We start from the raw sequence: 72,089 nt of genomic DNA on the forward strand, positions 1-72,089 counted from the left end.
GTTCGTGTATCACTTGCGTTACCAGAGGCGGGAACAATACCACAGTCTCCCTCACAACCGCAGGAGTAGTAACAGCAGCAGAAGTATCAATAGACGTAACAGCGTTTAGCAGACGAGGGGATCATATCCCCTTTCCGTCGATGCTCGGACGCAGAGGATCTGATCACACTAACACCCTGGATGCCGCCCTCATACGTTTATTTCACGCTCTCTCTCTCTCTCTCCTTAAGTGGATTCTTTATAAGCTACAATCCTCTGTCACTTATACAAGTAAACATGAGGTGGAAGAGAGAGAAAATGTGTGGACCACAGATGAATATAAGATGTGGATCTAGACATTTGATGCATTTCCTGACGTCCAGTGAATCAGGTGGCGATTACAGGAAAAATGGACCTTCTATCTGATCAAATAGAAGTACCAAGACTATCTGTCATTACATCTATGACCATTTCTATTACAAAATCGTCTCTGAAGATAAAAAGAAAATCTTTAGATTACATTAGACCATTTCTATTACAAAATCGTTTCTAAAGAATAAAAAAAGATCTTTAGATTACATTAATCTCTCTGCCTCTGCTGAACACTGGAAGGTATGTGAACGTACATTTTCAAAAAACCTCCAAAAACATCACAAATTAAAGTAAGAGCTCAGAATACAGGGAGTTCGTTCTAAACATTTTTATTTTCTCGGGGAAGTATAGCAGAGTTGCCACCACAAACGGCAGGACAGACGAAATTAACTTTCACGCTGCGATACTTAGGCAGATAAACGTAAAAATAGTTCAGTTCCCCCAATATTTGTCAACAAGTTATATTTCGCTCTTTATTGCCTCTATAAAACCTCCCCCGGCCACCCACTCGTCCGGAACCATGTGTGGGGCCTTGGCTTTGGCAGATGAAACGCACCTAAAATTAAACAAAGTCCTTGATGTATTAATAGTCATTAAGTAATATCCAGGAAGAAGATTGCCAATAGATACTGTATTGGCTGTATACTCTCAATATACACGATTATAAAGTTCCCTAAATAATTTGGGAAAATTATTATGGAACTTGGGGGTACAATCGGACGAAATTTAGGTGCTCTGGGTCAAAGAATTTTGGAACATTTTCTGAAATTCGACCAAGTGTATTCTATCTTTTTTTTTCGCCTGATATTTGGTGGTTGTTGTGGCTCCCTTATTACACTTATAGCCTACGCTATTGTTTCAAGGAAATAAAAGCTTCGTGTTACATGTTAAGAACATGAAGAGAATCATCGGAGTGGGATTATCACCCTTAGGGACATCTGGTGGCTTAGCGCTATCATGGAATCCCCATTGCGAATATTGTTCGTGTTAATATTCGGAGACTCTCTCTCTCTCTCTCTCTCTCTCTCTCTCTCTCTCTCTCTCTCTCTCTCCTTATACCGTCCCACGTTGCCCAACATCCAGTCCTCCTTCTCATCTTCATGCCTCCTCCTCCTCCTCCTTCTCCTCCTCCTCCTCCTCCTCCTCCTCTCCGTCTCCTCGTTCCCCCTCGCCCTTCGGCAGGAGGAGACGGGAAGACCTGTGAGAACCGCCCCAGCTGCTCCTTCTTACCGCTGGAGCCCCAGGGAGAGAGGCAGACTGGCTGGCCCGTCCACACCCCAACAGATTTTCAGAGGCAGGAGGGAACTTACACTTCCTTATATATATATATATATATATATATATATATATATATATATATATATATATATATATATATATATATATGTATATATATATATATATGTATATATATTGTGTTGTTTGCCTTTGCGTTATGTTTTGAATCATGTCCCACTAACAGGTTTATATTTTCCATCACACCAAACGTAACGAGTTAACTATGTATGTCATTGTGTAATTAAAGCATCACATATCTCTATACCAGTATACGAGCGTTGCTGTAGTAGAATTAAGACGGAAGTGGAAGTACGACGCAGTGAAGCGCATTAAGCCACAGAGATGTCAGTGTTTACATTTTGTGCGTCGTCACATGTTAACTAGCGGAGTGCCGCTCAAACTACCTAGTTAACAGTTCCGCCCATCCCCATCACCACAAGTGCTCTGTCTATACCCGTGTAAGCAAGTCGAATGCAGGGAGGGGATTGGTTTAGGTCGAACAGGGGGAAAGGACATGATTGGCTAAAGAGCGAGAGTGTGGGTGAGGTGGTATAGAGCTGAGGTTGACGGAGACAAGAGTATATACACAAGCGGGTCAGGGTAACAGACAGGTCACCCTCACACCACACAAGCCTCTTCGCGTCTTCCCGTTGTCGTAAGTATGTGTAGCCATAGCATTGCATTTGACGTAGGATGCGTTTGAGCGGTTAGGCCCCGAGCATGAAGTCTTTTGCATATATATGCTAGACAACCTTGGCCCCTAGTCATTCTACAGACGTGTGAGGACATACATATACCTGGCGCCCATTACTCGACAGGGGGTCTGTGATGGGCCCATCAAAGAGGAGACAGAGTTCGATTTCTCGAGGTTAGGACAGGGGTCTTATGAAGACAAGAGAGAGGATTCTGTGAGTCTGGTAAGGTAAGATTACAGACTGCATTGTCGGAAGTCCGTTCGCAGCCGAGACTCAAGTCATGATTCCCAGTTTAGATAATTCCATAGGGCAGAGTTCAGATTGTGATGACACAATTAAGGGAGAACTACCGATTAACCTAAGTTGCCATTATCCTGTGAAAGCTGAAAGCTGTTATGAAGGCTGTATATCCTGTACATATGTGCAGATTAAGGTCGAAGAAGATATTATTTTTAATCGTTTTATCTTAGTTTTTGTATGTATGTTTTGGTCAAGCATATTGTCATTAGATTTGGTTTAGATTTTGTGTCTGTTCCCATCCCCTCTTCACTGAGCAAGGCAAGGAACTAAATGGTCATCTTGGGAGATTCAGTCGTGTTGTGCCGTCTGTCTGCTGTACTGAGCTGACTTGTTCGTATTACATAAATTTTTTTGTCTTTGCTTCAGGTGCTCAGTCGTATTGTGTCCAATTGTGTCGAACTGTCTGTTGTGTTCTATTGTGTTATGTCTCCTCTTTTTCCTCTCCTCTCTTCTCTCTCTCTTGTTCTCCTCTCCTGACTTCGTCTTCCATCCCTCTCCTTCATTCTCATTCCACTCCTTCTTCCATCTCCCTAACTTCCTCTTCCACGCTTCCATATCTTCTCCATCTCTCTGCATCCTCTTCCCTTCTTCTATATCCCCACCTCCTTTGTTCTCCAAACCATTTTCCATCTCTCTCTCTCTCTCTCTCTCTCTCTCTCTCTCTCTCTGCCTCCCCTTTCTCCCCAACCTCTATCTCCCTCCCCCCCTGCCACCTACTCCCTGGCTGGCACCAATCAGGTAAGTGGCTCCCCAGCAAAAGGTTCGTCTGCGACAACTCACATTTGGGTTCTGATCCTCTCCCATGGCTGTCTCGCCACCGAAGATTGCATATCTATGCCGGGTCCTCCTCTTTTTTTTTTTCTTAAAAAAAAACCCAACCCCCTGCTGTGCTCCACAAACCCCCTTTCAGGAATATTATTTCATACTATGCCCCATGTTGCTACATATAAAAATCCCCAATGCGATCCTTTCTGGAATGGGTATTACGCCGATAAATTTCGGGGATAATGTAAAAATCCCTCTCCGGAGTGGGAGTGGCCATACATTAGCTCTGAACACCGTGAAGAAGGCTTGGATGCCTTGCAGCCAGGCAAGCACACGCTCTTCTGTTTTCCATGACAATAGACGCCCAGTAAAAGGAGCTGACAGCTCAAGTACTTATAAACTTGAGGCACTGGTAAATAAAACTCGATTTTTACAAGAACTTTCACAACAAAGAAATCGTATGAAGGAGCTATGGACCATTTTATTGAGGAAGTGGTGATTGAGAGACTGTCTTTTTTTCGTTTTTTGTTGAGGGTCAGGGTTCGAAGCGGTGGCTAAGCGAAGGAGAGGGAAAAGGTCGAGTGGTGAAACAAGAATGTTTATTGATCTAGAATATGATCTTGTTCTCAAAAGGGAAAAGATCTCGGGTGACGTGAATGTGCACACATACAGACATACATGACACATTCATATGCACGCCTACAAAGAATTATCATTTATATAATTTTCATTATAATTACTACAATTATCATTATTACCATTATTATCACAGAGCCCCAGGACCCCCTTTCTCTGGAGAGATTCTTGTGGTTTCAAGACTGCGCTACTCCCAGTAGCAGGGGAATGATGGATAACTTAGAAATAGGAGGTTCGTCGACGAGACTGTACTCCTATTCCTCAACAGACGATGATACCTTACCAAAGGTGACTTTTCACTCGCGGCGCAACCACAAGTAGGAGGAATCCGGTAACACACACACACACACACACACACAGACACACACACACGACTCCGCTACTACGGCCTGTGATCTTTACAGCCTAACCTCAGACCATTTTTCGAACCTTGAACAAAAAGGCGTGAAATTTGCAAATCCCTTTTATGCCAGGCCGTAAAGCTTTGGGGTTAGGTGAGGGGTGTGGGTGGGGTGGGGGTTGGTGTCTGCTCTGCGGCCCCCCAAGCCTACCACTGGTGGCTCCCTCCCTTACCCCAGGGGCTCAGTACTGACCAGAGGTGATCACAGCCCATCATGGCAGATACGTGATGGCTGGTTGGCTTGGCTGGTGTTCTTCACACGATCTGAATTGGCTTTTCCTTCATGAGGTGTCATTGTTGCCATTGCATCTCTCTCTCTCTCTCTCTCTCTCTCTCTCTCTCTCTCTCTCTCTCTCTCTCTCTCTCTCCCCTGGTTGCCATGGGTTTTGTCCTATTTTCAGAATAATCAACTTGTGTCATTTGAGTCTTTTGGGTTGCCACTGATCTTGCGTTGCCATGGTTTTGCGTGATAGGGTGTGTCATCTGTTGCCATGGCACTCTCCCAGTTTGCCACTGGGGGTGTTTGCTTCAAATACGAAGACGAAACAGCAAATCTAGTTCGTCGATTCTTGCTTCTATAGGAAGCTACGGAGGTTGAAATAGTTCCCCCACCCGCAACAAAGAATGTCTCAAAGGCTAGGAAAAATGGCTTCGCTGCATTTCTTTGAATGCGAGAAAGACACAGACGACGGCGGGGAGAGAAAGGAGACAGTACACCAGTGGGTTGACACTTTATTGTGTCCAGATGTATAGTGACTGGACATAACGTGTCTAAGACCCAGTGGGCCACCCTAGCAGAGTCATACGATAACCCCATCGAGCCAAAGTCGAAGTGACGTCTCATTCTCCCCAGTTTCAGTCGTTCCTTTGATATTTACTTCGGTTTTCACTTTTACGAGTGAGGGGGTCGGACTCCAGGAAGCCTTCGACAAAGCCCATGAAATCACAAACACCATAGCTGTCTCGTCAGGCAATATTAAAGATAAAATATTCCGGCCTTTTATTGGGTTTCTATTTTCTTCGATTTCTCCGAGGTTTCCCCCCCATTTTCGTTGCGTCGTAAAATTTTCCGAAGAAGATGGAAGAAAGGCAAGGAGTGTGGGCCGTTGGCTTTATATATATATATATATATATATATATATATATATATATATATATATATATATATATATATAAACTCCTTATTCCTTTGGCTGTTACAGTGGACAAGGTGAAGGGGGGAAGGGCATGCGGGCTCGCCATACTGAGTTTTGATTTTTTGAAAATACTCTCTCATCATTATTTTCATTATACTCGACGTCATAATCATCATTATCAGTATGATTATCAGTCATTTTTCAGCACTTTAATCATCCTGAATAATCATCATTTCAGGTGCAGAATCATTTGTACCTATTCAGTTCTTTTCTATTTTCCTAATCACCAAACTTGCTACTATCATCATTATTACCATTTTCATTCTCTCCCTCTTTTTTCCTCCCTTCGTAAACCCCAACGACCATCCTTGTTATCCATCTATCCATCATTGTCTCAAGTATCAACATTATCACCTTTATCACCATAACTTATTTTACAACCATGAAACATCATCAAACCAGTGACAGTGTAGTTAACACTTATCTTTTTTTCACAGTGTGGGTGTTTGTTTCTGGGGACATTTCATTCGACAGTCGACATTCTCAGTACAACCGTTAATGCTTTTTCTTAACAGTTATCATCATAATCTCATTCCCAATCATCATCATTGGTCCTTCGTGCTCCTCTTTGGCGTCCAACACACGAAATCTGCATATCCCCTTGTTCGATATAGCCTAGTGCCGATGGTAAGACGGAATCTTTAGTTTTATTAATCTTAATGTACTTATTTCCACCCGCTAACAGCTCTGTGGTTATCTATCTCTTTGTCTTTATTACCAGCGTCTGATTCTTCGTGTGACCTAGGCCACAGATCATACCATCCCCTCGCCAATACTCTCCTTCAACCATTCGCTTCCTAAATATTTTCCCATTCCCTGTGCGCTACACGTCGCCCATACCCTCCAGCACTTCTCTTCCTCCTCCTCCTCCTCCTCCCCCTCCCACCCTATCATCCCAAGTTTTATAGTGTGCAAAACACGGCTAAAACACGCCACTTGCCGCCCTTTCCCTTCGCCTTAACTTTTTTGGCGAAAGAAAAATGGCTTGAGAGTGGGCTTAAATTACAGCCGGTAGATCTGGAGTTTCCCGTTTTCACCCTAGAGCCTCTTGCCCGAACTGCCAACCCCCTGCAGGGGAGGAGCCTTTTAGGCATCCAGTCTGAGGCGACAGGTATTGCAATCACTAAAGGCAGCAGCGATAGAAAGGCCCCATTAAATGGCTCCTGTGGGTCAGTATGGCCCTGAGAAATAGACCTCAGTAAAGGGCCCAAGTAGGCTACTAAGATCCTGAGAAATACACCTCAGTAAATGGCCCAGGTGGGTCTGTAATCCTCCAGGAGGAGGAGGTGAGCATCACGCCACAAATTAACATTTCATGATGGTCGCCCCCAGGAGGCTGGAGCCCTGGACGCGACGGGTTAGCTGTGGGCTGACTACTGCCTCTCGCCTACTGCTCGAAGCCTCTCGCCACGTACTGTTTAGTGCCACCTCTCCCTCCCTGGTAGTGTCACCTTTCCCACTCTACCAGTGCCACCTTTTCCCTCCTGGTAGTGCCACCTCTCCCCACTGTGGTTAGCGCCACCTTTCCTTCCCTATAGTGCCACTTCTTCCTACATGGTAGTGCCACCTCTCCCTCTTCCAGTGCCATCACTCCCCATCCTGGTAGTGCCACCCTTCCCTCCTTATAGTGCCACCTCTCATTCCTGGCTCATCTCCTCGGAGGCCTAGCCAGCCAGCTAAGTGGGAGCCACCGTAAACCCATTCATAAGGACACATATGAGCAGTCAGGCAACAATAGATAAAAAAAAAAAAAATTTACTTTTTCTCTTACACTTTCCCCTCCTTTTTCCTCCTTGCCTTTTTTTTTCCCCCCCCTCCCTTCCCCCTCACACATTACCCTTTACCCCTCATTCAACACGACCCAAGCTCCCATTACTCTACCACCCCCCCTCCCCGCCCCCGCCCCCCCTTCGGTGTATAGGTTGAACGATTCCAACAACAGTGATTATTTATGCATTAATTTCTTGGTTTATGGACAAAGTTGTGCGCTTCTGGCTGTTAGCTGGGCAGGACGTGTGTCACTGGTGGTCCGGGAATAACCATCACCCATGTCCTATGGTCAAAACTTTTGCATAAAGTTTCGAAACTTTTTAGAAGGGTTGAAGCTTCTGACGTTGTGATATGAGAGAACTTTAGGTAAAATGCTTTTTTATTTTCTTCTTTTTTAAGGTGGGGTTTGGGAATGATGGTGATCTGAAAAGCTCTGGTCAGTTAATCTCCGAAGCTAATCTCTGTTACGGAAGGAACAGAATTGTGAGACATTGTGAGACAGGTTAAATATGTTTTGTAGGAAAATGAAATCATTCATAAGAGACAAAAAAAAACTTGCATATGTAAAACTGTTGATGATAGTCTATGAATATATAGAAAAACTCTCTCTCTCTCTCTCTCTCTCTCTCTCTCTCTCTCTCTCTTCCAAAGCCTTCAGTCAACTCCAGTCCCAAAGTATTTGGTAAAAGACTCTCTCCCAGAGTCTTCGGATTTTAAACACAGGTTAACTCTATGGCCAACCGCTACTATCATTGACACGAGACGAGAAATTCATATATCAGAATACCCGCCCACAGCTGCCATGGCAACGAAGGTTTACCGTGGCAACAAGGAAATTCAGAGGTGGAAGGAGGGTTGAGGGGTGGGTTGGTGAGGGGAGGGGAGGAGGAGGGTGGGAGGTTAGAGGAATGGTTGTAGGTGGACGTGAGAGGCAGGGAGACGGGGGCTGGATTAGGAGATATGGGACTAGGGAGAGTGGGAGGTGCTGGTGAAGAAGCCGATTATGAAAGTCTTCGTTATTAGGAAGATGAGGCTGTGAGGAGATTCTCGTGTTAAAGCAAATGAGGTAAGAATATAAAAGAGTCTTCACTCTGGGACATGTTTCCTCAATGTATAATGAGTCTTTTTTTTCTATCTTGTCTTATCATCTGGGTCGCTTATATACACGCGTTGATCCAACCGTCTCTCTCTCTCTCTCTCTCTTGCTTCTTTCACTGCATTGTGTATGTGCATGTCTTCCAATGCGTGTCTATCCCCTTTATGTAGTCGCATCTTTGAACCTGTCCAAGTAAGTATCTTTTGTCTTTCTGTTTGTCTTGTCTGTGTCGCGTCTCTATGTCTGTTTCCCTTCTGTGTCGTAGGAGGGTGTCTGTCTGTGCAGAACAGACTGTATCTTATCTTCTGATCGTATTCTCTGATCAATTATCAAGCGCTTGGGTAAATTCTCATACAGTCTTTAACAAATGATTGCAGTTTATTTACAGGTGAGATTACAAATTTCATGAGTATTTCTTAGATATATAGCATTCTAAATTGATACTATCGCCATAGCTACAGGTGATCACATTCTATATCTTTAACTATTTTCTATCTTTATCTGAGCAACTCCTACAAGTATCTGAGAGCAAACTTGAGGTCAAGAGAGAAGAAAGATAATAAGAATCAATAAGGTCGGTCGACACATGCCCCTGACTGTTATTGTTCAGCCTAGAGATGCTGCCTATCAACTCCAGGACTCTGGGGAGAGGTTGGCATGCCTCTCTGGGGGAGGTGTGGTTAGCTTGGGTAGGGTGAGGAGTGGCAGTGGGGTTGACCGATGATGGTAGAAGTTAAGGATGCTAGTACGAGGTTAAGGGTGCTCTTGAGTGAGGGAAGAGGTTCTGACATGGGTTAGGGAGCGCTGCCAGGGATCGGGTTAAGGTGGTGTTGCTGGGAGTTAAGGGAGTGTTGCTGGGAGTTGATGGTTGATGCTGAGGATTAAAGGGTTATGGTAAGAGTAAGGGTTGCTGCTAAGGGTTTTAGGAGTTAAAGTAGTACTGGTGAGGGTTAAGAGTTAGTAGTTTAGGTTACGAGGTACTGATAAGACTTTAATGGTGTTGTTAGGTTATAAAGGAGGAGGAGAGGGGAAGGAAAGAGGGGGACTTGCTCGAGGCAACTGCATTAGATGAATAGGATGTACAGGATATACAGTAATCAAAATACTGTTAGAGTTACCACACAATACATAACTCGTGTATTCTATCTCTTATAATCAATCTCCTTTCTTTCTTATTTATCTTTTCAACCTTTCTTCTGTCTTCCTTCTTCCTCTTTCCTCTCCTTTCGTTTCGGTACTTCGTGAGGCTTATTAAGTTTCCCTGTTTATTCCTGCTAGCTACGGTCCTCAGATCAACACATATATATTAAACTTCCAACGGGAATTCAAGTCAAAAGACCCGAAAGTTTGCAACACCAAAAAAAAAAAAGGAAGCCTCAATATCCATCAGAGACAAAACAAGGCAAGTCGGCTATAGTGTTGCTCTCTTGAGTTTCATAACTGAAACACAGCGACCTGCTTGGGAGAGAGAGAGAGAGAGAGAGAGAGAGAGAGAGCCAGCCAGCCAGCCAGCCAACCCGCAGAAAAGTTGCCGTGTATATGTTTGTTTCACTGCAAAACAAAAAGCCACTCACTCACCCGAGCTCTGTGTCATTAGGCTTTTATTTCTTGGCAAACAATAGTTGAGAAGTTAGTAGCCAGACGTCGGAGTTGGCTGTGGACGGGAGAGACCTGGAAAAACACACACACACACACACACACACACACACACACACACACACACACATCACTCCATTCCACAAATGTGAATATACAAGAAATTGTTCACGAAAAAACAAGAGTATAATTTTGGGAGATTTCGTAGATAAAGAGGCACAGAACTTATGTTTGTTATCTTCCTATCTAAAGAGTATAACGGTGAAATATATCTAATTATGACATATGATGGTATGATGAACAAATATACATAAAATAGATTCATAGACATGCAGGTCAGTAGCATCTTTCTACCTCGGTCATTAGGTGTCAAAGACATGTTCTTGGCTTATAGAAGTTAAGGATGGCTTGTAGTGATATACCTACCAAATACGTGATATCATACATGGTAGTTGTATAAGTATAGTTGCTGCAGCATACAAGCTAGAGGTATGATGGAAGTATAACCAAGGTATCATATCTAAAACCTAAAGATAGATACGTACAAGACAAGCCAGTAGTATACTAGAAATGTCATATCTTTATGAATCATATTGTGTACACTGAAGGTATACCCAAAGCATACTTCTTTCACTATACCCACAAGATCGGGTGGGAAGTATACTGAATACGGTATGGAGGAGATGGGTCTCTTGTTGGCCAGACCTGTCGAACCCCATCACACCGGAGGATTTCGCGAATGAAGACTTTTGTACTATTTGTATATACAGTCGTTCCTCGCTCTTACGATGGTCGTGTATCTATGTACAGTTGCTCCCCGTTATCCGTTCGGTTAGCGGAGGAACTGCCAGAATAAACTAATGGGTCGCCGTCCCCCCTCGACGACATGTTGCTCAGTATAAGACGATAGTAGGACAAATGGACGGACGATTATCGCTCTCCTCGTCCAGTCGTTTACGGTGTAACAACGACAATATAGACGAATAGATCATAAGTCGTTAAAAGTTGAACGACAAAAAAAAAAGATCAACAGGGCTATACCTCTCCTCGTCCCCCATCCTACCCGTCGTTCATACAGTATGTCGCTGACAGCAGGGAGGCCGGATCCCTTCGCTCCCCGGCGACCAGTCGTTTAGGACAGTCTGGCAGCGACAGTCACTTAAAGGCGGTGGAAGTTATTGGATAGCGAGTCGTTCTGGCTAAACCAGGGAGCTGAAGGAAGGGATGGTGGGAGAGAGAGAGAGAGAGAGAGAGAGAGAGAGAGAGAGAGAGAGAGAGGAAACGAGGGGAGAGGGGAGATAATGTAAGGAGTTAAGAGGGTAAAAGTCCTGGAGAGAAAAATGGGAGAAGGGTAATGAGTAAATGAGGAAGAAAGCGAAAAGATGACGAAGAAAATGGGGAATAAAGAAAGTGTGGGGATTGTTGAAAATGGAGGGGAAGGGGAAAAAGAGAAAATTTAAGTCGAATCTATAACTATAATAATCATAATAGTCTTCGCACGTAAGATCTGCAATCTTCTCCATAACTCAAGTACTTTCATACAATCAAACCTTCGTAAATCACACCGTCGCTGTCTGTACCACACACGTAAATGATAGTGATAAACCTATTAGCTCAGGTAATGCCTCCATTATATCACCATATACCAGGTGTACATTCATCACTACTAAGCCCATTATCATACAGCCTATTTATCATCCAATATAATCCCCCCCTCCACCTCCCTGTGTCCAAATTATATACACACCTCTATCACTTAAGCCATGAACACGTTACGTGTACTTGAGTGAGTTATACGCCCATCACAACCCCGTATATGAGGTTCTCCACCTCCCCCCTAAGCCATTATGTTTTCGCTAGGACTCGCTAGCCCGCCGTCGATCAGCACTCAAAAAAAAAAAAAAGAGATAATCATTGTGAGGCAGACGGGAGATAAGTGTCTTAAGTGTGTGTGTGTGTGTGTGTGTGTGTGCCCCCCTTGCCTGGCGGGTGCTCTGGTAGACGCGTGTGTCTACCAGAGCCTCGTATATTACCCTTCTCGGCTTATGGGCGTTTCCTTAACGATGCATCCAGGCCTGAGCAGCAGCCTGGCTGGGAGTAGCAGTAAAGACGATATGATCTCCGGGAACTCTTCCTTGTCACTGGCAGAGCAGCAGTAGCAGTAGTAGCAGTAGCAGTAGCAGTAGTAGCAGTAGTAGCAGTAGTAGGAAGAGCACAGCAGCAGCATCGGTGGCAGTAATAACAATGACAAACGTTCACATCCTTATCTCTCTCTCTCTCTCTCTCTCTCTCTCTCTCTCTCTCTCTCTCTCTCTCTCTCTCTCTCTCTGCCCCGCCTCCTGTCCATCTTCCTCCATTATCCTCAGAGAGAGAGAGAGAGAGAGAGAGAGAGAGAGAGAGGAAAACAGAAATCCCCGGAGTTGTAAACGATCCTGGACAGCGTTGCTTCACTACCATTTCGCATTGCAAGGGCTTCCCTCTCCACTACCTCTACCCGCAACCGACCAACCCATCCTCCCTTCCTTTTCCATTAACCCTTCTCAGAACACCACCACTGATTAGGCCTACATCAGCTTTTACGGCTTCTGGGCGCGCCACATGACCCCCCCCCCCCCCCTGGTGTCTTGATCGGGGAAAAAGAGAGAGGAAAAAAAGTGTGAGAAAGAGATATCTTCTATCTGTCAGGCCGTCTGTGGTCTGGCCCTTTGAGGTCTGCCCTGGTTTAACAACAATACTCGACCCGAGGAGGAGGTCTAGCTTAGGTTCCCTCACCCACAGCTGGAGGTGGCGGTGGGCTAAGCAATGCCAGTGGCCGGAGTGCATCGTATCAATGAGCCATTTAGATCTAAATGGCCATTCTACAGCAATTTAAATTCAAATGGTTATTCTATAGCCATTATTCTAGCCTCAGATTTGCAAAGGCAAAAAAAAAAATAAGAAAAAACATTGATTCTAATATGATTCGTGTTAAGCATCTAGTTGTTAAAAGATGCCACGAGATATTGGGGTTTTTTTTTCTTTGCAAAATACAATTTGGCCACCATTGTAGAATCTATCTAGGATCTCTGCCTTATAGCTCCAAGGCTTATTGACTTGGCTACAGTTTTCTTTTTCCAAAAAATCCTTACGAGGAAGTCAAGTATGGAACAAAATCCTCAAAGAGAACGGAGAGGAAAAAGATAGAAAGATTAAGTTGTGGTGCTGGATGGTGGTTCGTTCCTGTAGCTTTCCACAGTGTCCAGCCTGCACGTTGCATGAGGTTGTAGGCCCAACCTGGTGGTCTGTGACGTGGGTGAGAGATGGCGTAGGGTGGGGGGGCTTCTTCTTCAGAAGGTCAGGCATGGGGGTGAGGGATCTTCAGGAGGCCGAGGAGGTGTTGTTAGTGGTACCAGTAATAAAGGTAGACATGTAACGGTAGCTACGGCTAGCAAGAGATGAAGGATAAAGGACGGAGCTTGTAAAGACATACTCTCTCTCTCTCTCTCTCTCTCTCTTTTCTCTCTCTCTCTCTCTTTCTTTGATCCGCCGGCCCCGACGTCACTGGTGCACAGGTCTCAAGACATTAATCAAATTAGAAGCATCAGCCAGACGTGTGCGACAAGTCCAAGCCTTTAGTTGGGAAGGACATTCGCAGACAGCTCACGAGAGCTGTGGCCGAAATGATACCTGTAGAAGAGGGAGAAGGAAATGGTGAATATGAAAGCAGATACTTGAAACATACGTTATAATCTCGAGAATAAATCTTGTTTCCGAACATTTTTAAGTACGTCATATTTTCACTTCAATAAGACGACTTTTGACATTTCAAATGTCAACTTTGACCAAAGAGGAGCAAAATTTATTCTGCAAAAAGATTGATGTCAGACCCCAGGTTTGAATAGCAACTTTAGTAAAGGAGGGACGAAATTGGGTCTGTAAGACGTCAGGGACGAAATTGGGTCTGTATGACGTCAGGGACGAAATTGGGTCTGTATGAAGTCGGGGATGAGATTGGTTCTGTAAGTAATCAGGGGCTGTAACTAGCCAGGGACGAAATTCGTTCTGTAAGAAATTATGGACGAAACTGGCTCCGCAAAAAGTCGGGGACTAAATTTGGTCTGTAAGAAGCCATGTCCGAAATTGGCTCCGCAAAAAGTCGGGGACTAAATTTGGTCTGTAAGAAGCCATGTCCGAAATTGGGTCTGTAAAAAGTCAGGGACGAAATTGGGTCTGCAAGAATTCAGACTCCGAGTTATGATCTTTGCCTTGCTTCATCGTGGGTGCTGCTCTGCATTACCAGGATGATTCGCCTCCATAAGCTGGAGAGATAGGGGGAACAACAGGCCAGGCTTCTGGCTAAGAGAATGGCAGGGAACATTTTACTGCAGGAGACTGTTGATGTGTGAGGCTCTAATGGGAATTCCTCAGATGCCAGACCTTATTATCATCATCCCCATCTTCTTCCTCTTCCTTCTCCTCCTCCTCCTCCTCCTGTTTCTCCTCCTCCTGTTCTTTTGGGAGTTCTTGGATTTTCTTTCTCTCTTCTATGTCTTTCTGTCTGTTTTATATAAAAAAAAGAAGTCTCTCTCTCTCTCTCTCTCTCTCTCTCTCTCTCTCTCTCTCTCTCTCGTAAAACCTCTTTTTTTCTTTCACCTGTAATGAACACATTCGTTGGATATTATCAAGTCATTAGTAAATTCTGTTACAAATATGATATGATATATATATATATATATATATATATATATATATATATATATATATATATATATATATATATATACTATTGCATGGCAAAGCATATTTCAGATGTAACAACCTCATCACTTAGCACAGCATGGGTTCTCTGGCTTGCCTTGAAACTTCTGTGAACCTGCCTTCACACACACAGGGCAAACAAAAATATCCCCCACGTCTATTTAGACTTAATGTTCTGTAATTCTAGCCACTGGCGAACGGGTAAGTGTAATCACACCAACGTCATGACTGTAATTGACAATTAGGCAGTTTATTTAGAAGAAATTGAACCCACCCACACACAAACACATACACACACGGGCGAGAAATCGAATGGATTGGTGAATCATCCCTTCTCTTCTGGTCACTGGGTGTTGCCAGAGGTAATCAACCTCCAATCCTTCTCATCTACCTTCAAACCCTTCACATCTACCCCTGAAACCTCCGTATCTACCCCCGAAACCTCATATCTACCCCCGAACCCTCCATATCTGCCCTAACCCTCCACATCTACCCCCGAACCCTCCACATCTAACCCCCCAACCCTTCACATCTACCCCCGACCCTCCACTCACGATGTGTGACATATCTGACAAACTTAGTATTAACCAGACCACTTGACCTCGAGTTCCGTCTCCAGTGGAGCTCTTCGCCAACACGTAGGAGTGATCATCTGCTGGTGCATGCCAACAGCCAGCCCATTCATCCCTCCTGTCCTGAGGTAAATTACCTTAACCTTGCAGCCCACGCGCGAGGGAAGAAAAAAAAAAATGATGGTAGCTACTTAGTTCAACACACTCGCCGCCAGGGTGTGTGTGTGTGTGTGTGTGTGTGTGTGTGAGGACAAGAGAAGATTTATGTACAGAATCCTGCCATAAATCTAGGCTTGAGTACTGTGTGTGGCCTGCGTGTCGAGTTGGTGCAAGGGAAGCCTTGGAGGGGGTCCGACAGTTGACCATAACAAAGAGATTTACTAGAGTTACCCCTTATCACATCGTCGAGTCGGGGGGATTGGGGGTGAGGGTGGCACGTGTTCATTCCTTCGTTATTTTTTACGTTCATTGATGAACCTGAGACAAAGCGAACGGAGGGAATCGTACACCGCTCTTTGAAGTAAAGTACACACGGCGGAGAGAGAGACTTGCGTGGAGAGATTAATGATGAGGTATAGCATTTTGCTCCAATTTACGCACGGGTAAGTTTATGAATCTGCAGTACTTGTGAGATAACAGGGAAAGTAATGACTTGAGTGAAAACGAATGATTCGTACTGGGTACATTTCTATTACTTCCCACTACTTCTCCTTTATCTTCATCTTCCTTCTTCTTTATTCCTCTCGTTCTCATCTTCCGCATTCTCCATTTCCTTAATCTTACATTTCCTCCGTCATCAATATATTTCATCATCTTCAACTTCTCAAGCTGCTTTACGTTTCCACATGAACTCCTCCTAACCTATCCTTCATTCCATACAGGACCAAGCCTTGTCCATACTTCGAGACGAGAGTTTGCTACAGCGAAGTTGAAGGAGCGCTTGCGTCTCAAGGGTCCGCATTTTACGATCCAGGAGACCACGAGTCACCCAGCAAGACCAGGTAAGTACGAGCGGTAGGTACCAACCAACACCCACTCCACTCCTTTACCTTCCTGTGCCTTTACAACGGCTACATCGCGGTCAACGCCCACGATAAAGATACCGACTGAGTGACTTGACTACCTTTTTAAAAAAGTTCCTCTCGCTGGCGAATACGAAACGGAGCGACTACGCTGGTTTAAAGAGACGATAACTCACGTAACTCATAAGAGGGTTTTCATTGCTTACAGTGATGCAATAACATATGACACCCTTCGTTCACCTCTTCCACAACTCCTGACTCGACCACTGAGCTAGACTGGAGGACTATCCATGGAGGTAAGTCGTGGCATCAACGCCTTCAGGAGCCACTAGACTTCACCCTACCATCGAGGGAACCTCGAAGACTTACCACAAGTCTGATGAACCTCACATCCAAAATGGTTCCGTAGCTACTGACAGAGAGCTAAACAGGGTCACGTAACACACCACACCCCACCTCTCTCGAGCATATCCTCCTTCTTGTTTTACAGTGTATGTTCGTGTGACCGCAAGGGGAACATGACCACCGCTAGTATGTCACCGGGCCGCAAAGGTGACTCACCGCAAAGGACCTCGTTTGCGGCCGTTGGGGAGGGGGGGGGGGGGGAAGCTGCGGACCAGTCGAACAGCCAAAAGAGACGCCCCACCCGTCCGTACCCACCAAGGGTAAAAGCCTCTCAGTACCCAACCCAGACCACGAATTCCGTCCGTTTTTTTTTTTTCCTCGACTTTGTGTGTGAGTTGATGAGTTACTGGTCAGGACAGACATTTGACCTGGCATTAAGCTTTCTTTATTAGCCACTTGGAGAGTTGTTCTTGTGTATATATATATATATATATATATATATATATATATATATATATATATATATATATATATTCTAAGGTTGTTGTCTGAGGCTTTTGATGATATCGAGACTGGATGTCCTTCCTTCCTACCTTCTTCAGTTCGGATCATCTTCCTTTTATTTTCATTCTTTTGTACTTGTGTTAATTAGGATTAGCATTATCACTAATATGATAAAGACTTATAATTGTTGCTGTCTTGTATGTTTATCATAATCATTGATATCGTTCTTAGTATAACCATCATCATTATCATCGTATCATTTATAATTATTATTGTTTATAGTTGTCATCATTATCAGTCGTGAGGAGTAAAGAGAATAAATGAAATATTTAGAAGCATAACGACTCTGCGTTCGATGAAGAAGCACTTTGATTTCACTGGTGTATCTTTCATTTTCACAATACATCAACACCTCCTGCTGAGTTAGCGCCATCTTTATATTTAGCACGAAACTTTATGAACTAGACATAGGTTAGAATAGCTGATAAAATGTAAATAATCTTTTTATTAATCCACCTTTTTCATGATTAATCTCGAAATCGGAATGATCAATATTTGCTGTGAAGGAGGTGTTTGATTTTCAAAGACTCTAGTGTATTTAACAGTTTTCATAACTTTAATGTCTCCAGAACCTGTTCAGATGTTGTTCAAGCTTTAACAGCTTACTCATGTAGGGAGTGCCGAAACAGCTTATCTTATCCGAACACCAGGGAGCCGAGGGAACAAGCTGTTAAACTCTCTTAAACTCTCCTCCCTCCTCTTCCCTTCCCCTCTACATTCATATACACAGCTAATCTCCACCTCCTTTTTCCCTTCCTTGTGTCTCGTCTTCCTTCTCCTTCCCTCCTTCGTCAGTATTCATCCTCCTCTTACCCCATCTCTCTCTCTCTCTCTCTCTCTCTCTCTCTCTCTCTCTCTCTCTCTCTCTCTCTCTCTCTCTCTCTCTCCACCGCCACTGGTCCCGCGTCAGTAGGGGTCCTCCTCAGAAGGGGGTGTCTCGGGTGAGCCACGGGACCTGTCGGAGGCCAGGCTCTCGTGCGACTCTTCCAGTTCCTCTCTTCTCCTCGACTGTAAACAACCCTGCCCCCCCTGATCCTTCCCACCTAACTTTGGACACCTCGCAAGCCACAGGCAGGGGAGTCCATGGAGAGCGAGGGAAGAATGCTGGCACAGGGGCGTTTTTCGACACTTGGGGGACGTTTTAGGACTCCGAGGGAGGATTGTTGGAGGTTTTTAGAGGGGTGAGGAGAAGGTGTTGTGGCGGTTCAGTAGGTGTAGGGAGAGGCGTAAAGAGGTTTATGAGGGTAAGAAGAGGTAAGGGAGGGTATATTCTGCTCGCTAGTATGGGACGTTCTTCCTCAAGGTTTGTATAGCAATGAGGGGAGATGAATCTTGAGCTCTACCTGAGACTTTGGAGAGGCTTTGGCTTCTGAAGAACTGTTGGTGGGAGGGCTTGGAGCTTCAAGAAATGAAGAGGAACTTTAAGTTTTTAAGAAACGAAAGATATAGCTTTGTGCTCTTAAGAATTATATGGAAGTTATGGGATCTTTTGATGACTTATAGGAACTTTATTCTTCTTCAGATTCGTAAGATAATTGTGTGTTCTAAAGAAGCTAAGGAGAGCCTCATCCCACCACAGTCAGAAGGTGAGGGCATAAAATCTATTTAGTAGAACTTGAAGAAATGTTACGTCTTAGTCTAGCTGGAGACGTTAGAGACGTCTTTTTTAAAAGGTATAGTAAGGAAAGTCAGTCTCTGACGAGACATCTTCGAGCGAAGCTGGTTTAAACTGATAAGAGATAAATAAGTGTGAGGATAAATTTCAGAATCTTGTGAGCCGAAGAGGAGCAAAAGTTTGAAGAGAACTGTGACGGGAATTTTAAAGCTGGTTAAGAATACTTGGGAGAAGATTGAGGTTCAGAGAGAGCCGTGGGGGCTCTTGGGTTCTCCAAGAGGCCGTGGAAGAGGTTTATAGAGCATTATGGGGCGATGGATTGGTTCCAGTTCTCAACACCAGTGAAGGAGGATTGAAGTCTTTTTAAGTTTTTGAAAAAGCGATTGAGTACATCTTAGGTTTTTAGAGAGACAGGTCAGGTAGTCTAGGTACGGTGAGGAACTGTGAGTGCATTGTAAAACAAAGGGTATAATGGGAAATATAGGGTAGAGGGTATACGTTTCTGAAGGTTGTGAGGGATAAATCAAACTGTTAGAAGTACGTGGGGATTATAGAAGTGTGGAGGGGAGGAAGTTAGGAGGTGAGGTGTGGGAGAGAGGGATTAAAGATAGTGAAAGGGACGAAGAGAGAGTATGAACCACTTGGAAAATTCATGATAAGGTTTTAGATAATGATGGTAAGCAGTGGACGACAATTTTTACCACTTTAATAAAGAAAAGTACATTTAATGAGACCTAAAAGAGAGAATTAAAGTACCAGGAGAAAGTACGAAGAGTCCAAGCAAATCCATTTAGATAAAAGTAATTTGGAATTAAGATAAAGTTTAATGGGATTTTTAGATAGTTTGGTGACATTTCATAAAACCCGCCAAAAAAAGTGGAAGACATTTCAATTTTTGAGTACAGTGAATTGTTAAATTCAATCTGGAGGTTATGTAGGATGAATTCGGCTGGATTACAAGAGGGTGAGGCCTGGGTAACCCCGGATTCCATGATGGGATTTACGTAGGATTTAAGGGACCTTTCTTACCCTACCGTGTGTTAATCGGTTCATTTGTAAGACGCAGTGGAATTTGTGCTGTGCTGGAATTATAACAGACCAGTAGGCACATCTTCTCTCCATCCGTCTATCTATGTTTATCTATCTTTCTACCTATCTATCTATTCCTCTATCTACCTTTATTTACTGAAGCATCCGTGCATATTTTCCTTCAGATATGAAACGCGCACGAAAGAAAAGACAGAAAGGCAGAGCAGCTGAGGAAGATGTACCAAACATGATTCTAAAAAAACTCCTCCACAATTTATGATATATACGTCATTAGTTCCCGAAACAAACAACATCTCCGACAAGTATCTGAATATTTTCATAAATTACATCAATTATCAAACTCATTATCTATCGTAAAGACCCCTGACACTCCCCCCTCCTATGATAACACTTTTATTATGTTAAATACTTTGGTGAATATTTTCTGTATAATGTACAATGGCCTCTCCACTATAGATATTATCTCTGCAATAGCTATCATTGTTATCACAAGTATCACAGTAACTACAGAGTATTACAACAAATTATCTTGCCACAGTTACCACAGTTACCAAATATATCATAATCACAACACTTGTATCCGTTACAATTCCAGTTATCACATCTAAGGCCATTACTACAACCACCACAATCAAAATAACAGCAAACATAACTGCTGTTACCATAACTTAGTTACTACAACCACCACAATCACTTCAACTACCACAACCACCACAGTTACTACGACTACCACAATTCCCTGACAACAGGTAATACAGACTGTGGAACTTCCATTGTCCCTTTCCCTTCTTGAAATCATATCTAACTTTGCTATCTCATTCCGGGGTCTCTCTCATCTCTCCCATCTCCATCTCTCCCCACACATTCGCTCCCTATCCCCTCCTATCCTCCAATCAGGATAGGATCGATCTGTTAAATTCACCTATTCATCTTATCGTCTCAGTTGATTTAGATTCTTAAACTGGCATTATCTATCACCATAGATGGTGGTGATGATGATAGTGATGATGGTGATGATGATAGTGATGATGGTATCGATGATGATAGTGATGATGATGATGTTGGCGATGATGATGGTGATAGTGATGATGGTGGTGATGATGATAGTCATGATGATGATGATGATGATGATACGGTGATGTTGGCTGGTGATGGTGATGCTATTTATGGTGACGATGATTTAAATGGTAGTCATGATGTTGGTGATGTTGAAAGCAATGGGGATGATGATGGTCATAATTAAGGCAATAATGAAGATAACAATGAATAAATGAGAATGATTGGCGATGCACAAGTGACGTGTGAAGATGTGAGAAATGGTGGTCACATGGCGATGATAATAGTGAAGATAAAGATGATGAAGACAAGACGGAAAAGGGTTGATAGTGCACCAGTGGCATATACAGATAAGAAATGATGAATGATAAAGACAATGAAAATAGACATATATCGAGAAAGCGCAAGAGATCGAGAGAGTGACTTATGTATATGGGATATGATGACAGAGATGAAGATTGTGAAGATGAATGCGAGGGAAGAGATGCAAAGATAAAGGAACCGAAAAAATTGTCCCTCCAGAGAAAGATGATGTAGATAGAGGACAGGAAAGATACAGGTGATGAGGAAGATGCTGGGAATATCCCCGAAGATTCATGAAGACTCCATGTACAGGAGAAAAATATTTGGCTCCAGCTGTGGTTTCAAGATGGGGGGGAGTGGAGGATAGGCAGGTGGTAAGAGAACAAGGACCCCTCACCATGTGTCTAGTTATGTGAACGTTATCTAGGGTGATTAATGACAATAATGATAACGATTTATAGTAATTATGATAAGAATGAAAACTACACGATAACTCGATAGAATTATGGAAAAAAAAGGAAGCGAAGGAGAGAGAGAGAAGAGATAGAGAGAGAGAGAAGAGATAGAGAGAGAGAGAGACTGTGTGTGTGTGTGTGTGTGTGTGTGTGTGTGTGTGTACCGTCGTGCTCAAGGATTGCGTACCTTCATGCCCAAGAATCGTGTTCAGTGGGGGCTACAGATGGCCAATTCCTTCATCCATAAGTTTATTGGGAAGTTGTGGTATAAGATTTACACAACAATACATACATACACATACACCTTTAATCTTGTAAATAATTTCACCAACTCGAGCTCGAGAGTCGAACCTAGGTTACCGAGAAAAGCAAGCGGACACCCGGTAGCATAACATGGGTCCAATTCTCTCAAGTACGCAATGGTAGATGACTTACATGCAAACCTCTTCATCACTTCGGTCTGACCTGTTGCATCGTCATACCTGACCCACTGTGCAAGTCTGCACGGCAGTGCTATAGACTCCTCCACAGAATCATAACAAAAGACAAACGTTTGATAATTGACGAGGGAGAATTACCGGTGCCGACATCCACGAGGGAGGTTATTAGGTTTCGAACCTAAAAGATCACTTGATGAAATCTTGGAGAGGAGGAGGATCTACCTCGAGAACCCAAACTTAAATACCTGTCGAAGATCAGGTGACAATCAGGGTGACACACACACACACACACACACACACACACACACACGCGCCCATCAGCAAGTGGACACTAATCTCCCTGTCGGTTTGAATATGCCTGTCAGAGCAGCAGAACCTCAGAAGGGAAAAGGAAAAATTGCCTCAGAAATTGCTCTTTTGTCTTGCTAGATACATCAGTGACATGGTCATCAGAAAGACTTGTACTGAACCTGACCGATGAATCACATCATATGTAAATATGACGCAAAGCTGATGGACGTACCTGGGCTATTGTTCAACGTTCGGGGAAAACTTTAGGGTCATCCATCCTATTTTCTTTGTAAAATTTTTGAAGACCAGGAATTTCGTCAAACAGGCCATCCAGAGTACGACTCCCTGTCCTGTGTGTGTGTGTGTGTGTGTGTGTGTGTCTATATCAAGGGCGTTCCAATGGTTGAGTCCCAGTTCACCTTTCGAGGAATAGAAAAAGAAGCACTGCAAGAACTGGTAAATTCATACCATAAGCAACTACTGACGGAACAAATGAGAAAGGGCCCAAGAAGTACAGCGGTTGGAGCAGGCATTATTTTCCTAATGTACTTTGGGTCATTCCTCTACCGCCCTCACGTAAACAGGAGACGGAAGGACTGAACAGTTTACTCACTTATAGAGGCTGGAATATTGGAACGTTCCTCCCTCGCCATATCCCCGCAGAATCAAGAAGCGCCAGGTTCGTCTTTTGCGTTTGAGGCTTTGTGAGAGTTCAGGGGCTCCTGTTCAGCTCTTGTCGTTTTGGAACCATCTTTCTCAATGTTCGATTTCCTTATTTGACGTAAAAGCCATACCCAACTTGGAAATCAAAATCAAAATTAAAATGCATATGAGATTCACCTGTCTGGTCATCTTCTTGGTGCTTGCGGTGATGGTGGGCTGGGTGCCCGTGCTGCTGTACGTGGCCAACCCCTACCTGCTGGCCGAGCAGGAGAGGCTGGTCGCTTTCCTTCAGCACCGGCACGTCGAGACCCGCTCCGTGTACATCCCTCTCCTAGGACGACTCGAACCAGAGCCCTTGTCCTTGCAGATAAAGATCCCCACGACAAACAACACCCTCCTGACATCCTACTACGCCTACGTTAACATCCTCAACCTGCGTGAGGAGGAAGCTAGGCCAGTGGTCGAACTCCCATACTTCCAGCGCCTTCATGAGATCTTACGCTGGCGCCTTTCAACCGGGGTGCATATCCCTCGCGCGGAGGAGGTTCGCGAATACTTCAGAGGGCTGGTGAACTCCATACGAGCGGCGGTCCACCGCCTCTCAACCAGGGTGCGTATCCCTGACGTGGAGGCGGTCCGTGGATACTTCAGATCGCTGGTGAACTCCATACGGGTGGCGGTCCACCGCCTCTCAACCAGGGTGTGTCTCCCTGACGTGGAGGCGGTCCGTGGATACTTCAGATCGCTGGTGAACTCCATACGGGTGGCGGTCCACCGCCTCTCAACCAGGGTGTGTCTCCCTGACGTGGAGGTGGTCCGTGGGTACTTCAGATCGCTGGTGAACTACTTCACACGAGAGGTGGTTACTGGCCCCGTAGAGCAGGTCGCCCCCGTAGGACAAGTTGACCCCGTGAAGGTAAAAGCTCGTAAGGATGAGGAGGATGAGGAGGTTTACGTTGAGGTTGAGGAGGAAGGTTCTGCTGAGGTGGAGGTATCTGAGGTTACTACGGTGGAGGAACCTGAGGTGGAGGATAAGGAACCTGAGGTGAAGGAAACGGAGCCTGAGGTGGAGTATTCTGTGCTTGAGGCATGGCTGATGGGCATGACCTTCCCATATGTATGATTTTATCTTTCTCTATTACTACCCTTTCATTATCATCCTTCCTCTCTCGTAACTCCATCACATTTTAAGACCCGTTCCACCTAGCTAACCCCCTCCTCCTTCCATTTTCAACCCCCATTATATAACCCTACTACACTTGTAATCAACCACCCACCCCTCCAACTCTCACTCTTTCTCTTTCTTTCCACCGACTCGAACCGACGAGCGCCAGGACGACGCTGAAGGAACCGTACACGCCACTATATCTCGCAGACGTCTGGAAGCAGAACACTCTCTCTCTCTCTCTCTCTCGCATGCAAGACTTACTCCGCCCCTTTGTTATTATACCCTTCGACCTCTACCTGGAGAGATACGAGACAACTCCTCTCCCTTTTGTGCCACAGTACTGACCGTAGGACATCACAAGGGCCCCGCCCCCCTCTAACACAGAGACCACAATGGTATTCGACACAGGGAAAAGGAGTCTTTGAGACAGGGAGGACCCCCAACTAATACCCAGAAGGACGTCAGTACTCCGTCTCTCACCTGAACATGATTTTACACCTAACAAGGGGACTTCGATTTGTGGAGCTTCCATCTCATGGACTTTCTCTACTCTCGCACAACTTTTCAGTCTTGGACTTGCTCTCAGTCACCCACAGTTTCATCTATTCCTTAGTTGTTTGTTTTAGGTTTGATATTCACTGCATTCTCAATGTAGATTTACGTTTGTATATCTTTTCTAACAAGTTTTTCATCTTTTTAATGCTTAATGTCATATTGTAGCCCCTGACACGTGTGTCACTGCATCTCGCATGGAGCTGATCATTATTGGCGTTGCCAGACTGGTTTAAAACTTAATTGTTATGATCAAGTTACGCATTACTCATCTCTCCTCCGTGTTGGCCCAATCTATGGCCTCTAACCTCTCGCTGAAACTGTTTATTGATTCACCCCTTCTCGATCATATTTCTGTGCTGCTTTAAATGCGGTCTATATGTATTTGCGCGTGTGCGCCTGGAATAACAATCCTCTTGTCTTTACCTTTACCGGGCATCTCTCTCGGAGTCCTTCGGCGGCCGCTTGGGGCCCGTCTTGTTTCTACCGGGAGACACCGCCCCTCCCAAGCGAGTCCCTCAAGATGCCCCCTTGTTGTGGATAAGGATATCCTACTGTTTGCCCAACCCCCACCTACTCCACCCAGGCTTGAGTAGGACTGTCGGATCCTTCAGGTAAATGTGATCTTTACCTTCCCCCCACCAACCCAACCCCCTCCTCCTCTCATCCCCTCTCCACCGAAGTGGTCACTAAACAGGACTTTCTGCCGTTGAGGATACTGTAATCCTGGCTAATGCTTGTCTCCTTTTGTCTCTGGGGAGGGAGTCCTACCACGTCCCTCGTTCATATAGGAATCGTCCTCCTCCCGCAGACATCCAGTTGTCACCCTAAATGACAGGGGGACTTAAGGGCTATAATCACAGGGCCGATTCCCACGCACTATCCACCCTCCGCGGGTGGATGGAATATTTCTCCTTTTATTTTGGTTACGAAAGAGGCTGCGGACGCGGAAAATCGGCCCAGTTTATTCTTGAGCCGAGAGCGGTCAAGAACAGACACACACACACACACACACAGAGCAGCTCTTCCATGGCCTCCTTAACCAAAGGAGAAAAGGAGGAAGAAACTAATGTAGGTAGGAAGGTTGAGTCGCTTATTAGGAAGTGGGAGGGATGGTAGACAAGGAAGGGGAGGTGGACATGGGAGGGAAGGCGTGTGGACATGGGAGGGAAGGCGTGTGGACATGGGAGGGAAGGCGAATATAGACTCTCCTGTTGACCCCCCTTTCCCCCTTTGCCCATCCCGTTCACGCGAGCCTGCAACGACAAGAGAGAGAAATCAGACTAATTTAGGCTTCGGGTGAGTCTACGGTGCACGCTTACCCGTACTGTGAGGGGCGGCGGGGCACATAAGAACACAAATTGCATAGAAAAAAAATAATTTAGCTGGGGAGAGTGGGCCACCTCAACGATTGAATTACATTACGTTTTAAGGGAATTACTTTTTTTCTGACAACGACTGGGCAACAACAGTGGAATTATATGACACATGTTGTGAATGTATTGTTGACTGTGTAGCCTCGGTGCTAAAGTTTCAGAATAACAACAAACTGATGGCTGGGAGGGAGGAACTTGAAGCTACACAAGTTTCCCTTCTACTTCCCAGAGGTTCGCACCGATCACGGTAAAGAATGAATAAGGTTTTCTTTGATAATTTGAGATATCTATATCCTTTCAACTGCCGATATTAAGAGAGAGTCAGAATCATAGAGCTTCGCATGACAACATGAAATGCAGCAGCCATGTTAGTGTATTATTGTGATTGCATGATAGTGTGTGTTATTCGATGGCTTAGACCCGCTGTAAATCATCACCTAAGCAGTAAAATATTCTCTTCAACATCACGCCATTTCAATACATATTTTTCGCTTTCTTTATAATTTGTTGTGTAATCACTTTTTAGATGGCTGACGTGAAGAAAATGTAAATCTCTTATGCGCACGCGCGGTGGTGACGGTTAGGTACTTGTGTCATTCGGGCTTCGTCCTTCGTCTGTATGTGTGTTGTATACGTGTGTGTATATGTGCGTTGGACAGATCACCTACCGTATCAGTGACGACGCTCGGATTCGAATCAATCGTACGTAAGCTTGAATTCATTCACCTCTACGATTTCTATTGATAAAAAGATCGAAGCTTCATAGTCCAGTTCGAGCCAGTTCGACCACCTCAGTACATATATCAACAACTCCGTGGCCTGTGCGTGTTCACCCTGACCCTGCATGACCTAATTCATTTTAAAGGATGTCTTTAGTCAGTCACTTTACTTGTATGATGTATTCATACGATGTAGGATGTATATGTATGAGGTACTTCTCAAGAGGTGGGTGATGTACTCGAACCCTCCCCTGGTGAAGCCTGTGGTCTGACTCGAAACCACCGAACCACACAGGCAAGCAGTGAGTTATCTCTGCAAGTGTGTTATAGTTAATTCCTTCATTTCTATACGTACTTCAGCCATAGTTTCCTACTTTATCTGTCGAATTCTACTCTCGGTTAATGCCATTCTTATAGAAATCTTTTTTCGAATTAATAAAGAAGATACTACGAATGACCAATAAAAGAAAGTTATTGTATCTATAGCATAGATATAAACAGAACATAGAATAAACAATAATTCTACTCTGATTGAGGTTAGGGTAATCGTCGTAACCCGAGTGGATTTAACAAAACTGAATTCACTCGAAGGAGGGGAATGCAACTTCTAAACGTCTGTATCACATAACTCCTAAAAGGGAACGAGGTATTGGCGTATCGACGCCTATTAACGTCTCATTCGTGGTCACTTATCATTACTTTATCACCTACTTAAGCTGTGGCTTATGGCATTTAAGTACTCGACTCCTGTGAATGATGCGACGCGGTGGAGGAAGGCACGGCGTTCCCCCTCAAAATGGGGGATTTTAACCTCTTCTTGCTCCTTTTTCCACTGGTGAAAGAGACTTTTGGGGGTGAGAGAGAGAGAGAGAGAGAGAGAGAGAGAGAGAGAGAGAGAGAGAGAGGAGTACGTATGCTGGGCAAAGTGATCAACAAACTCTCTCACACGGGGAGGTAGGTGGTGGTCCTCCTCTCGCTGCACTTTATGATGTGGAGTGTGGCTTCCTACACCAACGCCACCAGCGGGAGGAGGAGGAAGAAGGAAGGGTCAGTGGGGCTTGCATTGAGGTGGCGACAAGCGCGGTAGTGGAGGAGGAGGAGGAGAAGGAGGAAGAGGAGTAAGAGGAGGAGAAGGGGGAAAAGGAGTAAGAGAAAAAGACAGAAACCATCAATTCCATCACCAAAGGGGAAAGTTTCCATCTTCCTCCCTATCTCTATCAATATTTAACCCATTTTTTCCCTACATTCTGTCTACCTCTCCCAGCTTCCCATCCTTCCCTGTTCTCTCTCTCTCCCTCTCTCTCTCTCTCTCTCTCTCTCTCTCTCTCCTTCCCCCACTCCATCTCCCTCTCTCCTCTGCAACTCCCTCTCCCCTTTAAACCATGTGTGAGCACCGAGGACGGCACAAAACACAGTGTCTACTGCTGGTTTGCATTGTTTGCGTGGTGCCTTGACGAATTGCCCACTGCAGTTTATTCAAGACTGGTATTCAGTTTATTCATAGCTGGAGTAATTTATTCTTAACTGGTACAAATTCTCTTTACAAATGTTTTATAAATCGTACACGTTTGTGATTGCTTTCTTTTCACATTCACTTGCATAAATATTTTATTCACAATTTGTTCATGTTCTGTTTTTCTTTGTAGCCATTTGACAATTTATTCAAACTTGGTGCAGCATATTGACAGATGTATTTGAATATATTCGTAAAGTAAATTATTTCTATATAGCAGAAGGTCTTCATAATTGGTTTACAATCTATTACCATTCAGTATCAATTATTTGTCTCACAATTAATTGCCAATTAGTTTTGATCATTTTTTTTCACAATTGGTCCATTCAAATTGTCATTTTTTCTCCTTTATAAATCTTGTATTGTGGTATGAGTCTGATTGTATAAGTTGTTCCACATCTTGGTATTTCTTAATGTCTCGTTATTCACTCAGTCTCTCATCAACTGTTCCAACTCATTCGTCGACCCATCAACTCCAGTATTCAATCCTAATCAAATCACCACTAAAGTTTTCAATCTTGTTACATCTTCCAGACACTCGCTTGGATCCACAGTCACTCCTGTGCCGAACTATAAGCGCCCTAGCCACTCACTGCAGCAGTCTTCAGATGGTAACTCTCGCCCCTCATCCTCGAGGACACAGGCACCTCACAACCCGAATTGGTAAGATTAATTATGGATCTCTCAGTTGAATAAGTTACTCCCAATCGTGCATTTTTTCTCCCTCATTTGCTTCTCACTCGTATCGTTCTCAATTTATGTATTCTATATCTCTCATCTCTCCTCAGTTCTTTTCCTTTAATCTCCTTATCAGTTAATCGCATTTTAAACATCCCTTTTTTTTTTATCTCAAATCATGAGCCTAAGAGAAATTCCTACTGTCTCGTAAATCACAATTGTGTCTCGCTTCCGAAGGGTGTGCAAAGTGGGGTCGTCTGCATTCACTGATAAAACAGAAATGCGATAATGTCAGACCGCATATAATGGTACTTAAGCAACCTTGATCGTCTTTCAAGTGGTATTTACGCACGCTCGAAGACAAAAAATAGACACAAAAACACCTCGTATTTTATGAAGCCTCAAGTACGATGGTAGATACGAGAAAAAGATAGATTGATATCAGTACTCAGATTTCGTAAATAAAGGACAGACAAAAGACGGTATAGTTCGGAGCAGAGCACACCTGACCGTAGCTATTGTTACCTCAAGGATCATCTGTCAGATATAGAAAAAAATCACCAGCCAGCCTCCCACCTCAAACTTATCCCCCCCCCACCACCACACAAACCCTTTTAAAAGCCCCCTCCCATCCTCTCTCTCTCTCTCTCTGGATCAAGGGGTAGTTAAGGGGTCCGGGGGCGGTAGAGGACGAGTGATGGTGGTTAAGGGGTGGGGAGTGATGGGTGGGTGGATGTAGAAGTAGTTTGGGGAAGTCTTTAAAAAGGATGTTTAAAGGGTTGTGTCTGTAAGTGACTTCGATGAATCAATAGATAAGGCCCACTCACCCTTTGCTTGCCCTCCCTCTCCCCCCGCTACCCTTACCCCATTTCTATATCTCCCTTTCCCAACACACCTTCCCCCACCCACTCGAAACCACCCATCCACCCTCCCTCCCTCTCCTTCCTCCCTACGTGCACACAATAGGCCCGAAAAAATCAAATTTTTTATTTTGCATACACGAAAAAAAAGATATATATATATATATATATATATATATATATATATATATATATATATATATATATATATATATATATATATATATTCTTTTTCGATCTCGAATCTTCCACAGACCTCTCAACTCTCTATGAAAACAATGACCACAAAAATGACCACAAAAATTCATATATTGTCAGTCAGGACAAACAAGTTTAAAGACTTTTTTTGGGTCTATTTCTTTTCTTTCTTTTTTTTTCTAGATACAATGGACCATATGAATATTTATTTCCTCCTCGTGTAGAGGAGATATTCATCACAGATGGTCCATAAAGGAAAAATTCTTTAGGGAAAAGAAAATTAGAAAAAAAAGATTCTGAGGCCAAAGCGTCTTAAAGGCACTTCAGGAACTGCGTTTAAGTCCGATGTTATTTAAAGTCCAGATATGGACAGAGGAATAATTGCGATCTTTAGAAGACAGAGACAGATGGACGGACGGACGGAGAGACAGATAGACAGAATAGGAACGTGAGCAGAATAAGAAACAGTAAGTTAGTCTGTTTCTAGTAAATAGATTTGAGAAGGGTATCGACGAAGGCACAGACAGTATTTTGAATCTGACGGTACGACCCTGGGGGTGGGGCACACCGGTACGACCCTTGACTACGACGGTACGACCCTGGGGGCACAGCGGTACGACCCTTGACTACGACGGTACGATCTTTGAAAAGACGGCACGACACTAGGCTGCGACCGTATGACTTTTGAAAAGACTGTACGACCCTTGAACACGACGGTACGACCCTTGAGTGCGACCCCTTGTGTGTGTGTGTGCGACTCTCTCTCTCTCTCTCTCTCTCTCTCTCTCTCTCTCTCTCTATCTCTCTCTCCCACGGGTCGTCTCTCTCCGTTTTCCGCTTCTCACACCACTGTCATCACCACCCCACGTCCCACCCTTTTCCTTCCCCTTCACCCCCCTCCCTCACCCCCCCATCCCTTTACCCCTTAACCACTCACCCCTTGAGCCAACAACACCTTCCTCCCCCACCCCCCACCCCCCCTCCCCCCGTCCCCTTACCACCCAGACTCGCATGAAAGCAAAAAAAAAAAAAAAGTATCTTCCCCTAACACCCTTCGCGTGAAGAAAAAAAAATGTAAAGGAGGAGGAACCCATGCGAATGCTTCTCTTCCTGGCCCCCCCTTTTTTTTGTGTGTGTGTGCAAAAGGGATCGAATTCCCTTCATGGCCAATAAAAAGTATGTGGGCGTGGCTGGCCAGGATCTGGAGGAGGCGGGTGTGTGTGTGGGGGGGGAGCTGGGACTGGCTGGGAGTGTCATCAGCTGCTGTTGATGTGGGGGAACAGGTGGCACTCGCGAGGCCCCTACAGGGGGTGGGAGGAAAAGTGTGGAGGTGAGGAAAGGGAGAGGAAAGGTGCAAGGGTAAGGGGAAGAGGGGAGGGAAGGAAGTGTGTGTGTGTGTGTATGCAAATGCCCATTTACCCAGACGTGCATGGCACATAAGGATCCTCTTTCTTCCATCTCACTCTCAAACACACACACACACACACACACACACACACACACTACCGTACTCCCCCCTCCCCGTGCTGAGATCGTCCTTACCACCTTTATAATCACTAGCATCAGGCCTTATCCTATTTGAGTATCCTCTTGCCCTTCTGGGCCTAGGAGAGAGAGAGAGAGAGAGAGAGAGAGAGAGAGAGAGAGAGAGAGAGAGAGAGAGAGAGAGTCATTTATATATATCTCTGAATCTACTGCTCCCGCGAAGAGTTCCTCTTGTCCTCTCATTTGCCATACAAACTTTGTATAAGTTATGCATTATTCATGAACGTGTGTGAGTGAGTCCACTGGGCTCCATAAGATGATGTTCTCCGTGTGAATAAATCTCCCTGACACTAATTAGTATATCTAGCGTTTCTCAGACGGTTTGCATACGAAGGACACGACTGGGTGGGGAGAAACCACCACTGAGTGGGGAGAAACGATGACTGAGCGTGGGAAGAAAGCCTCGTTGAGTGGGGGAGAAAGCATTAATGAGTGGGGAGAAAGAATTAGTGAGTGGGGAGAAAACATTATTGAGTAAGGAAGAAAGCATTGAGTGGGGAAGAAACCATTGATGAGTAGAGAAGAAAACATTAATAAGTGGGGAGAAAGCATTTCTGGGTGGGATAGAAGGCCATTCCTGTGTGGAAAGAAACCATTTCACGGGGCTAAAGGCCGCTGAAGGTGAACCATTACTGGATAAACCCACAGCATCATCATCAGACCCAATTCAGTAACCTCCCCAAGTGGTTCGAACGACTTCACGTCACCCCCAAACGAGCCAAACAATTACAGACGACGTCAACCACCACCAAACGACTGTTAGAGAGACGTTTTGCAAGGTCAACAGGCGAAATTCACGACCTTTCCCATTACCAGTCGAAGCCATCGACTTCCCAGCCACCAACGCCAAAGAGGGGGGAAAAAATAACATCAGACGAATCCAGTTAAGTTCCTACCATCGTCACCGAACACCAACAAGCCAAACTAACAACCCACCTCAGGCCTTCGCCCAGACTGGAGAGAAAAGCACCTCACACACCATCGCCCCAAAACGAAGCCATCCACACCATCACCCAAGCCAAACGGCTGACACCATCCCCCACACCCCCAATACCCTAGACACGAAAGAAGAGAGAGCTGCTGGTGGCGGTGAAGGTCGAGAGCCACTTCTGCGGGAGGCGTTAAGGGAAGGAGTGGCTGTGGTTGGCTGTGGTGGTGGGCCGTAAGATCGGATGTCGGTGCAGAAATTTCACACATAGTCCACTGGTGACAGGGGTGTGGCCTGAGGTGAGGACCAGCCTCAGGAACTAACTGTCTTCGGCAAAACACTTTCCTTTTTTCTTTTTTAAACGCTTCCTAAACTCCTGCCAAGGAGAAACGAAAGGTGGCCTCTTTTTTTTCCCCCCCACTGGTGGAGGAGGAGGAGGGAGGAGGTGGAGGAGGGGAAATCGTTGGGAGCAAAAAGGACTTTGCACAGCGGTTTGCAGAGCGGGTGTATTTTCCTACTGGGGTAGTTTGCGGTTTGAAGGTTGTTCAAGAAAGCCATAATGTTTGCAGGTTTAAGTAGCGTTGGTTTTTAAACGACAGGCAGGGAGGTGTGGCCGTGGTTTTGCAGGGGGAAGATGGTTAGAATTTACCTCATTGGTTTTCGTAAGCTGGGGAAATTTCTCACAACATTGGTCTGAGCTGCAGGGATTTATATATATTATTTTTCCTCTTTGTAATTGCAAGGTTTCCCCCAATTCATGTGGATAGGAAACATATGAAAGTAAACAATAAGGTAAAAAGGACGAATGATATATATGTATATATATATATATATATATATATATATACAACTACTTCGATCGGAAGTAGCTTTTCGGGGTTTGTGGTTCGTGGGTGGCGACCTCTTTTTTCTGGCTCACTCTAACCAGAAACAAACGACTGGGTGGTTCAAGTGGGGGGGAGTGAGGCGTTCACACGGTGGCGCAGGACTTGACACCACACACACACACACACACATACACACACACACCATCTCCTGCTGCTGTGTCAAACATATTTATTTTGGAAAGGTTGAGAAGCCCAGCTCTGGGACCCACCCATCATCCTCGTGTACCCGGGTATTGTACCCCACTGTACGCTCTATACTTGCCTCCACCTAGCCAATTGTACCCTTAGCCCATGCTGTCAATTAAATACTTTGTGTGTAAACCGAGACAAAGTTACCAAAGTTGTGATTAATCAACTCCTGCCACGAGTCAGCAAAGCGAAGATGCCCTGGGCAAAATGCTGGACATGAACTTAGAACTACAAAGATGAGTTTACATTCGCATCTCCTGATGTGCAGTAAACAACACTTACAAGGTTGTGAATGAAGACGTTCTGGTTAAAAGATGTTTACTCCTATCAAGTAGACCAGTATTTTCCATATCATTATCCCTATCATTAACGTCACCTATGAGACAGGACTTACTTGAAGGTCATGGAGTGGGAGGGGGTCAAGTCGTGTGCTAGTACCATTGTAATCATCGAATCTCACCCTTCTTTAACATGTTTTCCCTTGACCTAGCTACGCCCGCTCTACAAACCTAGTGGAAAAGGGAATTACAGGAGAACCAATCCCTTCCCTCATCTGTAACAGATAAGCTGATGATTCCCGCGTACCTATAACAGGATACCGAAGAAACGCCCTTCCTAGCCAAGGAGGGCGGATGTCACTCTCGTTTGACCCACCGTCAGCCAGGATCTGTTCATCACCTTACGAGTCTCTTAAAGTCCTGAAGGTTTATTCAGAGCAGCTCGCGTTACCATGTGTTTTGGGAAATTAGCCTTAAAGTCTCAACCATATTTAGATAACATGATCGTGTGGTTCAGGGTTGACTATATACACGTAGGGTTTGTGTATTAAAAGACACTATGGTATGGTGGGTAGCGTCTCTCTCTCTCTCTCTCTCTCTCTCTCTCTCTCTCTCTCTCCGCGTTCCCTAGATCCATGGCTCTGCGTTCGTCGGTTCGGCACTGGTTTTTGGGAGAATCATTCTCTCCTTTACTTTCTGTGATGTTAATACAACATCAAACAAAGCTTCTGTGCTCGTAATGTGACTGATAAATTGAGGGAAGGGGGACTAGGGGGAAGCACGCCAACAAAGAGGAAGGGCTGGGGAAGGAGGAGGGTGTTCAACAATAAGAAGGAAGTGTTGGGGAGGAGGCAGGATGTGGAGGAGTAGGGTGGAACCAGACCAACGAGAGAGAAGGGTTAAGGAAGAAGGAGAAAGTGGGGATGGTAGGGAGCTGACTAAAAAGAAGGAAGAGTGTGGGAAGGAGAAGGAAGAACGAGGTTCATCGGATAGATAGAAGGGTTTGGGAAGGAGAAGGAAGAACGGAGGTTCACCAGACAGAAGGAAGGAAGCAGTGGGAGTTTGGGGGGATGGGGGGCTAACCAACATGAAGGACGGGCTTTGGGGAGAGGCAGTAAAGCGGGTCATCTCTCACTCCTTCAGCCTGGCCACCGTAAGTGCCAGAACTTGTCGTGTCCACTTCCCTTTCTCGTCTTCCCCTCACCCCTCTCCTTCTTCTCCTCATCCTTCTTCTTCCCCTTTCTACTCCTCCTCCTCCTCCATCATCTCCTGCCATCATCCTTCTCCTTTTATTTACTTTTCTTACCCTTATCCGCTCGTCCTGTACATAATCTTTTTCTGAAATCATCTCTATTTTTCCGTTTGTCTTATTCGTCCTCCTCCTCCTCCCATTCTTCTCTATCACACGGAGTTTCCCTTCCCTTCTCTCTCAGTATCCTCCTCATGAAACGACCATCTCTTCCTCCTTTTGCTCCAACATTTCTCCCGGAGTCGCCCTTAAGGCGTGCCATTCTGTTCACCCAATCAGGAAACGGTCAATTAGCTTCCTCTGGTGTTTTGGGGAAGTTGCGTTTTTGTTTATGTTCTGTGCGTGCTTCGCCGAGAGCTTCGAACTCCCTTTTCTTGCGGTCTCGGGGCCTCCTCCCTCGCTTATAAGGGAAGTCATAGGATCGGATTCCTCCCACAAACAACCCCTAGCTCGCACTCTCTTCTGTTTCCGAGTGTCGAATCGGTGTTTTGGAGTCGCAGCGGTCGAACCCTCGTTGGTCATTTTTCTCGGCTGGAGGCGCTGCAGAAGGATTATGGGTGATGGCGTGTGTGAAAGGTGTCTTTGATGGAAGGCCAATGGTATTATGCCTGTCGCAGGTTGCTCCGACAGACGTAGAGATATTAGTGATACCGTCTTATACAGTGGTGGAAGTAGCACTAGTACTACCACTATCATTATCACTACTACTACTACTGATATTAGTATTGGTACTACTACTACTATTACTACTACTACTGCCATTACTACTACTACTGCTACTACTATTACTACTACTACTATTACTACTACTATAACTATTACTATGACTATTACTATTACTACTACTATTACTATTACTATTACTACTACTATTACTACTATTACTACTACTACTGCTGTTGCTACAACTACTAGTGCTACAACTACTACTAGCTACCACTACTACTACTGCTATGATCAGTAACAGTGGTAACAGGAGCGGTGACGGTTATAACAAGAAGGATAACAGCAACAAAAACAGGGTAAATAATAAAAGGAACAGTATTACAGTAACGGAATCTTTCGGAACAGTAGCAACAGTAACAGAAGCAGAGGAAGTAGTAACAGCAACAACAGTAACGGAGGCATGGAAAGTAATACCAGTCCAGTAACGACGGTAACAGAAGTAGGGAAAGCAGTATCCAGTCGTCACAGTGTGACAATAGTAACAGTAACAACGGGAACTCGTCAACCAACGCCTCCCATATAACGGACCGGACATGAACAGATTCTTCTTCAGAAATCTCCCGTTTATCTTGTCTGATCTCCGCGTCCTTCCCTGTGGGGTAGGGGGGGACGGCTGGGCCCGCCTGAGCCTCCTCCTCCTCTTCCTCCTCCTTTTCCACCTTTTCCTCCTCCTCCTCCTCTTCTCTGCTTTCTTCTCATTATCATTCGCTTTGTTCGTCTCTTTCTCTCTCTCCCCAATAGATCCTCTTCCTTTCTCCCTCCCTTCCCCCCGAACACACACCCCTCCCATCCTCCTCCTTCTCTTCCTCCTCCTCTCTCTTCCCACACCCCCCACCTCCTCCTCCTCCTTATTTCCTCTTCTTTATCTGGTATTTGTGTGAGAATCGCTCCCCACTGATCTACATCTACTGCCTGGCCACTGGTCCCGCCCAGGCCCTCCCCTGGGGTCTGCTGGTCCTCTCTCTCTCTCTCTCTCTCTCTCTCTCTCTCTCTCTCTCTCTCTCTCTCTCTCTCTCACCTCGATGCCGTCCGCATCTCGACAGTGATTCCGTCGTGTAAGATGACCCAACTCCTCCTCCTCCTCCTCCTCCTCCTCCTTCCCTTCCTCCTTTTCCCCCCTCCCCTCCCCTCCCCCCACACCACCACCACCAACTTCCTTCGTCCAAGCATCATCCCTCCCCTCCCCTCCCCTTCCCAGCACCACCCACCCACCCTCCCATCCCCTTCTCCTCAGCTGCTTCGCTCCCTCACACACCCCACACACCACCACCCGACCCTCAGTGCCCTTCCTTGCGCCTCTCTCTCCACCCCTCCTCCCACCCCCTCCCCCAAGCTGGACCGGAACAGGACAGAGGAATCATATGGAAAAGGGGGGGGAGGGGGGGTAGGGAGGGGGTAGGAAGTCCTGACTGAAACGCGTCTCAACTTCAGGCACCAAACATCACCAGAGAGACGTCAGGATGTGACAGCAACAACAGTAACATCGGAACCATTGGAAGCAGTGCCGTTTGTAACAGTAACAACGGAACCATTGGAAGCAGTACACGTTTGTAACATTAACAACGGTAACAGAAGCATTAGAAGCAGTACCGCTCGTAACGGTAGCAACAGTAACAGAAGAATGGGTATGAATACCATTTATAACAGGAGCTACAGTAACAGAAGCACCAGAAACACTACCGTTTATAACAGTAAAGACAGTAACAGTAGCATGGGAGGTGCTGTCCTGTTGACACTACTCTATAGTGCCATTTTGCAGGAAGTATTGGGTAATGGAGTATATGTATGAGCCCTTACTGGTCTGTATAGCAAGTTCCTGGATGTGTTATATGTATAGCATATATCAAGTATAGCAAGTCCTTGTATACATGTATAGCAACTTCCTGGATGTGCTGTACTTCCTGGAAATGCTACGTTTGGCAAATCTGTCATTCGGAGATTTTTTTATACAAACAAATGGGCGATGTAGTTATGTCTTCTCCATTTTGCATATCGGATTTCTAGTTATATCAAATCTACCCTTTCTTATCTACCATATTCCTGCCGGTCCCCGTACCCACCTCAGTTCTTTCTACTCTGCTTCTACCTTTCTTCTACTCTGTTTCTCCTTCCTTCTTCTTTTTTTTTCTGTTCATCTTCATTTTTCCCCCTTCTACCCATTTTTTCCTTTTTCACCACTTTCTCTGCTTCTACATCTCTCTGTCTCCACGCTTCTCTTCCCCCTCTTTCCCCTCTTTATCAGCCTCTTTCCCACATGTCCTCATTTTCTTCTTTCTCCTCCTTCCACTCCTTTCTCATTGTTTCCTTTCTCATCTTTCTGTCTTAATTTCTCCCCGATACATCATCATTCTCTCTCTCTCTCTCTCTCTCTCTCTCTCTCTCTCTCTCTCTCTCTCTCTCTCTCTCTCTCTCTCTCTCTCCGTCCCTCACAGACACACCTCCCCTACCCTGGGCACTCCACGTTATGGACCACCTGCCTGGGGGAGGGAAAAAAAGAGGCCCATCATCCTATGTAATTAAAACTACTTTTTTTTCCATTTCGCTTTACGGGTTATTAATCACTTAATACTGCAGTAATTCATACCACAGGACAACCATGTTTCCACTTTCCACACTGTGATGTTATCATATACCAATGGTTTTATATATATATATATATATATGTATATATATATATATATATATATATATATATATATATATATATATATATATATATATATATATATATATGTATATATATATATATATATATATATATATATATATATATATATATATATATATATATATATATGATAACAGATCCCTTGACCTCCTTAATCTGTAATCTTTTAATTGTCTGACTTCTGGGTCATGTTCTCTCTCTCTCTCTCTCTCTGGTCACATACTGTTGGTGAATTTGTCGCATAATTCCTAACAAAGTGTTGTAATAAGCACTAAAGCTTGGAGTATCTTGAGGAAATATATATAGATACAGGTACGTAGAAATATATATAGATATGTGATTTGTGTGTGAAATCAGTGACCGACTGACATTCAACATCCTAATCCAATTCGCGTCTCTTCCTATTCATCGCCTTTCATTACTTCTCTGTCACGTCCATCTCATTTCCTCTTCTTCTTCATCCTCTTATTCTTTCTCTTTCAACCAGCAAAAGATTCTTTTAACTATTCTTTATTTTCTATATTCTCGCTTCTGTTCACCATCTCTTACCCTTTCCCTGCATTTCTGCTAATCCGCTTCTCTCGTTTTCATATTTCTTCCTCAGGCTTCGCTCCTTCCTTTCCCATTTATTCTTTTCATCGGTTCTCCCTGTATCCCCTAATTCTTTCCTCTTCCTTCACCCTCCTCCTCCTAGATGTATTCTACCCCCTCGTCCTCCTCCCTCCTACCATCTCCATCTACCTCCAAGTTTCTCACGTCAGTCGGAGAGGCACCTCCAAAACCCCACCCCTCCTCGCCAACCATCCCACCCGGGATCCAATCCCTCCCCCACCACCATACCCTACCGCTCCCCATCCCACAGCCGACCCATCCCCATCCACCCTCCCACCACCCTACCCCACCATTCGGCTACCGTGGGAGAGGCCCGACAGACTAGCCTGTTTGTGCTTAGCCAGACAAACAGGCGCAGAGCTTCGCTAATTGCCGTGAGCTGGTCCTTTGGCGGGAAGGAGGGGAGGAGGAGGAGGAGGAGGAGGAGGGGCGAGACGGGCAGGGGGTAGAGAGAGGGGGTGGGGGAGAGGGGTCCTTCAATACCTCCTAAGACGCTCCTTACTCGCTTCATTTCACCACAAACATGGAATATATTTAATTCTTAAACGTTGGTTTCTGTCGAACCCCGTCGAACCCCGTCGCACCCCGTCGCACCCTGTCGACTACTGTCTTATCCCCGGGTGTTGTGAAAACTACTTCTATCTCTGACCTTACTAACCACCCTCTCTTGACTAACAAGAAATGCTTAACTATAATTCTAACTCTCGGAATCTAAGCTACAGCCCGCAGCAACGTCTTACCACGTTAATTGGTCATTAGCCAAACCGTTAATTGATCATTAGCTTGACCAAAGGATAGGAGCTCGAGTGTAGCACGAAAGATTTGTTATGACTGAATTCTTTGTTGCTTCTTTTACGAATTTCATTTCAATGTGGTCATCTCAAGCTACCTTTTCCAAACTAAGCAGAAACTTCAGTAAATCATGATAGTGGGTTTCTAAGCCTGCCACTCGGGTGTAAGCACTGGTGTTCGACAGCATCTTGTTCGCATTTACCAACCTCCAGCAAAATCTCATCCCATGTCATACCTCTTTGACACTCCGGCCGCCAGCGACGTCCTAGTCACACGCCTTATGACACCCCTTGGAGCAAACAGCACCCTTGTTACAGGCCTTTGACACTCCTATCACTAACATAACCCTTGGGACAGGCCTCTGACATCCATGTCCCTGGCAACTCGCTTTACACAGCAACCTGTATCACTCCTGGTATAAACCTTCGACATCCCCGAATCCTCCTGACACCACCATCACCCCTTTCACAGGCACCTGGCACCATCCACCATAAGCACTACTCATGTTATAGACCCTTTGACATCCCCCCTTCCAACCATTTTTTGCCGTCATCACCATCATCATCCCATAGCCCCTCGACAACACAAAACATCAGCACCACCCATGTCATAGACCCTTTGACACTCCTCAAACCAAACCTCACCAATACTACTTCTTTCAGAGGCCATTTATACCCAACCCCCGCCCTCACCATACCGCTTTGACACCACCAACCCTGGTACTGCCCCTGCCATAGACAGGGGTCTTTCCCTGACACCAGAAGATATCTAGTGAAAGAGTCTTGAAAAATAACTTCCCTGTCGCCATAATTATCTCTCTCGGACCGTTGACATCTTTCCTCCTGCCACCAGCCAACACTCCTTCCCTCTACCAACAGTCAGCACTCCCTCCCCCTGTCACAATGTAGCAGTCTCTCTCTCCAGAACGCCCACCACAACAAATAAGGAGGAACCAGCCTCTCATCCTAACCCACCCACACCACTCTCACCTCGTCTCCCATCGTATCTTCCATTATATCACTAAACTGGTGTCAGTTTTGAGGTACTGTAGATCAAACATCAAAAACAGACATCAAGGAAAGCACTCACACCCTCCAATAATCCTACATCATATATCTTTCAAGTCTCAACTATCTTCTGTTTCCTCCACTTTTACAGTCCCTGTCTAATCCGTTTTTTGTTTTTTCTTCTCGCCTCAACCTCCAAACGACGGAGGAACACCATGGCAACACCACACGAATCACTGGCGACGACCTTCCAACCCCATGACACCTTCGGATCCTCTCACAGGAGGATTTACTTTGATGCGACACCATGCCAGCCAGCTATCATGTTTAAGGTCTCGGATACCAGAGAGGTTCAGTAATGATAAACATTATCTCTCCACTAAGCACTTAGAAGGCTTAACTCGATGAATGAAAACCTTTCTTCTTTTTCCTTTACTCTCTCAAGTCTTTATTTGTGACTTTTCGAAGTGGCGTATCGCGTTAGATGAGTTTTTAAGACAGCAACGTACCGTGCAAGTCGTATGATGGTACCGGGGGAAAAAATTTGTTTGGGGGGGGAGAATTGCGCCAGCCACAGGTACTGGAGGGCTAACGATCGTTCCCAAGACCCAGCCCTTCAGGAGGCGACATTTTACATCCTCGCTAAGCGCCTTACCAAAGCACGATAACAAATCTCTCGAGAGGTTCTCGGATCCTCGCTGCCTCACTCCCACACTCCGCTAATCTTTCAAACACCGCCGTCCACATATCTCGGGTACTGTGAGAAGGGAGAGAGAGAGAGAGAGAGAGAGGAGGTTTGCAGAACGCGGATGCACCTGTTAGGCGGGTTGCCGATAAGATGATAACGAGTATGGATTTCTAAGTGCATCAAGACGATGGCTAAGAGCAGCAACGTGTTGCCTAGGAATAAACCTTCATATCGGATGGTACATGTAAGGGGGACCTAAAGCGACATCTAGTCTATGACGATTTCAGTCTTCCATTCAGTTCTTTTTTTTTTTTTTTTTCCTCAAAGTTTTACGCAGGGAATGAAACGCGTCGCCCAGTGCTTCTCCCGTCAACACTACGTCAGCGCATCAAATATTGCCGACATCAGTGTGTGTGTGTCCCTCCCACCCTCCCTCTCTCTCCCTCCTGGTGTGTGACGCCTGGCTAGCTCCTGTGTCTCTAGGCAGCGAGATAATGAGATAAAATGCTAAGTCTAAGGATTAGCAGAATCTCGTTTTGCCTTGACGGGGGAGGCAGGCGGCGACGTGGCCTGCCTTCCCAAGGATGTGTGGCAGACACTGCTGAGAATATGTGGATCCTGTGCAACCGATCCGCGGGTCCTCCTGGGGTATCCTGAAGAAGAAGAGGTAGTCACTGAGATGTACGACACGAAAAGAAAAGGCTACAGATAGAAAGAATTGGTGGGAAAGAACGAAGAGAATGCATGAAGAGTAATGGAATGAAGAAGTACAGGAAAGGGAGGAGTAATAAGGAGGAAAGGGGTAGCAAGGGAGAAGCCGGAACTGCAAGAGTATGTAAAGAAAAAGGAGGCACGACACGTAAAGGAATGGAAAGACACACAGGAAACCGAAAGAGAGGAAAATGGGGGAAGAGAGGCTTTGGAATGGACGAGGAGGAAGAGGCGGAGGAAAGAAGAGTGGGGAGGTGTGGACAGGGGGGCAGAGAGAAGAGAGGAACACCCCTTTAAAAAGGGCTTGAGTGTCCGCATCGCGGAGCTGGTGTGTCGGCAGTGGCATTAGTTGTTGTCCTGGAAGCAGAAGTCAGCCACACTCTCGTACATGAAGACGAGTCTGTTTTGATCTATCGTGTTCCCTTTGCGAGGACGTCTGCTGCCTCCCCCTCTCCCTTGCTGCTGCTGCTGCTGCTGCTGCTGCTGCTGTTATCTGGGGCTTTACGACATGAGAAGAGAAGGAAGAGGAGGAGGAGGAGGTGTAGGAAGTGGATGGAAGGGAAGGAGAGAAAGATTAGGGGAGAAGTAGAAATAATCATCTATAATATGTGAGACGGACGGTTGTGTTACAAGTGTGTGTGTGTGTGGGTGCGTGTGTGTGTGTGTGTGGGTGTGTGTGCTCGAATAACGACCCCTCGTATAAGTTTACGACACGACGACGCCCTGCGACCCGTGGGTGACACACAACACGTACTCAGGAAGTGGATTGGAAGAAACGTAACGTGGAAGAATGAAGTTTAGAGAGAGAGAGAGAGAGAGAGAGAGAGAGAGAGAGAGAGAGAGAGAGAGAGAGAGAGAGAGAGAGAGATAATCAAATGCCTCATCCTTTTTATCCAGATTGTGTCAACTACTTGCATATCCAAGGATATTTTACAATTACCTGTAAAAGACATCAGCTGCCAATACCTCTGTAAACAGATCGTTTTACACGTCAGATAACAATTTAGCAAAACGAAGTGACTGTCTGACTGAACCACGGCGATACGGGAGAAGCCAAGCATGGAAAAGAAGGGAAATTAATCCTTCCCTTCAAAAGGATTTGTTATTCACAAGTATTGAGATTTACGTGTGTTGACGTCACTCCATACATTCAGATAAAGATTCGAAAAATTAAAAGAAAAAATTCACTGTAAATGATGCTTAGAAAATAATAATGAATCCTTCCTTAAACGCTTTACGTTTTTCGGCACTTAAGAGATTGTCATTTTATATTCCGAGTTAGTGATATCTTGAGACTCGGGTCTTGTTAAGAAATTTATGAACTTTATGAGCACTTAAGTGGACGAAAGAGATTATCATAAACTTTTCAGGTGCTTAAGTAAGGTCTGGGGAGGGTTGGAGGGTAAATTTGTATGTCCTTGTATTTTTGTCCTTTTCTTTTGTTTCAAGAAGCATGCATGGGCCCAGGTGGGGTCAGACCCACATGGGTTCGAATCTTTGGCGTTGCAGTCGGACCTGCAGCCAACCCAGCTGTTCATCCTCCCTTTGGAGGCTGCTCGATTAATTGGGTACCTGGCTTAAGATGAGGGATATGCACGTGTGTATTTCTAGCGTTGATAAGATGGCCTTGATATGTACTTGCAGTCGTAGTAGTAGCAGTAGTAGTTGTAGTAGTAGTAGAGAGAGAGAGAGAGAGAGAGAGAGAGAAGGAGCGAGACAAATCTGCCATAACATCCAATGAAGTGGAACGAATTGTAAGCACCCATTGTGTCGCATACACAAACAAAAACACCGATAAAAACACGAACTCCAGCACTTGCCACCAGAACCAACAAGGGGCAGCAAACGAGTATGACACGGTCTTTTGACCTGACCCTTGAGGGGCAGGTCATCGTACTCAAGCGCTTCATAGTAACGTCCTTTCCTCAAGGGTCGTTAACGTTGTTCTTAAGAGTCGTAATCTCGTGATCGAAGGTCGTACACGTCGTGCTCAAGGGGTCGTGCTGTCATACTCAAGGATCGTACCGTTGCGTTCAAGGGTCGTACCGTCGTACTTGAGGATTGTACGTCACAGGGATCGTACAGCAGTAAAGACATGGTACATACATACAAGGCTAAGAGAGGAGGCGAGGAGCCAACACGAGTGTAAAACTCTCATCGTAACACATAAATAATAATCACATTATCATAAATACTAGTCAGATGAGGCCCATCGAGTGTGGAACTCCCTCTCCTTACAGTATAGACTGCACCATGAGCTGATATATGACGTCCACAACAAAGATTGTACCAGAATCAAGACAGATGAGGCACAGGGGTAAAGTTAGAGGCTTTCGATTTGTCCACCTTGGAAGAGAGAAGAGTGAGGAATGCCCCGATCACAGTTTCTAAACTCTTAAAACAGAGGCATGATATGGATAGTGAATAGTCGTTCGAGAGATGTAGGGATGGAATGATGAATATTAAGAATGATATGAGGACGTACTTTCATAAAATGAGAGCGGTAGGATTTACGAACACGTATGCTGGCAGAGACTATTCAAGACATTGGGGGAGAGCATCGAGTGAAAAGCTCCCTCTCCGTCTATGACAAATAGATGATTACAAAATCACTTTAACACGGCACCAAGCACGAATTCTTTCCATACCTCCAGCTGCTCCTTTTACTCTCCCAAGGGCAGGAGGAGCCTTCTGCTTTGCTACCCTCTCTCCATCTACAGAGATCAGGAATATTAGGATACTGTTTGTGTCTTACAGGTAATATCTAATCTCTTCATAGCGTACCAGATCTTCTGTTATCTATCCTTCCCTTTTACTCCTACCTACTTCCTTCTTCCAAGATCCTCACACACACACACACACACACACACACACACACACCCGTTCACAGCCACTCAGAGATGATCTGATTGCCTTAATAACCACTCAGAGATAATCTCTGATTCCCTTAATAACAGCTGAGAGATGATATGATCGCCTTAATGGCCACTCAAAGAAGATCTGATTGCCTTAATCGTTTCCTGGGAGTCCACAGCCGTCGGGTCTGACACTCACCGGGCTAACTACCCATCAGAACACTAGAGTTATACGCGGTTATTACCTGCCGTAATTATCGGGTCGGGTAATTGGGACAGTCAAGGGTTATTGATTAGTCCAGCCGCCGCGGCTCGTTGGCAAGTTATCCTTGGTTCACCAGCCAGATAAACTGATTATAAAATGAATATAACAAATACATACATATATATATATGTGTGTGTGTGTGTGTGAGCACGTATGTATACTTACATGTAGTCAGTTGCTGTTTGCAGATGACACGGCTCTAGTGGCGTACTCGAGTAAGAAACTGTAGAAGCAGGTGCCTGTAAGTGGGAGTGTGAAAGACGAAAGGTGAGACCTAATTTTGATAAGAGTGTAAGGTTATAAGATCAAGTGGATGGTGAGACAGACTGATTCGATTGCGAGTATGAATGGAGAGAATTTGGAGGTAGTGGAATGTTTCAGATACCTGATAGTGGACAAGGCAGTGAATGGAATGATGGAAACTAAAGTGAAGCTTAGGGAAGATGAGGGGAGGCAAAGGTCCTGGTTGCACTGAGGAGTATGTGGAAAGAGAGGTCAAAGCTGGGTATGTTTGATGGTGTAGGAGTCCTGACGGTCCTGAATGAAAGCGAGTCTTAGGCCCGAAATGCAACATGAACGGAATACTTTGGAGTAAATGAGGAAGGACAAATACCAGGAGACCTGATGGTCTATGACGAGATTATCTGTAATATTTTGCCTCTAGATTGTGGTAGAAACAGGAGAGTAAAGCAGAGAATGTGTGTGTGTGTGTGTGTGTGTGTGTGTAGAGTGTATACGTAGGGAGAAATCCCATTTCCAGGGAGGCAGTACAGCTATGCAAAGGCTTTACCCACTGGGAGGGATTACATGTACATAGAAAGATTACAGTTACGAGGAAAGTTGATGCTATTAAGGGGACACACAGACACAAGAAGGGGTTATATATGATTGGGGTGACTGCAGCAGATACAAGAGGGATTACATTGATAGGGAGGGATTGTGTGTACAGGAATAGCTATTCCTGCAGGGAGACATTATCTCTGTACCGTGGGATTACAGGTCGAGGGAAGGCTTACCTGTGTAGTTTGGGATTACAAGTGCAAGGAGGGATTACCTGTTTAAGGTGGGACGATAAGGGTAGGGAAGGATTACCAGTTTAAAGTGGGATTGCGGGTGCAGAAAGGGTAACCTGTTTAAGAGGGATTACAGGTTCAGTGAAGGATTTCATCTTTAGGGTGTGATTACAAGTGTAGAGAGGTATTACCTTCTTTAGCGTGGGATTAAAGATGTAGGGGATTGCAGACACGATCTGAAAGTATGTAAATGAAGAAAATTATGGCTTACTCAGGGAAAGTCTACATGTGCAGGGCAGGATCGATTATAGAAAATGCTTGTACGGAATAGGATTACATAAGGATTATATATATATATATATATATATATATATATATATATATATATATATATATATATATATATATATATATATATATATGAGAGAGTGAGAGAGAGATTGGGGTTTAATACACGGAAGATTATGCCTAAAGAGAGGGATTACATGTACAAATTGAACTCTAATGTGAAAAAAAAATATTTTTACGTACGAAGAGAGATTACATGAACGGCAAATTAATCCCTAGAGAGGGACAGACAACACTGCAGGTGGGGATTACAGGTGGGCATCACATGTGCCAGAATGGATTACAACAGGTGTAAGGGTGGATTTCCTCGTAAGAGGAGTGTACGTAGATGACGGAAAGTGATTTAAACAAGTTAGTTATTGTTAGAAAGTGATTTAAACAAGTTAGTTATTGTTAGAAAGTGATTTAAACAAGTTAGTTATTGTTGGAAAGTGGTTCAAACAAGTTAGTTATCGTTAGAAAGTGATTTAAACAAGTTAGTTATTGTTAGAAAGTGATTTAAACAAGTTAGTTATCGTTAGAAAGTGATTTAAACAAGTTAGTTATTGTTGGAAAGTGGTTCAAACAAGTTAGTTATCGTTAGAAAGTGATTTAAACAAGTTAGTTATTGTTAGAAAGTGAATTAAGAAGTTAGTTATCGTTAGAAAGTGATTTAAACAAGTTAGTTATTGTTAGAAAGTGATTTAAACAAGTTAGTTATTGTTAGAAAGTGATTTAAACAAGTCAGTTATTGTTAGAAAGTGATTTAAACAAGTTAGTTATCGTTAAAGTTATCTAAATAAGTTAGTTATCGTTAGAAAGTGATTTGAATTCAATTATCGTTAGAAAGTGATTTAAACAAGTTGGCTATCGTTAGAAAGTGCTTTAAACAAGTTAGTTATTGTTAGAAAGTGATTTAAACAAATTTCCATTATTGTTAGAAAGCGATTTGAGTTCCACAAGCCTAACCTGTGTCCTGAGTCGTACCTAAATTCCTCTTCTTGAAGTGCTTCCCCTTTCGTACGTTCTCTGATCGATGGGAAGGAAATGTATACATCTAGGTAGGATGGCGGAGGCGGGCAGAGGCGAGTGCGGGCGGCGGGGTCTCCTCTCCCTCGTAATTCTTTCGTCGATTTATTGATTTTTTGATGCGGCAGAAAAATGGCCCGAGTTTAAGGGGACACCATCGGGTGGACTGCCTTATTGGAATTCCTTTTTTGGTGGCGAGCTCCTCTGGGTAGGATTCCATTCTGGCCTCCTGTCCTTTACCCCTCTGGCCCGGGTGGGAATAGAGGACTAGGGACCACCACCCACGTCCTGCTGAAGCACAGGCAGGGAGTCCTTCGACGACCCTTGCGTATACCACCCTTGAGGGACAACGGGACGACCCTTTGCGCATCATACTGTGCCAACACAGAAGCCCTTCCTCTTCCCTTCACCTAGTTATCTCGGCAGGTCGAGACAGCTGGGTCTCTCTGTCGACTCCTCCCAACACCAGAGGTCGAACCCTGGGTCACAGAGTCGTCAGTAGAAAGAAAGAGCCCCTCACTCCACGTTAGAACACATCAGGCTATGTATCTACATCATCTATACCTGATCACTTCTGTTGCTGGGTCGTTTCCATCACGTGTCTAGTGCCTCGTATAGACAAATAGAAAAAAAAAAAAAAAAGAAATTCATGTCGAACTCCACCCATGACCAATTATCAGCTATTAACTTGAACATTTCTGATAAATCGTTTGAATTTAATCTTGCTGAACCGGCGGATCATAAAGCTAAATTACCGCCAGAACAATTGTAACGTCAAAAAAAAAGGAAAATCTCTCAGATATCAGGGTCAGAATTGGCGCCCTTGACCTTGGCGCTTGAATCTCCCTCATAATCATCATTCCCCCCCTCCCACCTCCTCCACAACCTCCTCCCACAACCTCCTCCCTCCCATGGCATTTAACCGCCTCTCATGAGACGGACACTTTGGGGTGGGGGGAGTGGGGGGAGGGGGGGGCGCTGGACTCATGACTGACTGACCCCCCCCAACCTCCACAAAACCCCCCCACCCCCTCTCTCCCTCTCTCCCTCTCCCCTCTCCCTCCTCCCTACCGTCACCAACCCCGACATTATAAACTAAACTTGGGTACGAGAGATTGAGGATATATATATATACATCTCTCTCCCTCTTGCACACTGGCCGAGCCGAGCTGATGGCACGGGGTCATGTTACCTACGGTATTGATCGTCGGGCGACGCACGCACGGACGGACGACCGGACGCCTCCCCCCTCGACGCTGCCGTGGTGAACTGGTTATTGCCACCTCCCGTGATGCGTCGCACACACACACACACACACACACACACACACACACAGAACCTGGAATTGTTATGTACATCTGCATGACAGATGATTATAACGAACTCGGTCGTCCGTCCTGGACGCTACCTCGCTCCGCGGGAAACGACGAAAACGCATGAAATGTATAAGATATATATGATATAATATAGTCTAGTAACACACACACACACACATTTATTTACATATATATATATATATATATATATATATATATATATATATATATATATATATATATATATATATAATCATTACCACAATATCTCTTTCTAAGAGGATCTTCCTTTTATCTATCTTCATACAGGTCTCTGTGCCCTTCTTTTTCCATGACACATTTCATGGTGTGTGTGTGTGTGGTGTGTGTGTTGCTTCTCCTAGCCCCAGTCTGCCACATCTTTTTTTCTTTTTTTTAGCTATTTCCTGTTGTCAGTCCGGAGTGGAGGCACACATGAAGCCACCATCTCCCTACATGCGTTATTCGTGACCGATAGATAGACCTGGTAATTGGTAGAGGGACGGGAGGAAGGAGGAGGAGGTAGGAGGAGGACGGGAGGAGGAGGAGGGGAAGGACGCGGGGAGGAGGAGGGAAAGCAATCAGGCTTTTCTTGACCCATGACTCCTGTACCTGTGCCTCTTCCCCCGCCTCCGACTCGCCTCACTATATAGGCCTAGCGGACGAGGGGAAGTCGAGACACGCCAGAAATTACATGATCCTGAACCAGTCTTTTTTTTTGTGTGTGTGTCCGTCTGGGGTGAGATAGGAGGGTCTTACCTAATATAAATAAACCTTCCTGTCTCTGCCACGTCTTAGAATGTCAGTAGATAACCACGTCCTGTGGCATCACGTTTCCTGTTTTCTATCCATCCCATGACTAACCATGTTCTCCTTTTATATCTTTCGTTGTTTCGCAGGTCTAGTTCAAGTTAGGGAACAGGAGGCCCGAGATTTTGAGTAGATTTTGAGTCTTGTGGTGATAGAAGTCCCATAGGCCCAGCTGGATAGGTTGATTCGAATGATTTTCATCTTTAATCTCTAGTTCCAACAAATTGCGTGATAGATATGGAGGCGAGACTAACATGATTTTGATCTGCCTTCCCCTTTCGGTCAATAATTCCTACCAAGTCTTGCAGAGAAAAAAAAAAAAAAGGAGAGGTTATCACTTGACATGAAACCGAATATCTAGTAAGGCCTACTTCACCTCCACACACACCCCTCCGCATCCACACTCCATTTCCTCCAACACACTCCTTACCCCACACTCCCTCCCCTGCGCTCTCTCCCCCACGCTCCCGCCCAGACACTCACTCCACACAGACCTAATCACAGGCTGGGGAACTGGGAGCACCTGAGTCTACCTCCACCTCAGGTTAGGGTCCTCGTCCTTTACTGACGCCTCCAAGAAGGAGGGAAGCAGAAACTATTAAGATTTCGTCACTGACTCCCTCACATCTACGCCACACAGTGCAAGAAATGGGCAGGAAATTACCGCTGCAGAAATCTTCAACTCTTCCCAGATGTCTGCATCATAAAGGGTATGGCAGACCCGAGAGATGAATGTGGCAAGGCGCAAAGAAGAGGTTCCAGATCGACCCTCTCAATCACGGCGCTTCGAGAGCATATCACAAGGTGATACAGACCAGAGCGTCGCAACCCTCACATGGGACAATCCATCCCCAAGATACTGATATATTTCTCCTGAAGCCTTACGTGTTGACATGAGAGGAACCTGTGGATTCCTGAAGGCTTGTCGTCCTCCCAACTACCACTATCCTGAAAGGACAGGAGGCTCACGACATCATGTTTTCAGAGACTTTCATGACTCCTAGATAGGACACGTTTTGCCTCGGATCTGGCGTTCGAGATTCTCAAGCCACACGTCGCTCTCGAGGGAAGACGTCGCTCTTCAAGTGATATCGCGACGGGCGCTCACAGGTGCCGACGTCCTTCGTCGGGAAAACTGTTCCTCAAGCGGAAGGAAACGTCGCTTCACGAATGAAGTGGTTCCCTCAGGAGCAAGATGTCTGTCCCGCTCCTTCTCAAACTGGTGCAGTCGATCTACTTTAAAGAATGGTACGTCCACGTCCCTTTCAAGCTTACTTATGTTCCTTTTTTTTATTAATATCATTTTCTTTTCCCCTACCGAGATGGTGTCCTCGCCAACCCCCACGTCCTCTCCCTCCAGGGAGGTATCATATTTAACCTTGGAGCAAGATAGGAGATACTTCTCTCTGAGCAAGATACGAGATACTCTCTCTCTCTCTCTCTCTCTCTCTCTCTCTCTCTCTCTCTCTCTCTCTCTCTCTCTCGGAGCCAAATAGCCTCACAAGACCCGACGTCACAGCACGATACTGATATTCAGACACTTAACTTTTTACCATGGAACATTTTCCTCGCAGTCTCGTCGCGTGTTGTTACGGCCGGCACGTGGTATGCAGAGAGAGAGAGAGAGAGAGAGAGAGAGAGAGAGAGAGAGAGAGAGAGAGAGAGAGAGAGAGAGAGCCCTCCCTCCCTCCCTCCCATTCCTTGCCACATACAGCGCCCCATTTATGCATGGGGTGCGAGGGCGCAGATATCACATTCTTCCTCTATTAGATATATCAGTGAGGCAAGATTACGAGGGGATGTGAGTAATATGAGGTTGTTGTGGCCCCCAGGGTGTTGTGAGGTGGTTGTCCTCCCCATGTACTCTCTCCTCTTTCTCCTCCCTCAGAGGCAAGTGCTAATGATTACCACCTTGACCTGGTAAACAACACACGTGACCTCGACCTTCCATGATGACCCAGGCGGGGGTGTCATATTAAAGCAAGGGGGTATATCTTTCCCACGCTTTTTTGGTGGCTCCCATGAAGGGGAGTTTATGGATTTTTGGAAATGCGTTGATAAAGAATTACATATCCTGTATATGTAAGTTTTCTTATCATTCGCTCGTATGTAACTGTGTTTTGTTGCATACGTAGCATTTTGACTGATTTTGGTATGAAGACAATCTTTTTAGATTGTGATTATTAAATTATTAGTATCATTATCATGTTACCTTAATCATTATTATTATTATTATTATTACTATTATTATAATTATTATTATCATTACTATTATTATTATCAACATTATTGTTATTACCATTATCATTTTTATTATTATCATTATTATCATTAATATTATTATCATTATTATCATCGTCTATATTATCATCGTCTATATTATCATGATCATTATTTGCTACCCTCGCGTCCCTGTGTTCAGTCTTCGCTATATATATACCTCGCTGAGGTTCAGTACGTGAGATGTGCCGAGGTCACACTCTGGCACAGTTTTCCCACAGCTCACGCCCACCCACGCCTCTTGCCCTGCAACCAGTGATTAGCAGGGTAGTGGCGGGTGGGTAAAGGATCAGCTAATCTCTCTCTCTCTCTCTCTCTCTCTCTCTCTCTCTCTCTCTCTCTCTCTCTCTCTCTCTCTCTCTCTGTATACTGGTGCCGCTATCGTGGGAAGTGTACACATATATATATATATACGATACGTTTGTGTCTGGTGTAATAAAAGGTGTGTGAGGTGAGGTCGGTGTGTGAGGTGAGGTCGGTGTGTGAGGTGGTGAGGGTGGTGGGCGAGAAGGAGAGGGAGGGCGTGTGAAAGGGGGAAATATGAGGGGTAATGAAGAGATATCATCAAATCAACTCTACAACGCTATGCCTCTTTCTTTAGGTATTTAGCAAAGCTATCATGAGGTACTGAATCCAGTCTTTCACATGATATCAATCTTCAACCTTTCGTTTGTTTGTTAAACGATCCGTTTGATGCCATGACATATCACAGAATGTCAGATATCCTCACCCTAAACCAAATATTGGGGAGGTTCTCTTCCACCACAGGTCCTCATGCTGGGGGTCAAATGAGAAATTACCAGGACGCTCCCGAACTGGGCAAGTTCGTAATTACTAACCTCCATATATGATTCCAACATGTCCTTGCAAACAATTACACTGATGAACGTACGAACGAAAAACAGCATTCAAGGACAAATACACAAAGATACAAAAGTCAGTATATAGAAGTGGACACACACACACACACACACACACACACACACACACACACACACACACGCTTGAATTCTATAAACCGTACTTTATTTACTTATTTATATACTTAGACAAAAACATATATGCTGATAACACTAATTACAAGGTCACTTGATCACTCCATGTTTCCCCCCTTCTGTGTACATCACCTTTTTGTATCAATTATGTATATATATATATATATATATATATATATATATATATATATATATATATATATACGTAGATAGTTTGCAAGACAGGCCAATATGGATCCATATGACTTCATTTTCCTGTCGAGAAACCGCCACACGAAGGCCCCACAGCGAGCGGTCGACCCCTCTGCTTGCCAACGTCTCGTCGCTAAGTCATTGCCACTAAGGACTATAAACATGGGGTCTCGGGAAATTAAACTTCGATTAGCGATAAATCTGAGATACTGTTGGCCCCGGTACGGGAGATAATAAATATGGACGGGAGTGGCGCCCCTGGTGAGGTATTGGGTAAATATGTGTGTGTGTGTGTGTGTGTGTGTGTGTGTGTGTGTGTGTGTGTGTGCGTGCGTTGTACGGGCATGAAATGTACTCAACATTCCCTCTGGCACACATATTTTCTCTCGCACTCTGGATATACATATGTTTTCTTTCGCGCTGTGGATACTTATACGTATTCTCCTGCACAGTACATGTACACATACATATTCTGTCGCACTGTATATATATATATATATATATATATATATATATATATATATATATACACACAGTGCGACAGAATATGTACACAAAATGATTGGACCCAGATAAAGTACGCCAAATACAGCAGAAATGTAAATATTCGAATATTGATAGGTAAAGTCGAATCTAATAGACGAAAACATTTAGATAATGTGAAATCAAGACCTCATAAATCCCCTCACTGAAAAGTGATACATTGGAAAGGCATTCGTGACATAATGTGTTTACCAACACGTACATAACCCGGATATTCAGACAGAAGTATAGCAAATGCTATAGTTGTTGGAGAGGTCGTAGAGCAAGGCAAGGAAAGGAACAGAGAGAGACGTAGAAGTAAGAAGGAAGCTGAGTGAAAGGGAAGGGGGTGAGAGTGGGGGTAGAGACGATAGTGAATGCAGCGGGGGTAAAAGATAATGGGTAAGATGTGGGGGAATTAACGAAGAAAATGCGCTCATGAATTTGAAATTCTGGCGGAGATAAGAGCTAATCTCTCTCTCTCTCTCTCTCTCTCTCTCTCTCTCTCTCTCTCTCTCTCTCATCTATCAGCCATTCGTCCTTATCATTTTTCTTTTTTTTTTAATTTTCCTTTCGTGTTTTAATCATCCAGTGTATAACAAGTCTGATTCGGAGGCACTGGTGTTGTACAGTATATAGAAACTATATTAACGAGTGAGACAGTTTAGGTCAGGTCAGGTCAGGTCACCTGGATGAGCTTGTATACCACTTTGAATCACTTGACCTCACTTGTCTTGGGGGATGGGTGTGGCAATGGACAATTCAGTTGATAATTATGATCTCTTAAGTTCCTGGCGTAACAACCACGACCTGTCGTGATTATAACCACAACTACAACCAAAATGAGATGCATGAATACAGTATGAAATGTATATCATAAAACCATCCTAAAACCCACAACAATACATCATTATAACCCACAACACAAAAGCTCAAATACATCATATAACCCACAACAATACATCACATAACCCACAACACAAAACGCAAATACATCATGAAACCCACAACAATACATCACATAACCCACAACACAAAACGTAAATACATCATGAAACCCACAACAATACATCATACAACCCACAACAACAACAACAACAGTACAAATAGAATACCCCAACAATAAGTAAAACCCAGGACGGCAACAAAAACAACCCAAATAGAAAACACAACCCACACTAAAAACCATCATAACAACCGCAATTGGAAAAACCCCACAACATCAAAAACCACAACCAAAAACCACAACTCCATAAAGAAGAATAATCGACCCAATGACAGAAAAACAACTCATGACCCCAGTAAATCACTACTGCTAGAAACAACCCCCCCGCCCCCCCAACAACTCCAGCGAACAGAACCACAACCAAATATAGAGAGAGAAACCCCCCCACCCACCCAGAACAGTAGAACAAAATAATCCCCCCCCCCCGAGAGAGAGAACAGGCAATCCCTCAAAACCACAATAACAAAAAAAAAACCTAACCTAACCATAGCATGAAACGCAGCAGTTAGCCACAATTAACCACAGTGTAAATCCGATCATTTCTGACCTCCCCAACCCATCCCCCAGCGAGCGAGCAGTGACGCAAAATTCTCTTGTCACTGTACAGTGGTCACTGAAATACGAGGCCCCCAGGCACATATGTGTGTGTGTGTGTGTGTGTGTGTGTGTGTGTGTACTAAATTCCCCGTGAAATTGGCTGGAAATCGAATCAGTTTTTGATGGTGTCGCTGCTTACGTCTCACGGGTGTCACCTTTACCATTATCTTTTTTTTTTTCCTAATGCTCCCAGGATGCCTTTCTTTTATGAGATCATGAGGGTTTAAATGGTGTTGAAGCTGTGTGTGTGTGTGTGGGGTGGGGGAGAGGAGTGGGAGGTGAGAGAGAGGAGAGAGAGAGAGAGGAAAGTTGAGATGGTCTAGGACCGAATCATAAACGGATGGAAATGGAAAGACGAAAAGGAATTCGGAAAGGGAAGGATATGGAAGAAAACAAGAGACACGAAGGCACGAAAGGAACTTAATTCAAGAGCGACTTTTCCCAGTAAATAATGTGATATGATTCGCCAGTGGACAATTAACCAGCACACCACTCACCAGCGTACAACCAACTACCATACCATTCGCCAACGTACAGTTTCAAGTAGCGTACAGTTAGCTAGTGTACAGTTAACAAGTGCCTAGCGCACCATTCGCCAGCTCACAAGTAACAAGTGCACCATTCACCATTGCACAAACAACCAGCGTACAATCCACTACCGTACCATTCGCCAACGTACAGTTCAACCAGCGTACTGTAATCTCCAGGGTACAGTAATTCGTCAGCTAGTAATTTGTCACCACCTTATTTTTTCCCCCCCGCACTGTTTGTGTGTGTGTGTGTGTGTGTGTGTGTGTGTGTGTGTGTTTCCAGTACACTTGTGTTGGTTCATAAGTCACGCAACATGAGCCTCGCTGGTATGATCATTGTCTCCATACGCTATACTCAAGTTAGACGATAACAGATGATTTACAATGTAACCTTGTTCCTTTGCTGGGTCATCATCATGCGCTGTTATACACCAGTGTAAAGTGGAACGTGAAATGAAACGCTGGACGCCAGGACGAACAGAAGGTTTCGCAGTATAACATATCGTCCAATTTAAACCCCATTTTACCCAGTCTGATGAGTACGGATCTCGAACCCTTGTTTTCCACTGCTCACTAGCTCACGAGAACAGTGGCAGAAGGATGAAAAGAGGTGATGCTTCGAGAACTGATGTTCTTCTAAGTGTCCTCTTGTTCATCAATAACATCTGAAAAAGATATCTAAGATACAGTCATAGATAGAAGCCCTGAGGTACGCCTTGTCGCACCTAGACTGAGTTCTACTGTCTTAGACAGACTACAAAAAAAAGAAGTCCACTTTACGTTATAGCCTGTCTTGGTTGTCTTGAGTCTCCCCCACCCCACCCCCCCTTACACACACACACACACACACACACACACACACACACACACACACAAACAGTCCCGGCACATGGGATAAAGTCCTGAGGAATCGTACTTACCCTGCCTCCCCTGACCTAACCCACCTGGACCCACCTGACGACAAATGATAACCTCGTTGCAAATCGCTCGATATTCCGTTATCTATTTTTCGCTCAATTTAATGTATGTTTGTTTTTTCTTTAACATAACGAAAACAAGATGAGGAAAATGACTTTGGCGTAGCAATCTCTGATGACCTAAAGCCAAGGAAGCAACAGAGAGAAGCAGTTAAAAGAAATCTAATGACAGAAACATTGCATTCACTTTCAAGTCTTAAGAAATTAATCCTCGTTCCTTATAATTCACTCGTGCGTCCCTACCATGAGTACCATGTGAAGTCATGGCCACCTTACTCAAAATGAATGACAAAGACGAGAAAGAATAATGCGGCGAATTACTAAGCTGATTCCCAAGCTGGAAAAGAAATCCAATGTGAGGAGCAGTGTAAATGAAGTAAGCTTAGTCACCTTACAAGAGAAGTTGAAGCGTGATTTAACACAGACTACGTCCAGCTTAACCCATGTTGCTGTCTAAGGCTGAACTCCTCTAACTTCAATCACAGTAATGGATGCAACAATCTCTCGTGTAAGCAAACGTTTTACTGGAACGAGGCTGAGTAGTAATTTGAACGTTACTGTATACAGTAATTTACCAATAACGTTAGATGAAAGCAGTACCATAGATATGTTTTAGAATAAACTCTGCTCCAGTTTCACAATCACCCTGATGCAGTTTCACAATATTTATGTCTCCGTAGATGTAAGCGTGTCTCGGTGGATCATCTGTTTTCTTTCTTCACTCTTGCGTAACGAACTGTGTTTCTGATCTCCGTCTGTTGCCACAGACAACCTCGCGAGGATCCAATGGTCTCTTGTTGTTTGCTGTCCTTTGTATTTCCTTTGGTATCCTTTGTGTTCCTGTACGCCATGAGTATTGACTAACGAAGAGAGACACGTTTCTTGAATGTATGGACATGATTCGTCTCACATTTGATCTTAAAGTGTTGAAAGGTGCGAGAGGTTGGACTAACTAGTTACTTTAGCATACAATGTGTCTCGGTGATTGCTACATCTTGCTCATGTTGCGTAGGTAAGGCCAGAGTTCCTGTCGAGTGTCAGTTTGCATTGAAATTCCAGAGGATTGGCAATCAGAATCTAGAGCAGTTGCAAATAGAGCTTAAGAGCTAGGCTTGTAGCCAGAGCCTTAGAAGAGCAGCAGCCAAAATCCTGAAGAGCTCGAATTAGAGTCCTATGCAAGTGTCATGAAGGAGGAAGGTGTTGGTGTGTGTGTGTGACAGTGACAGATCACGGTAGGTGTAGGTGAGGTGAGGTGACCTTCTACCGCCCTGGCCCTCGGGGTTATGCTGTCGGATTAACCTTCCATAATAGTGTAATGTCGTCCTCAGGGATCGGGGTGTGTCTCACAGGGGGGGTTGAAGCCCCACGCACTGGCCTGCGTGCACGGGGGACAGCCACGGCTGGATCTATATGCTTGGGTGTTTGACTTCATGGTTGTTGAGAGTAGCCAGGGGGAGGGTGAGGCAAGACAAGGTGTAGGTGAACATGCGACTGTAAACAGACAGACGTGTAGAAGCAACGTCTCAGTGTGGCAGACAAAATATAGACGAGGTTCTTTCTTCTTAATCGGTTTCTATTCGGTACATGTTGCTGACCCTACAAGTTTAAGGGTTTAGAAGGTCCAAGAATAGGTCCTGAAATGTACTAATATGGTGTCCATCGGTGTAGCTATTACCAGTCGACTGCCATAACCTGGGGTCCTGCTCGACAACATGTCGATCAGCAGGTCGATCGTGCCGTCCTCTCTGCTCACCTACCTACTGCTACATCTCCAGTGGAACTAGGGAGTGGTGTTGGCCTCCCTGCATACACATACCCACTGGTACATCCCCAGTGGAAGCAGGGAGTGGTAAAGGGATCTCAAGCCAAAAGTTCGTCTTGGTTTAAAAGGCTGATATCGTCTCGCTGATGTCACTTATTTAGCACATTCTGCAAACGTGTTTATGGCTCAGTGTGAGGCATGATGATTAGAATTGGAACGTGTGTAAAGGGGAAGGGAAGAGGTGGAGACAGAAAGAGCGATAAAAGGTGGGAAGAGGCGGAGGTAGGAAGGTGTATAAAAAGGGGGGTGGGGGAGGAAGGGATCAATGGTGTGTTGTGGGATATCAACGGGATTGTCACCTGGGATAGCGTCCACCAAGGTGTCAAGTGCTAATTGTTCACTGACCAGGTGAGTGTCACTCCTTGGGAGGAGACGGTCGGGGAGAGGAGGAGGAGGGGGATGGTGGTCTCGTGGACGGACGACCTCACCCCTCACCCCCATTCCCTCCCCCAGTCTGAGGTCAGCAAGGTCATGATGACCCAGACCTGGGCTGAGGTCTCGGGACTGTTGTGACCTGGATCTCACCTGACAAAATATTGAGGGTAGTTTGATGCATGGCTTGAAAATATCATTTGCAATTTGAATTTTCCGTCATCACACACACACACACACACACACACACACACGCACACGCACACCATTGCGGATTCAAACTTCTTGCCTCTTTCCTCAGCCAAGCTGTGGTATTATTCATTAGCCTCTTCTGTTTTTTTTCCCCCCAGTCATACAATCAGCCTTCCCTTTGAGTCAAATATGTACCACCACTTTGCTTGACGCTCGTCATTCTCTTTTCCTATCGAGGTCATCATTAGTGTGAGCCCCAGCACCCGTATGAACCATGCTTCTATACAGGAAAAAAATGACCAATGCATATGAAGAGTTTTCCTGAGGCCCATGTAGCACCTAAGCCTGGGCCAAAGCGAGGTCAGGTCACAGTACCAGCAGCGCCCTCACATGACCTCTGACCTGATCCGAATCCGCTTGGGAGTAGCAGGAGGAGGAGGAGCAGGAGACAGCAGGGAAGAAAGGTGTGGGAGGGATTTGCACGTAATAATGCCAAGGGGCTTCAGGAGAGGGGTGGTGACTTACTGACACGTATATGGTAGCCACTTTGATCCGAGGCGTGAACACACTTGTGGCCAGTGCTTGTAACCCACGCACTCGAGGAAGCCACGCGGAGGGAAGCAGTGGAGGGACGAACGTGTGAGTGTGTATAGCTCAAAGCTCCATGTGTCAATGAGATCTAAGTGTCTATCGGTAAATGTTTTCAGTGTATATGTGATATTCCCAAGTAGAAGTATGTAGTGTTGTCTCTGTTGAGCCAGATATATGTATAAGGAAAGAATGAATATACTTATGTATATAGATGTATGTATATATGTATGTATGTTAGGTATATATGTATGGTGTTGGCATTTATAGCTATAAACAAGAAGTAAAGGTCATTAAGGCGGAGTCTTACCCCCCACACGTCTCTAATGCAAAGGTGTGTAGGGTCAGAGGTCATTGTGATGACCTCTCTTGATCCAGTATTTGCCATGGTTCATCCCCCCAGGGGGAGGGGAATGACAGCCTCCCTGACCACGACGGTATTTTCCGCCTCGTTTGCCTTGGGATAATCGAATAATTCTATTTACAATTATAGTGAGGACGGCGATCCTCCCAGCTTAGACGATGTTAACCCACGAAAACAATTGTCCATCCTGGATTTACCAAAATCCGGCTCGTGAAATTGTTTACATTGTTAATAAACTATTTTTTCCCCTTCCTTTTTCATCCATATTACATGTTAGACGTCCTAAATATATATATATATATATATATATATATATATATATATATATATATATAGAGAGAGAGAGAGAGAGAGAGAGAGAGAGAGAGAGAGAGAGACGGACGGGAGACCGTTGAAAGAGGGGTCCAGTGAGGGAAAGAAAAGGAGAGGGAAATGTAAGGGATGCGAAAGGGAGAAAGGAAGATGATATAGAGGTGGAAAAGGAGAAATAGAAATAGAAGACAACTTTATGGTACAAACTGAGAAAGGAGGAGGAGAGTAGGGAGTGTGTATGGGTCAGTGTGGACTCGAAAACACAAGGATAAGAGAGAGAGAGAAGTTGAGGGTGAGTAGGCAGCAGGAAGGATGGGGTTTGTCGGCAGCAGGGCTGATGGGGAGTATACACAGCAGGGCTGATGGGGAGTATACGCAGCAGGGCTCATGGGGAGTATAGAAAGAAGGGATGCTAGGGTGTGTAGGCAGTAGGAGGCCTGAGGTCTTGATACGCGTCCACCAGCGGGTAGATTCAAAGAGAGTTATGGAAGATGCTTAACAATTGACAGTCGACACACCAGACGAGACAAAATGCCTAACCAGGATACTGAAAGGAAAGTCAGACTAACAGTAAGGTTAAGGTATATGTGTCGAATAAGAAGAGTTGAGGGACAGCGATGTACCATTCATAGTGTGAGAGATCAGGTTTGCCAAGTCTCGTTCTTTTGTCTCTAAATACTTTTGTCGAGGCTAAAATTGCCCTTGATTGAGATTAACTAAGGGATAAAGTGCCCTTAACTTTCCCCCTCCCCCCACGAGGGTATAATTAAACATAAGAGCTAACTCGTGTCCCTGCAATTGGAATGGTATTTGTGCTACTTGGGTGACCAACGCCAGTGGTGTGTGTGTGTGTGTGTGTGTGTGTGTGTCATCCTCGTTTGACCTCCCGGACGGTAGCTGACCCTGGAGCACCTGACCCCTCAAACCGACCTCTCGGTTGACCTCTAATTACCATAGGTCGAACAATAAGGTTTGTGTTGGTAGATGAAGTGGTTGTTGGGGGCGGGATGTTACTCCCTCTCGTTAGTTGTAGCATCTGAACGTCATCTTTCACTGTGAAACGCGTTATCTTCTCTCACCTCAAGCTGGAAGGTTTTTCCCAAGACGCTGTGGATAAAGTTTCCACTGTTTCTGTGTATACAACAAACACACAAACACACCACTTCATTGGAAACCTTCTCTACATACTCTTATCACCGCGATCAGAATATGAGAATCTGCTTTTCGTGTATCCCTTTCAGCAACCCGAACATCTCTGTTCAAATGTCTTTATCTCCTGGGAAGCTACGTGAGTGGCGGGGGCTAAAAGCTGGGAATATTTCGTGGTGTTGAGGCGTCACACAGGAGAGAAACACCGTTCCCTCCAGCCATCCCCCTCCTGACCACAGCGCTGGCTGTTGCCACTGAAACAGGTGGCAACTGAGCGACGTGAGGTCGTAGGTAAACGTTCATGTCCCCAGATGAAGAAACTTTCCTCACATTTTCTTTAAGAATACGGAAGAAAACGACCCGTCGTATTTCCGAATCTTGATCCCATTCTCTAATCATGATTACGATCACCAAGCCTAGTCGAGTCAATACAGTTAATGTTCATGCAATCATGTATTGATTCAGGGTTCATATGAAGGACGAGATAGACATAGCACCTGTGTATGTACTACCTCCGTGGTGTAACGGTTAGCGTTATCGATCAAGTCGAGACGAAACGCGTTCGAATCCTTTTGCCCCGAGAGACTTTCCACAGTCCACGTAGCTGTTCATCCTCCCATCCTGGCTGGTCGATGAAGTAGCCTTAATTGAGGCATTCAGTTGCTCGCTCTCTCTCTCTCTCAGCTAAGACAAATCAACGTACTGGTTTATATAGACAGTTTATATGATAGATTTCGGAAGGTGGGGGGGAAATCTGGATGAAAATCATTTCAGGAGCTTCCAGGAAAGTTCTGATGACGTGTGGAAAGTCGCCAGATGTTAAGAAGATACAGGAGGAAAACCCTCCCGATGGCTTGCCTCAGCGAGCTGTTCTTATCGCGACGCTTCCGAAAGGGCATCGCGCCTCCGCCGATAACCATACCGCGTTACGTCATTCGAAAACACCTCTGGTCGCGCCCAGTGACGCGGGAGCAGGGCAGCGAACGAGAAGAAAAAAGGAAAAAGAAGAGGTTCTCGAAGACCCTGTACGCCATTCCGTCTGCTTGAAATGATACAGGCCTCGTTGGGGGTAACTTGGCTTACTCGAGGCCGTGTTACCTCTTGCGGGCGGAGTCCGCCAACACCTGGTGAGAGAGAGAGAGAGAGAGAGAGAGAGAGAGAGAGAGAGAGAGAGAGAGAGAGAGAGAGAGAGAGAGAGACCTAGGTTTGCTTTCGCTCGATAATCCCATTAGCGTTTCATTTCGGCTGAGCTAATTGGCACACAGAGCTTGGGCAATGGCTGCCCAAGTTAGAATGAGGATTTTGTTCGTGTTATTCTCCTTATCTGGCTATACCATCGGATTGGGATTAGGGGAGAGGTGTCGCTCCTTCCTCGTACGGTGATAAGCAGTATGTCATAGTGTGATATCTGATTACAGTTTTATGTACGGTATATACTGTCCAACTCTACTTAGTTTGTTTATGATTGCGTCGAAATTGACACTGTGCACGTACGAGAACGTTGCACACACACACACACACACACACACACACACACACACACACACAGGATAGTGTATGTGTCTGTGTGTATGCATACATACAGAGGAGTAAAGATATGATGCGTATATACGAGGTTAAGAGACGGGGCAACACGAGTGCAAAACTCTCTCCCCGTCACACACACACACACACACACACACACACACACACACACATACCAGGGACATACCTGTGGGTTAGACCACGTCATCAGCATAGCCCTGGGGGGGAGGGTGTACCAATGTGACCCCCTCCCTCATTTATCCCCCGGTATGCCTCCCTCTCTCCCACTTCACCCCCCACCCACCCTTTGGACTCCCTCCCTCATACACAGACCCCGATGACGACCACAAACACCCATCCCTAGAGGTCATCCTAGCCTCCCTCCTTCCTTCCTTCCTTCCCTCCTCACTTCCCTCCATACTTATCATCACACCCCTCCATGTCCTCCCTTCCACTCCCTCTCCTATTACATTTCTACTTCCCTTTCCTTCCGTTCTATCCAGGCCCCCCTCTTCCTCCACCCCTTCTCCCCTGAGAGTGAAGCCTGTGGGAAGGGAGGTGAGGGAAGAGGGGAAGGTGGGGAGGTGAGGCATGGGGAGGGGAGGGGAGGTGGGCGTTAGGAAGCCATACGTGGCAGCGGGTGTCCTGGGGGAAGGACACCCGCTGCTGTGGGTGAGGAAAGCGTGTCAGGAAGGTGAGGAGAATGTGCCACGAAAGGTGAGGAAAATGTAGAGAGAGAGAGAGAGAGAGAGAGAGAGAGAGAGAGAGAGAGAGAGAGAGAGAGAGAGAGAGAGAATATCAGTGGACCAAAACAAGCAGTAGAGGAAAGAAAACATCTTTGGGGAATTATTAGGAGGGGAATGAGGAGGAAAAAGAAGAAGAGGAGAGAGGAGGAGGAGAGAGGAGGAGGAGTAAGAGGAGACAGGTGGAGGGTGCTAGAATAAGAGAGGGGGAGGGATTTCCCATCTTCACTTTATTTTCGTCTCATTAACACGTGGGGGGAATGTAGGGAGAGAGGACCACCCCTTCCCTCACTCGAGTTTTTATGAGTAAGTTACAGTTCGTACACACGTGTGTGCGTATCCCTTGTCTGGTGCACGTTCGCGTGTGTGTGATGGTTTGTGCACCTTGTGTGTGTGTGTGTGTGTGTGTGTGTGTGTGTGTGTTACTACAATGCTTCCGTGCGTTTTAGGTAAATTATTAAATCATCATAAGGTAATCATACATAATTTGCGTAGAAAACCTGTTTCATTAGGGCAAATTCTTCATTACCAGTTGTTTCAGGTTAAGATTACTTCATCATTGACCATGTGGGGTTAATAGTGACCAACTGCTTTATGCTAATGAACCATTACTAATTAGCAATTTCTATGATAGAGTGATTGGTAAATCATCATCTTTCCGTAGTACCAGGGGGTGCTAATGAGCGACAACCTGTTAGCAGCTGGTTTGGATCGTCTGCGACTTTCGCAGGTCGGTAGTTAGTGAGTGCAATTGCTATTTGCCCACCCTAGCGTTCCAGATGGAGTACGTAGGGTGAGGAGGAGGAGAGGAGCAGCAGTAGACGATCACCCTAGCCTATGATTAACTCCCCACCCTCACCCTCCGGTGTCTAACCTTAGGTTGAGGACGAGGTTCTACCTATTCACCCTACCCGCTGCTCACCGCCAGTGTTTATATATAACGATACGTGATACCCTGCATTCCTCATTCCACTCCCTTGTGCCGCCGCGCGCCGGGCGGGCGGACACTGATGGCGCGCGATGTCCACACAGATGCCCATTAAGAGCTTTGTACAAACACAGGAGGAGATATAAACTTCCCGTCACTTGACACGTTGCTGCTGTGAGGACGTAGTGTTTTACTTCACTCGTCATTCACGTGCTAGAGGAACGTGCAGGAGGCGCATGTGGTGGAAGAGGCACGTGCGTCCAGAAGCACAACACGCTAGACCGTAATTGTATTGTTTTCCTGCGTGATGACGTCACGGCGTAACACACGGGTCACTGGCTGTGGATCAGAGTTTCGCGTCTGGTTAAGGGAAGACAAAGTGGCGGATGGATCTCGGTTCGAGCAAGATGAGGTTTCTGTATGTCTTAAGATTTAAGTGAGTATCTTGGCGAAGAGAGATGAGATTGTGGTGATTCGGATCAACATCACGAAAGTTACTGATTCAATAGAGTCAAAAGCAAGCAAAGGTGCGTTGCGGGCCTAAGACGTGAGATAAGATAAGGTTCCGGATCTTTGAAGCAAGCGACGAGACAAGATTCGAATCCTTTGTGATACAAGAAAGGCTTTGTTTTTTTTCTCTCTCTCTGTAAAGACATAGAAAGAGAGATGAAAAAGAAGCAGATTGACCGAGACGAAACTAAAGTTTCAGATACACAGAGTCTGAAAGACAATACGAGTTTCGAGATTTGGAAACAAAAGACTACACCAGTTTGCAGAACTTACCAACATGAAGCTTCGAGTAAGGTACAATCGACTGCCATCATAGCAATTGACGATCGCAAGGAGCAGCGAAGGCAGGCAGAGAAAGACGTATTTTCCTCAGGTTTTCCTGCAATCAGGTAACTTGAGTTGTGAATAATTATAATCCATATAGACTTCTTGCGACTCTAGAATGATTATCGAGCTGCGTCGTGGGTGATTATCCTAATCTTAAAAGAGAAATCTAAAGTCACTTCAAATATCGTAGGTAAATCAGTGTCTTAAACTTGCTAAACATCTATCATTCTCTTTTTAAGGGGCTCGATCGTCATAAACCATTTAATGATAGTTAAACCTTTATAGACTAATTCTTTAAAGAGTTCTGTCCTCATAACCTACCTGTTGATAGAGTTAAACCTTTATAAATCTCCCATTTAAGGGGTTCAGTTCTCGTAGACCATTTATTGACGGAGTTAAACCTTTATAAACCTTCTCCTTAAGGGCTTCAGTCGTCTCAAACCATATGTTGATGGACTGAAACCTTTATAAACTCTGTCTTTAAGGGTTTCAAGCTTCGTGAAAGCTAAGCCTTTACAAACCTTCTCCCTTCAAGGGAAGGAGGAGGTAGACCATCAAGGGGGATGACCCCGGAGAGTCATTCTCCGGGTGGCTTTCAGTGGGACCGTTGTAAGGTCAGCTGCCGAGGTCATGTCTGGGGGAGGGGGGCCACCAACGACCTTGCTTAACCCCTTAACTTAGGAATCCACTTACTCAGGGGGTGACTCTCTCTCTCTCTCTCTCTCTTTGACCCTCATCATGGAATCACACACACACACACACACACACACATATATATATATATATATATATATATATATATATATATATATATATATATATATATATATACATATATCTTACTCATTTACCCCTTGCAAAAACAGGACGCCATTACAGCACAGGGGGTGTTTGGCCATCATTTGCAGGTGTGAGACAACATTCTGCCGGATAAATCATCTTCATTCACCGCCACTTGTGATAACGGACGGATCAGGGACCTCAGGACAAGTGTTCAGCGTTACGCGTCTGAGTCGTGAAATTTATCTTTGTCAGTGCGAGAGTCGTAATGATGTCGAAGGGCGAAAAATAGCCATCATTATGATCGAAAATCTGCTTTACAGTCGTGATGCGTGTGTGTGTGTGTGTGTGTGTGTGTGTGTGTGTGTGTGTGTGTGTATTTTGAGAGTAGAGCATTTAACGAGTGGAAGGTCTGAGGGGGTTGTGAATTTTACTAAGGGGGAGGGAGGGGATAATAACAAGCTAATATCTCGCCTATTGCATCTATCTTCTCCCTTCACCTCCCCCACGGCCCTTCCTCTCCCTCCCTCCCTCCCTCCCTCCCTCACTCCCTCCCTCCCCCTTCGTCATTACCTAATTGAAAACGCGAGTCGAAACATCACAGAGAAGAAGAAAATGGTGATGGACACAATACATCAGCAATGATGTGCTGAGAGTGTGAGTGGCACATCTTCACATCATTTTTCTCTGCTTCGTTTCCATTGACAATAGCGACCCCATGAGTTCTTAGACGTATTAATGAGTCATTAGGGGATTTTAATTTGTCCATTTTGGCTACGTCCCTTGTGCACGACGGAGGTAAAGAATGGAAAGACATTCAGGCACATGGGAAGGTCAACACATGTTGTCTGGGGGCAGATGGTGTCCTGTGGTATTGTTTATATATTTACGTTTTTTTTTCCACAATGACAAATAGTCGGTTCTGTTGTCTAATTACAGTGAGGGTAATTTACGAGGATGAATTATGGTAATTATGGCGCAGAGAAAAGGAAGGTGTGAACGTTTTGGCTCTCTCTCTCTCTCTCTCTCTCTCTCTCTCTCTCTCTCTCTCTCTCTCTCTCTCTCTCTTATCTCTGTATGTCTGTGTGTGTGTGTGTGTGTGTGTGTGTGTGTGTGTGTGAATACCTGTGTAGCCATTTCCTTAGCCAGCAAGGTAGCGCCAAGAACAGACGAAGAAATGGACTCATTCTCCTACATCCAATCTCGACCCTTCGTGTATAATGCACCGTAACCAGAACCCCCTATTCACAAACAGGACCCAGAGACCTTTCAATGGTTTCTCTTGACTTTTTAACATATCCTGGTTTAGTCTATCGACTGCACGTCGCTCCCTGGATACCAAATCGCTCCAATTCGTTATCCCTTACATGCCTCAAACCCGCCTGCATGCTTAGGCCTCAGACAATCAAAGCGTCTCTCATTCCATCATTTTCCCTTCGTTCCATCGACTGCTGAAATAGATATCATTTTAGCTCATCCTTTCCTCACTCATCCTCTCCATATGTTCAGTCCATTCAGCAGGGTGTCTTCATCTCTCTCATACATTACTCCTCTTACTGCCACACATTTCTGACTCGATATATATATATATATATATATATATATACATTCGTATATACCTCTGCTGCCCTTCCACACACCCCTCCGCCCCTAGCCCTGGCTTGCCCACAGGGACAATAACCTGCAGGAACAAAGCAAGAATAACATTATCATAATAAATGTGAACGTTACGGGATAATGGCTCTGTTGATGTTGATATCCACCCACACACTCACCTCACACACACACACACACACACACACACACACACACACACACACACACGCTCTCTCTCCCTCTCTCACTCGCGTACTCGTTCACCAACACACACTACCTATAAACTCTACCGACACACTCTACTACTACTACTACACACACACACGTTACCTGCTCACTCTACCCACACACATACACACTCTAACCACGCACTCTGCGAGGGGCCCCCTGGGCCGGCTTCAGCACGTGCGTAAGGTCAAGTGCGTGGATAACGGAGTGTGTTTGGGTAATGAGCACTCATTCCCGGCAGCTGGTAAGATAGGCGGGTTATCAGACTGTTTGCTACTGGTATATGCTGTGAAGCGAACATCTGAACTGGGCTGTGTTTTGTGGAGACACATGTTCGGATAAGGGGGTATGCGGATAAAGAGGGTGTTCGGATAACAGAGTGTATGGATAATGGGGTGTACGGATGCTATGGTATATGGTGAGGTGAAACTGAGAAAATATTGTTTATATTTTGTAATTGTTTATATTTTGTAAATACCGACTTTTAAGCTGATTGTGATATTCAGGTCTTGTTCAACTTGATATGATGGAAGTACATAACGAAAAATACATATTTATTTACTGTTTTCTCTCACCTGTGATGAACAGCCACGACAGCTGAAATTCGCATATGAAAACAGGACACAATACAAGGTGTGGCGTGATGACATATAGTAAATAAAAGGGGACTAACCTCACCGTTAATACATGCGCAGATGTTGATGCTCAAGGTCTGGGGGGGGGGGGCCTAGTGCGGCACCTGCTCGATAGATGGCTCTCGTATGTGTGTCTCGTATGTGTTCTGCGTATTAGGGCACCGGATCGTCAAACGGCTCTAGTGTGTGTGTGTGTGTGTGTGTATATATATATATATATATATATATATATATATATATATATATATATATATATATATATATATATATATATATATATGTAATCATTATTATCATTATTGTTATCATACTTGATCGCCTTTTCCATGCGTCGACCTGACCTTTATTAAATGTTCAGGTCAAAAAGCCTAACCACCATACTTAAAGGTCGTACAGCTATACGTAAAGGTCGTACCAATGTGCGTATGGGTCGCAACGTCGTCCTTAAAGCTTGTACCATCCGTGTGTGTGTGTGTGTGTGTGTGTTATGGAACTTAAAGAAATGCGTTCCATAGACACTGGCGGGAGGGAGGAAGACATCCAGACATCAGCGCTGACGTCCAGAGGCGTCACTGGACATCACGCGACATCCAGGGGCGTCGGAGACCGTCATGAGAAGTCAGCAGGCGTCAGGGCTTGTCAGGGGAGTGCAGTGTATGAGTTCTTATCCACAAGGTTGGCAGAGTCAGCAACAACTCTCCTGACATCTCCTATCAGGAGCCTGCTGACCTGGGCACCACTTCACTGGGCTGACACCACCCCCCTCCCCCTTACCCCCCCTTCCTAATACATCCTGTGTGGAGTGTGTGTGTGTGTGTGTGTGTGTGTGTGTGTGTGTGTCACGGGGAAAGAGTTTTACACTCATGTTGCCCTCGTCTCTCACCCTCGTACAGATGTGTACCATGTCTTTACTCTTATGTACGTAAGCACACACACACACACACAGCCTAAGCCCGTAGTGTGCGTGTGTGTATGTGTGTGTATGCGTGTGCGTGTGCCGTACACAGGGATGGAGGTGTAGACATCTCTGGGACTCGCGGGGAAACATAAACATCTATTTTCCTTTCCTATCACTTGAGGTGAGAGATCTCCTCTTGGTGGAGCATCTGTTCAGTCTCGGCTGTTGCCGCTGTACTGTTGTTAGAGCTGCTGTTGTCTCTGTTTCTGTTGCCTCTGTTTCTCCTGCCTCCTCTACCTCTTCCTCCTTCAGCGTTACTTCCCTCATGCCATTCTAACCCTCCTCCTCCTCCTCCTCCGCCTTCTTCTTCTTCCTCTTCTTCCCCTTACATCCTTTACCTCCTCTGGTCTGCGAGACTTACCTGTTGTCCAGCGTAACTGTATTTAACTTTACCCCTGTTTCCCCTCCCTCCCCCAGCCCCCACTACAGACCTCCCTTTCTTTCCTCCCCCCTTCATGGCCCTCCCCCACGCCCCCACTGACTGCTGACGATGCCCCCCCCCCCTAACCCCGCCCCGCCCTCGGCCGCCGCCCTCGGATAAGCTATAGCCATAAGCAAGCCGCCCCCCGCCCTGCCCTGGCCTCCTTCAGGCTATCGCAACACAACTTCGCCTTCACCTGAGGCAACACACTCACCATCAGCCTGACGCAACACACTCACCACCAGACTGACGCAACACACACTGCCAGGCTGGTGCAACACTCGCATGACACCAGACAAACGCAACACATTCGCACTGCCAGTCTGGCGCAACACACTCAGTCTCTATCCCAGCACAACGCACTCAAACTACCACCAACCTGGCTGGCACTCACCTTAACCAAACTTAATCTAAACGAACGTCGCTCAGCCCAACCTAACCTAACCTAACCTAACCTAACCTAATGTAAGTAATGTAATGTTTGTTAACTCTTGGCGTCGAGCCGTTCCGAGACGAGATCATCGTAAAAATTTCTTGTATCGACGAGACTCGAAGGCATCTACCCATCTACATCCAACCGCCACAGGCGAATAGAAGACCTATCCTCCCCTATCCCTAAAGACTACTACTGTCTATCTATCCCCTATCCCTCGAGGCTAGGAGATATATGATGGCACGTATTCAAAGGCAAAGGAAGGAAGCGTTTTAAAAGCCAATGATAGACTCCCGCAGGAGTGGAGACACGGGTTCGGGGTCAGGACTGCAGCAATGGTCCTATATCTGGTGAGGAGCATTAGACAAGTCTCCATTAACCCAGTGATAGTGGAGAGACTTATGGCCTCTCTGCAGGCGGGAAAGGTCTCTCTCTCTCTCTCTCTCTCTCTCTCTCTCTCTCTCTCTCTCTCTCTCTCTCTCTCTCTCTCTCTCTCCGAAAGTCAACGGGAATGCGGTTTTAGGCGACGGTTGTCGCTGTAAGGGGAAGGGGAGGGAGGGAGAAAAATACATCAAGGGTTGTGAAGTGACCGTGGTGGATTTGTCAAATGTTGTTGACAATGTTACGTAGATACTGCAAACTATTGTTAGGGTAATGACTGTACGGTACAATATGATTTGCTGTAGCTACAGACATTAGTGGGTATGCTAATATTTGTATACTAATACTGAAATGATTTGTGTTGATCATAAAGTTGTAGATGTAGACAGTTGGGAAACAGTTGTAGACTATGTTGTTGCCTGGGAAAATGGAAGCTGTACCGTGTGTTGGAGTTAATAATGCTGGACATATTCCATGCTGCTGGGGTGTTGTATTTTGTAATGTGGTGGTGTTGTGGAGTTGTTAATGTGGTTAATAAATCAACGGGAGCGTGG

At 45.1% G+C, this 72,089-nt stretch overlaps 1 protein-coding gene and 1 long non-coding RNA gene across 2 annotated transcripts; both read left to right on the top strand.

Moving 5' to 3' along the window:
- Positions 1-2,166: 2,166 nt before the first annotated feature.
- On the top strand, positions 2,167-29,188 carry LOC139758555 (uncharacterized). The gene is made up of 3 exons (XR_011714864.1): positions 2,167-2,284; positions 16,274-16,393; positions 29,059-29,188. It is a non-coding gene; the product is annotated as an uncharacterized lncRNA (long non-coding RNA).
- LOC139758334 (uncharacterized) lies at positions 23,327-24,335 on the top strand. The gene is made up of 2 exons (XM_071679617.1): positions 23,327-23,827; positions 23,918-24,335. The coding sequence occupies exons 1-2, from the start codon at positions 23,357-23,359 to the stop codon at positions 24,317-24,319; spliced, it is 873 nt and encodes a 290-aa protein (XP_071535718.1). The 5' UTR covers positions 23,327-23,356; the 3' UTR covers positions 24,320-24,335.
- Positions 29,189-72,089: the final 42,901 nt, after the last annotated feature.

Source organism: Panulirus ornatus, chromosome 30, assembly GCF_036320965.1.
Source record: "Panulirus ornatus isolate Po-2019 chromosome 30, ASM3632096v1, whole genome shotgun sequence".
Classification (NCBI taxonomy): Eukaryota; Metazoa; Arthropoda; class Malacostraca; order Decapoda; family Palinuridae; genus Panulirus; species Panulirus ornatus.

Excerpts from the sequence above, each read along its gene's own strand:
- LOC139758334 (XM_071679617.1), top strand. The coding sequence starts at position 23,357 with ATGCATATGAGATTCACCTGTCTGGTCATCTTCTTGGTGCTTGCGGTG. Across the intron at positions 23,828-23,917 it reads TGCGTATCCCTGACGTGGAG|GCGGTCCGTGGATACTTCAG; the intron begins GCGGTCCGTGGA and ends CCTGACGTGGAG.